This window comes from Vulpes vulpes, chromosome 1, assembly GCF_048418805.1.
Source record: "Vulpes vulpes isolate BD-2025 chromosome 1, VulVul3, whole genome shotgun sequence".
NCBI classification, from domain to species: domain Eukaryota; kingdom Metazoa; phylum Chordata; class Mammalia; order Carnivora; family Canidae; genus Vulpes; species Vulpes vulpes.
The window spans coordinates 20,207,027-20,279,115 of record NC_132780.1 but is presented as its reverse complement, the minus strand read 5'-3'; the positions used below and the strand labels follow the sequence as shown (position 1 = coordinate 20,279,115).

General features: G+C 42.8%; 2 protein-coding genes across 3 annotated transcripts; one reads left to right on the top strand and one right to left on the bottom strand.

Annotated features, from left to right (window-relative positions):
- Positions 1 to 13,043: 13,043 nt before the first annotated feature.
- Positions 13,044 to 41,662, top strand: GP6 (glycoprotein VI platelet). Of its 2 annotated transcripts, none has more exons than XM_072733940.1 (8): positions 13,044 to 13,161; positions 16,181 to 16,542; positions 16,657 to 16,914; positions 19,054 to 19,338; positions 26,383 to 26,436; positions 36,334 to 36,393; positions 38,884 to 38,934; positions 39,443 to 41,662. In XM_072733940.1, exons 2-8 carry the CDS (start codon positions 16,398 to 16,400, stop codon positions 39,676 to 39,678), a joined length of 1,089 nt encoding a protein of 362 aa, XP_072590041.1. In that variant the 5' UTR covers positions 13,044 to 13,161; positions 16,181 to 16,397; the 3' UTR covers positions 39,679 to 41,662. The 2 variants fall into 2 exon arrangements, with proteins under 2 accessions (XP_072590041.1, XP_072590086.1); XM_072733985.1 differs by having other exon boundaries at positions 13,096 to 13,161; positions 16,507 to 16,542.
- A 264-nt stretch (positions 41,663 to 41,926) lies between these two features.
- Positions 41,927 to 65,512, bottom strand: NLRP2 (NLR family pyrin domain containing 2). The gene is made up of 11 exons (XM_025985291.2): positions 65,233 to 65,512; positions 63,227 to 63,301; positions 61,296 to 61,370; positions 59,538 to 61,149; positions 57,395 to 57,565; positions 55,073 to 55,237; positions 51,794 to 51,964; positions 51,255 to 51,425; positions 49,071 to 49,241; positions 44,509 to 44,679; positions 41,927 to 42,065 (listed from the first exon to the last, which is right to left on the bottom strand). Exons 1-11 carry the CDS (start codon positions 65,510 to 65,512, stop codon positions 41,927 to 41,929), a joined length of 3,201 nt encoding a protein of 1,066 aa, XP_025841076.2.
- Positions 65,513 to 72,089: the final 6,577 nt, after the last annotated feature.

Here is a 72,089-nt window from a genome sequence, read left to right as displayed (position 1 = left end):
AAAGGGAGACAGAACATAAAGACTCCTAACTCTGGGAAATGAACTAGGGGTAGTGGAAGGGGAGGAGGGCGTGGGGTGGGGGTGAATGGGTGACGGGCACTGAGGGGGACACTTGACGGGATGAGCACTGAGTGTTATTCTGTATGTTGGTAAATTTAACACCAATAAAAAATAAATTTATTATATAAAAAAGAAAAGACCCTAAATAACAAAAGTAATGTTGAAAAAGAAAACCAAAGCTGGAGGCATCACAATTCTGGACTTCAAGCTGTATTACAAAGCTGTGATCATCAAGATAGTATGGTACTGGCATGAAAACAGACACATAGATTAGTGGAACAGAATAGAGAACCCAGAAATAGACCCTCAATTTTATGCCAACTAGTCTTCCACAAAGCAGGAAAGAATATCTACTGGAAAAAAGATAGTCTCTTCAACAAATGGTGTTGGGAAAATTGAACAGCTACATGCAGAAGAATGAAACTGAATCACTCTCTTACATTTTTATACACAAAAATAACTCAAAATGGATGAAAGACCTAAATGTGAGACAGAAGTCCATCAGAATCCTACATCAGAAAATGTAGGCAGCAACCTCTTTGACCTTGGTTACCCCAACTTGTTGCTAGACATGTCTTCAAAGTCAAGGGAAACAAAAGCAAAAATTAACTATTAGGACTTCATCAGGATAAAAAGCTTTTGCAGAGCAAGAGTCAACAAAACTAAAGAGTTGAGAAATGGCTTACCAGATAAAGGGATAGTATCCAAAACCTATAAAGAACTTACCAAACTCAATACCCAGAAAATAAAAAAATCCAGTCAAGAAATGGGTGGAAGACATGAGCAGACATTACTCCAAGGAAGACATACAAATGGCCAACAGACACAGGAAAATGCTCAATATTGCTCAGCATCAGGGAAATACAGATCAAAACCACAACAAAATATCACATCACACCAGTCAGAATGACTAACATTAATAAGTCAGTAAATGACAGATATTGGTGAGGACGTGGAGAAAGGGGAGCCCTTTTGCACTGTTGGTGGTAAACTGGTACAGCCACTCTGGAGAACAATATGAAAGTTACTCAGAAAGCTAAGAACAGAACTAGCCTATGACCCAGCAATCATACTACTACTAGGTATTTACCCAAAGGATACAGATATAGTGATTTTTTTTTTTTTTTTTTTTTTTTTTTAGATATAGTGATTTTAAGGGGCACCTGCACCCCAATGTTTATAGCAGAAATGTTCACATTAGCCAAACTATGGAAAGGGCTGAGATGTCCATCGACAGATGAATGGATAAATAAGATATGGTATATATATATATATATATATATATATATATATATATACACACACACACACACACACACACACACACACAATGGAATATTACTCAGCCATCAAAAAGAATGAAATCTTGCCATTTGTAATGATGTGGTTGGAACTAGAGGGCATTATACTAAGTTAAATAAGTCAGTCAGAGAAAGAAAATATCATATGATCGCACTCATACGTGGAATTTAAGAAACAAAACAGAGGATCATAGGAAAAGGGAAGGGAAGGAAACATAAAATAAGAAAATCAGAGAGGAAGACAAACCATAAGATAGTCTTAACTCTAGAGAACAAACTGAGGGTTACTGGAGGAGATGAGGGTGGGGGGATGGGGTAACTGGGTGATGAGCATCAAAGAGGGCACTTGAGGGGCACCCAGGTGGTTCAGTGGTCGAGCATCTGCCTTTGGCTCAGGTTGTGATCTTGGGGTCCTGGGATTAGAAAGTGCAGACAGAGGTTAAAGTGGAGGTGGTAGAAGTTGTCTCTCACATCTTGGGGTTGAGGAAAAGGGGTTTCCTGACATCAGGATGTTTGGGCTTCATGTCCTATTTGTCTTCCATGATTATTATTACCGTGGCCCTCCATCTGGACATCCCCAGGGGCTGTGATTCACCAGGACAGTTCTGTGACCATCTACTGCAAGAGGCCTCCCAGAGTGCTCAGATGGCAGCTACTTAAGAGAAGGACTTCCTGTCACATGGTACAACAGAATCTCACAGGGAACTCAGGGACTTCCCATGTTTTTCATCCAGCCTGTGACATACAGCAATGCAAGGATCTACTATTCTGTGTACCAGAAGCGAGGAGGCTGGTCAGGACCCAGTGACTCAGTGGATCTGGTGATGTCAGGTAAGGGACTCCCCCAAGGGCACAGCCCAGCTTCCATCTCTGCTGCTCCACACATTGGACCAGCAGTGCGTCTATCATAGATCCTTGTCCTTACACCTTATCCATTGGGGTCTCACTCTCTGTGTCCTGACTCTGGTCCCATATCCCTTCAGGGAGGCTGCTGAAGTCCCAAAAGGGACCACATCTCATGGGGATAGACACTCAGCTCCCCCTCCATGCATATGGCCACTCTCTGGTCCTGGGTTGTGGGCAAATTGAAAAGTGTTGGTTTCCTGGCAGCCTGGGTGGCTCAGTGGTTTAGTGCCGCCTTTGGCCCAGAGTGTGATCCATGGAGACCCCAGACCAAGTCCCGCATTGGGCTTCCTGCGTGGAGTCTGCTTCTCCCTCTGCCTGTGTCTCTGCCTCTCTCTCTTTTTTTTTTTTTTTTTTTTTTTTTTTTTTTAATTTTTATCTATTTATGATAGTCACAGAGAGATAGAGAGAGAGGCAGAGACACAGGCAGAGGGAGAAGCAGGCTCCATGCACCGGGAGCCCGACGTGGGATTCGATCCCGGGTCTCCAGGATCGCGCCCTGGGCCAAAGGCAGGCGCCAAACCGCTGCGCCACCCAGGGATCCCTCTGCCTCTCTCTCTCTGTGTCTCTCATGAATAAATAAATAAAATCTTAAAGAAAAGTGTTGGTTTGTTTGTCTTGTTCTTGTGATCACCGTATAGCAGCAATAGTTGACTTTCACCTACTTTCTTTCTTCTTTCTTTTAGGGCCAAACAAGAGAATGGTGGTTTTGTGTGTGGTTAATGATAAGAGATTCTCTTCCCTTTGAGGTGTATACAAGGACACACCCTCCCTAACTGCTTCTCCAGGCCCCAATGTGACCTTAGGAGAGAATGTGGCCCTCCTTTGTCAAGCATCTCAATACTACCACATCTTTAATCTGTCTAGAGATGGAAGAAATGCCTCTACCCAGGAATTTTTACTTCAGAACCATAAGACCTACCTTATATCCCCCATGACTCTTGCCCATGGGGGTACCTATAAATGCTGTGGTTCTTCTAAAATCTCCTCCCACAGATGGTCCCTACCTAGCAACCCTGTTAAGCTTTTGGTCACAAGTGAGGAAAGATGCCGACTGTTACCTTTCTGCTCTCTGCTCAAGGATGTCCTGCGTGATGTGTGATGTGAGGAATCTGTTCCATGTTGTATGATATGTAGGCTGTCTGGCATATAAGAGGACCCCTGCTACAATCACTCCATTCAATTTAGAGACCCTGAAGTTTAGTATATTGATTAGGACAATTTGGCATACATATAAGAATATTTTCCTTGGGAAGAAATGTCTTTAACCATGTACACAGAAGTGCTCTGTGGCGATTCTTGAGAAGCAGAGTGAGAGGTGGGTGCACCATGCAATGTGTGGGTATGTCATCATCCTTCATACCCTTCCTAGTCCTCTCCTTAGGTGGTGCCTTCTGCAAATGGGTAGGTGACTGAGTGTCATCAGTAGCTGATAGTGACAGGGATGCCTGGGTAGCTCAGTGGTTGAGTGTCTGCCTTTGACTCAGGGTGTGATTCCGGGGACTGGGATGGAGTTCCACATTGGGCTCCTTGCAGTGAGCCTGCTTCTCCCTCTGCCTATGTTTCTGTGTCTCTCATGAATAAAAAAATGAAATCTTTAAAAAAAAAAGTAGCTGATAGCGACAGAAAAAGTGAAAGGAGTGGCCATACTAGTTTCTTCATTCAAGACTATTTTCATGAGCTCTCTATCAGCCACAAAATTTTGTGGGTGATTCTGATACCATAGTGCTGTCTCTCATTAGTCACCAAGACAACAGAGAATGCAAAAAGTTTACAGAACAATGTACAAGATGGCTTTATGGTCAAGATCCTACAGAGTTATGTAGGCAGGGGCAGTTTGGCCATCCTGGTGGATGGGGGTGGAGTTCTGTAAGCCATAACTTTCCTAGTTGGCTGAGAGTTTTCATGGTTTCAAGGGAGGGAGCCATGTCCAATCAGGGGAGCAGAGGCGATGGAAGCACAGGTATGAGATGGGCTTGCCTGGTGCATTCTGGGAACTACAGGTTAATTATGGGGGGGTGCATGGCTTAGGAATAGAGGCAGGGACCTGAGGAGAAAATGGCAGGGATAGAGTTGAAAAGGGTAGTGGTGCCTGGAGAAGTTTGTGCATGACCAGCCTGAAGGCAGGGGTGCTGGGTGGAATAAAGATAACCTGATTTAGTTGTTCAGTATCTGCTGATGGCTGCCAACTTATCACTCCAGTAAAAAACGCTCCTATGGATATCATATTCATGGATTATTGGATATCTACTCAGACACCTAATAAGCATCTCAGCAGGGATCTTAATGGACAAATCTTAAAACCTCTTCCTTATACTGATCCTCCCATCTCAGTAGGTGCCATCCATTCTCTCCAATGATCACATCACTGAGAGTGATATTTGATGCTCCTCTTCTGCTCCCAATGCCCACATATTCCATCACCAAATCTCAAATCTCATTATTTCTATCCTCAAAAAGTCAAGTCCATTTCCTTCTTTCTTCCACCACCACCACACTGTTAGGACACAACCGCACCCTGCAGCCCTTTCCACTTGGTCCCTTAAGTCCATATGTCACACAGAAAATCCAGTATTTTTGTCAGCCCCTTTGTGGTTCATTATTGCATTTAAACTTAAATCTAGACTCTGCTCTATAGTTTTGGATTTTTGCTGATCTCTCCTGACCTTTCCACCTCTATCAGGAGCTACTCTTCCCTTCATGCACCATTTGTCTTTTCTGCATGTGGGTCACCTCTTTCTTACCTCTGAGTTTGGTTATGTTGAAGTGCAATTCTCCTTGCACTTCAGAGATCTGGGTGTTTCTTATCTTCAGGGCTCATCCTCCAAAGAAATATTTTTTTTCTTTTTAAAAATTTTTTATTGGAGTTCAATTTGCCAACATATAGCATATCACCCAGTGCTCATCCCATCAAGTGCCCCCCCTCAGTGGCCATCACCCAGTCACCCCAGCCCCCTGCCCACTTCCCTTTCCATTACTCCTTGTTAGTTTCCCAGAGGTAGGAGTCTCTTATATTCTGTCACCCTCTCTGGTATTTCCTACTCATTTTCTCTCCTTTCCCCTTTATTACCTTTCACTATTTTTTATATTCCCCAAATGAATGAGACCATACAATGTTTGTCCTTTTCCAATTGACTTAAAGAAATCTTTTCTTATAATGCAGTGTAAATGGTCTCATCCTAGAATTTATCTCTATGTGTAAAAATACTTCTATGCATTGGTTCACAGGCATAGATTTTGTTGTTGGGTATGCTTACTACGGTTTCCCAAATGTCCAAAAACTTGCCTCATATAGGGAAGGCACACAATAAATGTTTATTGAATGGATAAATTAATCCAACAAGAACTCAATAACAGATCTTTACTGTTTATTAATTCCTAGACCCACTTGCCCCTGAAAATGGATACCTTCCCATTGTGATTGGGGTCTTGGCCATTGTTGTCTTAATTCTCCTCTTCCTCCTCTGCTGATGTTGTCATTGGGTCAAACATGGTATGTCTTAAAGATGGGAGGGTTAACCAGGGAGGGCTTTGGTGGGTCCCCTACCAACACCAATTGCTGGCTTTCCACAGGAAACATTGACAATGAGACCAAGAACCAGGTGAAGTGTAAGAGGGAGGAGAATTTGGACTCTCCCTCATAGAAAATGTTATATCTTATTTCTCAGACCTGCCTTCATACTTTTATATCCTTTTACTCAGCGACACCCCAGTTATGGACTTCCGGGAAGAAATCAATGTAAAGGGGAGTGAGAATGAGGGGCAGCTAGATTGGGGGAAAGAATATGTTCAGGGAAGATAGAAGACATCCTGGAGGGAGCAGAGAAGTGTTCGGGGGGGGGGGGGGAACCACCCTTCTGGATGTGGTGTCATTGCCTTACATATTTCAGTCAGCCATCCCTGAAATACTGATTACAGGATTGGATAATTTTCAGGGTCTCTCTGGAGGCTTAACCCCACATTTCTCCTTGCAGATGATGTCTTGGAGGACATCCAACTTGAGGACAGACAGATGGACATGCATGTGAGTCTCTCCTCAGCTACCTCTTCTCCTGCTCTAATCACCTTCCACAGATTCTCTTTTTTACTTTGTATTTCTGTGCTGACAGGACCCTATAGAGGAAGACACTCAAGAGGTGACCTATGTTCAGCTACACCAGAGGAGTGTGGAAACATTTTTCTCCTGAACTAATGAGGACTTCTCTGGCGAGCCCTGTGTGTCTTTTTTACTTTGTATTTCTGTGCTGACAGGACCCTATAGAGGAAGACACTCAAGAGGTGACCTATGTTCAGCTACACCAGAGGAGTGTGGAAACATTTTTCTCCTGAACTAATGAGGACTTCTCTGGCCAGCCCTGTGTGTATGCCACCCTCACCTTGTCCTGAGTGCAGAGCCAGGACTGCTCATGTAGACTCCAGTATTCAAGTGAGCCTTAACAAAGGTGCAGCTCAATGGGGTGTCCTACTTATGTCCCTCAACACAAGCTATCAGCTTGTAGCTCCCCAAAGACTCAAGACTAGAGTCAACTTGTCAACTGTAAAGAAATTCCAGGACCGATCAAATATCTCTCAACAGATTGCTGGTTCCTTGTACAGTTACCCATCCACTTGTATATTCAACAAATATTTACAGAAGTTAACACTTTCCTTGGATCTGTGCTGGGGATATACATAGTAGTGAGATAGGCTTCTAGTTTCAAGGACTCCTGAAACTACTGGTCTACTGAGCAAGGCAAGCCATGTGATCTGGCCCTTAGAAAGCAAAGGGGTTACTCAGCCATCGGAAAGGATGAATACCTATCATTTGCTTCGACATGGGTGGAACTGGAGGGTATTATGCTGAATGAAGTAAGTCAATTGGAGAAGGACAATCATTATATGGTTTCACTCATATGGGGAATATAAAAAATAGTGAAAGGGGTTACAGGGGAAAGGAGGGAAAATGAGTGGGAAAAATTAGAGAGGGTGACAAAACATGAGAGTCTCTAACTGGGAAATGAACAAGGAGTAGTAGAAGGGGAGACAAATAGGGGGATGGGGTGACTGGGTGACAGGGACTGAGGAGGGCACTCGACGGGATGAGCATTGGGTGTCATACTATATGTTGGCAAATCGAACTTCAATTAAAAATATATTAAAAAAAGAAAGCAAAGTGGAGTGACCCACAGGAGCAGATGTAAAGATGCTTTGGGTCACTGAGCAGACATAATGTCTAGGCATGTTTAAAGAGCCCTCATTGGTACCAAATACAAAGGAAAGTCATGAAGTGAAAGTCAATTTGGGCAGGGAGGAAGTTCTCAATGGCATTTCGGCCCAATGTTCTAGGTGTTGCTGAGAGCCAAAGCCTTCAAAGTACTGAAAATGAATAAAGAAGCTTCTTTGTGAGAGAACCAAATTGCAAAACAAAACAATTTGGCCACAGGAAGGGTTACCCAGAGGAGGGGAGTGTGTAGAGAGTGTGTGGAGAGAGATATATGGTTTCCCCCTGGTTTTGATGAGTTTCCTCTTTTCAATTATGCAATTAAAATAAATAGAACATAATTAAAAAAAGATATGGATGAGAAGAGAGACGCTGAGGTTGGTATTAACAGTAACTTTTTCAATAAATTTTGACAAAAGGAAATAGAGTAGAAAGCTAATGGCACGTATAGTGAGAATTGGAGAGGTGGTTTGGAGTGAGGGGTAGAAGTAGTAGAGGAGAATTCAGTATGTATGTTGGTGAATAGAAATAACTGAGGGGAGGAAATAATATGGAAGACAGTAGGGAGTGAGAGATGGCTAACCTTTGGTGGAACAGTCTATCAGGTAAGAGTATAGACTCTGGAGTAGATGAGCTAACCTGAGTTCAAATTCTCCTTCTGCAGCCACTGGCTGCATGATCATGTACACATTTAAAAGTGATTCTCTAGGGCAGCCTGGGTGGCTCAGCGGTTTAGTACCACCTTCAGCCCAGGGTGTGATCCTGGAGACCCGGGATCGAGTCCCATGGGCTCCCTGCATGGAGCCTGCTTCTCCCTCTGCCTGCGTCTCTGCCTCTCTCTCTCTCTCTCTCTCTCTCTCTCTCTCTCTCTCTCGCTGTGTCTTTCATGAATAAATAAATAAAATCTTAAAAAATGATTCTCTAAGTCAGAAAGACGTTAGTATTTTACAGAGAGAAAACTCCAAGCTCAGGAAAGCATGTGATGAGATGTTCAACCTCACGAGAAATTAGAGAAAAGAAGATGACAACAATGATGTGATATTACTCCATACCCACCTGCTGTGGGCTGAACTGTGTCCCCTCCAAATTCATACACTGAAGTCTAACCACCATTACCTCATAGTGGGACTTTCTTTGGAAATAGGGTCACTGCAGAAGTAGTTAGTTAAGAGAAGGTAAGGTCATACTGGAATAGGATAGACTCCTAATCCAATATAACTTGTGTCCTAATAAAAAAAAAGGGAAATTTGGGCAGAGACATGCACACAGGGAGAGTGCCACATGAACCTGGAGGCAGAGACTGGACTTGATGCATCTACAAGCCAACAAGCACCAAAGCTTGCCAGCAGCCACTGGAAGCAAGAACGGAGGCTTGGATTAGGTTCTATCTCTTGGTTCTCAGAAGGAGCCATCCCTACAGACACTTTCATCTCAGAACTATGAGACAATACATTTCTGTTGTGTATGTAAGTGGCTCAGTTAGTGATACTTTGGCAGTTTTGGAAAACTAACACGTTATCAGACTGCCAAAGATTAGGAGGCTGGCAACTGCAGGTTTTGGGTGTGTGGGGAGGTATGGGGACCCTCTTGAACTGCTGTGGGAGAAGGAACCAGTACAGAGAATCTGGATGGCCATTTGGCAGTGAGTAAATTGAAGATGCACCTAACTCAAGATTTGACAATTTCCTGTTGGATACATATTTTAAAGATATTCTCACACATGTCCAGAGGGGTGCATGAGGAATGATATTTATCTCAGCATTGTTTGCAGCAGAGATATTTGGACATAATGTGGCTGTCCATCATTGGGACAGTGAGAGGACCAATGTGTTGAAGCAAGTACCTGTTCTGCAGACTTATGAATGGTCTGAAAATGCTGAGTGTGCAATGGAAAGACAATGACTTCCACAGCATTACACAACTTACTACACAATACAATTTAAAAGATACAAAATAAAGCTTTGCAGGGATGAATGAATTCACATGGACTATTTCAGAGCTGCTCCTTGGAGATGGAGAATCAAAATGAGAACCATAGGGCAGAGATGAATTACAGAAGAGAGTGATTACCTAGATGCATGTGTGCCTGTGCTAAACCAAAGGAAATCGATTATTCAGCTCCCAGAACCCAAGCTCTAACTAGAAAAATACATTTTCTTTCTTTTTTAAAGATTTTATTTATTTATTCATGACACACACACACACACACACACACACACACACACACACACACATACACAGAGGCAGAGACACAGGCAGAGGGAGAAGCAGGCTCCATTCAGGGAGCCTGACATGGGACTCTATCCCAGGTCTCCAGGATCACGCCCTGGGCTGAAGGCGGCGCTAAACCGCTGAGCGTCCCGGGCTACCCCCAAAATACATTTTCTTCTAAGTTCAGGTTTCCCTGTTTGAATGGGACTAAAGGTCCACCTGTTTCTCAGTCTTGTGTGAGGGTCAACGAAGTAGTGACTGAAAAGTGAGTAGGTTTACAGAGATATTTGTGCACCCAAGTTTATCTTGTCCTCAGAGTCCTTCAGTGATCTAACCCAGTGGTTCTTGACTGGCCGCGGTTTTGTCCCCCAGGGGACATCTGAAGATGTCCAGAGACTTGTTGGTCATCACAACTGGAGGGGGAGTTGTGCTAGTGATTTCTAGTGGATGGAGGCCAGAGATACTGCTGAGCCTCGCAGAAGCACAAGACAGCCCACCCCCACTCCAACAGGCACCCGGTTCCAAATGTAAACACTGCCAATGTTGGGATACCCTGATCTGACCCCTATAATCTCTTCAGTCTCGGCTTTATGCTTCTTGATTCTAGCCACATTAATCACTTCCCACTTACTTGAAAATGCCAGGCTCTTTGCCTCATCAAGGCTTTGGGGCAATGCTGAACGTATTGTTCTTCATTCATGAATATTTCTCTTTTTTTTTCAGTTCATCACTGTTACTATTTTATTTTATTATTTTTTTTGAAGTCAGAATCCACTTTATTTTTTTTAAATAAATTAATTTTTATTGGTGTTCAATTTACCAACATACAGAAAAATACCCAGGGCTCATCCCGTCAAGTGTCCCCCTCAGTGCCCATCACCCATTCCCCCCCACCCTCCGCCCTCCTCCCCTTCCACCACCCCTAGTTCGTTTCCCAGAGTTAGGAGTCTTTATGTTCTGTCTCCCTTTCTGATATTTCCCACACATTTCTTCTCCCTTCCTTTATATTCCCTTTCACTATTATTTATATTCCCCAAATGAATGAGAATATACACTGTTTGTCCTTCTCCGATTGACTTACTGCACTCAGCATAATACCCTCCAGTTCCATCCACGTTGAAGCAAATGGTGGGTATTTGTCGTTTCTAATGGCTAATATTCCATTGTATACATAAACCACATCTTCTTTATCCATTCATCTTTTGATGGACACCGAGGCTCCTTCCACAGTTTGGCTATTGTGGACATTGCTGCTAAAAACAGCGGGGTGCAGGTGTCCCGGCATTTCATTGCATCTGAATCTTTGGGGTAAATCCCCAGCAGTGCAATTGCTGGGTCGTAGGGCAGGTCTATTTTTAACTCTTTGAGGAACCTCCACACAGTTTTCCAGAGTGGCTGTACCAGTTCACATTCCCACCAACAGTGCAAGAGGGTTCCCTTTTCTCCGCATCCTCTCCAACATTTGTGGTTTCCTGCCTTGTTAATTTTCCCCATTCTCACTGGTGTGAGGTGGTATCTCATTGTGGTTTTGATTTGTATTTCCCTGATGGCAAGTGATGCAGAGCATTTTCTCACGTGCATGTTGGCCATGTCCATGTCTTCCTCTGTGAGATTTCTCTTCATGTCTTTTGCCCATTTCATGATTGGATTGCTTGTTTCTTTGGTGTTGAGTTTAATAAGTTCTTTATAGATTTTGGAAACTAGCCCTTTATCTGATATGTCATTTGCAAATATCTTCTCCCATTCTGTAGGTTGTCTTTTAGTTTTGTTGACTGTATCCTTTGCTGTGCAAAAGCTTCTTATCTTGGTGAAGTCCCAATAGTTCATTTTTGCTTTTGTTTCTTCTGCCTTCATGGATGTATCTTGCAAGAAGTTACTGTGGCCAAGTTCAAAAAGGGTGTTGCCTGTGTTCTCCTCTAGGATTTTGATGGAATCTTATCTCACCACTGCTATTCAACATACTACTGGAAGTCCTCGCCTCAGCAATCAGACAACAAAAAGACATTAAAGGCATTCAAATTGGCAAAGAAGAAGTCAAACTCTCCCTCTTCGCCGATGACATGATACTCTACATAGAAAACCCAAAAGCCTCCACCCCAAGATTGCTAGAACTCATACAGCAATTTGTCAGCGTGGCAGGATACAAAATCAATGCCCAGAAATCAATGGCATTTCTATACACTAACAATGAGACTGAAGAAAGAGAAATTAGGGAGTCAATCCCATTTACAATTGCATCCAAAAGCATAAGAGACCTAGGAATAAACCTAACCAAAGAGGTAAAGGATCTATACCCTAAAAACTACAGAACACTTCTGAAAGAAATTGAGGAAGACACAAAGAGATGGAAAAATATTCCATGCTCATGGATTGGCAGAATTAATATTGTGAAAATGTCAATGTTACCCAGGGCAGTTTACACGTTTAATGCAATCCCTATCAAAATACCATGGACTTTCTTTCTTTCTTTTTTTTTTTTAAAGAATTTTTTTAAAGTTTTTATTTATTTACGATAGTCACAGAGAGAGAGGCAGAGACACAGGCAGAGGGAGAAGCAGGCTCCATGCACCGGGAGCCCGACGTGGGACTCGATCCCGGGTCCCCAGGATCGCTCCCTGAGCCTAAGGCAGGCGCCAAAGCGCTGTGCCACCCAGGGATCCCTACCATGGACTTTCTACAAAGAGTTAGAACAAATTATTTTAAGATTTGTGTGGAATCAGAAAAGACCCCGAATAGCCAGGGGAATTTTAAAAAAGAAAACCTTACCTGGGGGCATCACAATGCCAGATTTCAGGTTGTACTACAAAGCTGTGGTCATCAAGACAGTGTGGTACTGGCACAAAAACAGACACACAGATGAATGGAACAGAATAGAGAATCCAGAAGTGGACCCTGAACTGTATGGTCAACTAATATTCGATAAAGGAGGAAGGACTATCCATTGGAAGAAAGACAGTCTCTTCAATAAATGGTGCTGGGAAAATTGGACATCCACATGCAGAAGAATGAAACTGGACCACTCTCTTTCACCATACACAAAGATAAACTCAAAATGGATGAGAGATCTAAATGTGAGACAAGATTCCATCAAAATCCTAGAGGAATATTTCTCATCACCAGGTATAATCTCAAATGTCACCCCTCCCAAGGGAAGCTCCATGAAACTGTTCCTGTTAATGAGATCCATCAGATAATATTCCTACTCCATGCCTGAAGATGCAGACATGGTGTGGCTCTAGGCTGGTGACAGAAGATAAATGAGCTTCTGTGAGCTTGTGTGCAAGTCACTCTACTGAGGGCATGGCTCCAGCTTGATGATCCTCACTTAGGAAAAGCCAGGCAGATCCAGGAAGGGAGGAGAGGGCTCTGCATCTTCATCACGTCCGGTGTCTCTGCTCCAGCCCCTGCAGCTTCCCTCCTGGGTTACAGAGCTTTGGATGGGCTGAAGAACCATGGCCCCATCCCTGCCTGCCCTTCTGTGTCTTGGTGAGTACTGAGGATTGATCTGGGAAATGCTGAGGGACAAGCAGTAGGCTATGAGACTAAGAATGTTAAAAAAAATTGCATCAGAAATGAATTTCAGGGCAATTGGTGACCTCTGAGGGCCCCTTCATTTCTTGGTTGGGAAAACTGGGACCTGGGAGGTGGTGTTTGTCTGTTATTCTGTTCTATTCCCTTCTTGGTTAGGCCAGGAAATAAACAGGTCTTCCAATTTTGGCTACAACTTTGTCTCTATACACTGTGTTTTTTAAAAATTATTTATTTATTCATTTAATTTTTAAAAAAGATGTTATTTATTTATTCACAAGACACACAGAGAGAGGCAGAGAAATAGGCAGAGGGAGAAGCAGGCTCCATGCAGGGAGTCTATGTGGGACTCAATCCCGGGACTATGGGATTGCACCCTGAGTCAAAGGCAGGTGCTCAACTGCTGAGCCACCATGCATCCCTATTTAAGTTTTTTTTTTTTATGTGGACTTGGTGACATCAGGAGTAGATTATAGATTTGTCAGCAAACCTGATGGCCCTGGAGAAAATAATCCTGCCATTTGCAACAACACGAATGTTCCTTGAGGGCATTATGCTAAGTGAAATAAGCCAGGCATGGAAAGAAAATGCTGCATGATCTCACTTATATGTGGAATCTAAAAAAGTCAAACTCACTAAGGCAGAGAGTAGACTAGTGGTTGCCAGGGGCTAGGGGAGGGGAAAAACAGGGAGATAGGTGGACAGAGTACAAGCTTCTAGTTATGAGATGAATAAACTCTGGGGATCTAATGCACAGCACAGTGACTATAGGCAATAATACTACAGAATATACTTGAAATTTACTGAGAGAGTAGATCTTAAGCATTTTCATCAAACCAAACCAAACCAAACCAAACCAAACCAAACCAATCTATTCCAGGTGGAAGATGGGTTAATTGGGTTGATTGTGGTGATCATTTGACAGTGTGTACATCTATCAAATCATCATGTCAGATACCCTAGATAGACAGTTTTTCTTTGCCACTTATATTTCCATAAGGCTGGAGTAAGTCTCTCAGAATGAGATTGGTGGTAGGGTTATGTGTTTTTTTATTGCCTGCTCCTGCAGGTCTTGTGCACAGTTTCCTTATTCAGGAGAGCCTTATTGCTAAAAGGACAGAAGCTCCAAGGCCAAGCAGGAAGGAACAGCTGTATTATGTGGATAAGAAAACAAACCACGAGCACAAACCGCCTGTCAGTCAGTCATTAACACACACTCATGTGGCACTTACTGTGGGCTAGATACTGACAAGGTAGGCCCTCTCAATACCCCCATTTTACAGAGGAGAAGGCTGAGGCTCAGAGGCAGTTTAGAAACTTGTTTAGGTCACACATCTAGGGATCAAATAAACTAAGTTTATTTGAGTTTAGTGCCAAGTTCACATTGTTGGTAACTAAAATATGTGGCTGGTGTCTGAGTCTACTTCTTCCCAGCTGTAGGATGGTGGACAGGATACTGTCTCGTCTCCATGGCCCGATTATGAAATGGGACTAATTATGGTCCCTAACCAGTAGTACTGTGGTGGTTCAGAGTCCATATAGAAGTGCTCAGAAGGGTGCTGGGAGTATTTCTGGTCCTGTTAGAAGTTTGGAGTAGAAACCCACAAAAGGACCAAGGTGGGGTTGTGTTGGGCAGTGGACAAAGATGTGGGTAGAGCTTGGGTACAGGGAGCAGAACCTGGTGTGGACAGAGGCTCAGAGGGGGCTGGAGACAAGTGTGTCACCCCCGGGGCTCTGAAGTCAGGGACGATCCAGATTCAGACAATTCCTGGCTGTGCGAGCTAAAAGAAACTGCTTAGCCTCTCTGCCCAGTTTCCTTACGTTTATCATGGAAACAATAACTGCCTCTCCTTCCAGCAGGTGTGCACACATGAGCGTGCATACGCATACCAGGTAAAGTACAGCATGCTCAGTGAAATTTAATTTCAGATAAACAACAAATAATTTTTAAAGTCTAAGTATATACCATTATATTTCATGGGTCATACTATACAAAAAATTCATTGTTTATCGGAAATTCATATTTAAGTGGGAGTCCTATGTTTTTATTTGCTAAATCTGGCAATCCTAGCAAGGCTAAAATGGGGAATGCTACCAACACAACAAAAAAGTTGAACAAAAAGAAGTTCAGCTTGAAAGAAGAAAAGCTTTGGTCAATGTAGAGAAGGTAGAAGACAAAATGTGGCAAAGTTACCTGCAAGGCAGAAAATGGAATCTATAGATTATGTGGTTTGATAGGTGTTTTTGCACGCATGGGGAGGCTATTTAGAACTGTGGAAAGAATTAGACACAGGGTCGAGGAAAAACTATGCAGAGGCACTAAACTGGACAAATATTGCTTCTAGGGAAAATAATTAGAAAAAATATACTGGTGCAATACTACACTCCTGAGGTGTGAATAACATTTGCACAATCATAATAATTGCAGGATATTGATTTAAACAAAAAATTAAAACAATGGGAAATTCATGATTAAGACAGCCAGTGATCTCTAGACATGATACAATGCAAGAGAGCCTATCTGAACTTACTGCACAGCATGGTGATTATAGCCAAGAACACCTTGTTGCTGAACATTCTAAATGTTCTCACCACAAAAAAGAAATGGTAATTATGTGACAGAAGGATGGAAGTATTAGCTAATGTTGTGGTGGTAATCATTTTGTGATATATAAATGTATTAAATCAACACCTACACCTTAAATTTACACAATGTTGTGTATCGTATATCAATTATATCTTGATAAAGCTGAGAAAAAAAAATAAAGACCACATCCTGCACACAGCCCCCTTTCCAGAGAGGAGATAATTCCCTTTACAGTTGTCAACCAGTGTGTGCATGGGGAGGAGGGGCAAGGAATTCGTGACTGGTTTTTTAAAAATTGTAATAAAATAACAAACTCAACATAAACTTTATCATTAATGACATTTAGTACATTCACAATGCATACAACCATCACTTCTATCTCATTCTAAGGCACTGTCATCAGTCTAAAAGGAAATCATGCCCATGAAAATCACTCCTCAATGCCCCTGCCATCCACCCCCCAGCTTCTGGCAACCACTAATCTCTCCATGTCTGAGCAGATTTAGCTAGTGAGCATGTTTCAGATAAATGGAATCATACAATATGTGGCCTTCTGTGGCTGGCTTCTTCTGGCACTCAAATTATGTGAGTGTGTGTCCTTAAGCGAATGAGGACAGAAGAAAGTGACTGCCTGAAGATGTGGCATTACCTGCTCTGCGTGCAGAAGCGTGGCCTCCAGGAGATGCTAGCAGGTGGTGCTTTTCTTCTCTGCTCAGGGCTGTGTCTGGGGCAGGTGGTGCAAGCACAGCTTGGTGAGTCCTTCCCCTGGAATCCTCTGGATCTGGGTACCTGCACAAGGGCCAGGAGGGTGGGAGGAGGGGAGCACCCAGGAGGAGGTCTGTTTGGAAATTCTGCTTCCCTTCCAGGTACCCTGCCCAAGCCCTCCCTCCAGGCTCTGCCTAGCTCCCTAGCACCCCTGAAGACGCAGGTGACCATCCACTGCCAGGGGCCTCCAGACGTGGACTTGTACCGCCTGGAGAAGCTGAGGTCCCGGAAGTACCAGGATCGGCCTGTCCTCTTCATCAAGACCATGGAGGAAAGTTTCGCTGGGTGTTACCGCTGCTCCTACCAGAACGGGACCCTCTGGTCTCCCCCCAGCGACCAGCTGGAGCTGGTGGCCACTGGTACCTGGAGGGGCATGGGAGGGGGCCACCTGTGGCCTCAGGGCTCCAGGAGGGTGAAGAGGGGGATGATGATGACAGCGAACCCCGAGTCCCGGGAGGCTGGGGTTAGGGTGGGGAGCTATGTTTAGGGGATGTGGCAAAATCCACAGTGATTCACATAAGGAATACGTCAATGCAATACCTTTTCAAAACAATCAAAATCAATGCGAAAACATCCACACTGAACAAAGCATCATACTTTTTTTTTTTAAAAGAAGATTTTATTTATTTATTTGAGAGAGAGAAGAGAGGGAGAAGCAGACTCCCCTCTGAGCAGGAAGCTGGAACCCGAGCTGATTCAGGACCCCAGGATCATGACCTGAACTGAAAGCAGTTGCTTAACCAACTGAGCCACCCAGGTCCCGCAAAACATTTTAAGTAAAGACAGAACCTTTCACCACAAAAAAAGAAAGGCAGTGTCCTTTCTTTCTTTCTTTCTTTCTTTCTTTCTTTCTTTCTTTCTTTTTTTTAAGAATTAAAAAAATTTTTTTATTTGTTTATGATAGTCACAGAGAGAGAGAGAGGCAGAGACACAGGCAGAGGGAGAAGCAGGCTCCATGCACCGGGAGCACGACGTGGGATTCGATCCCGGGTCTCTAGGATCGCGCCCTGGGCCAAAAACAGGCGCTAAACCGCTGCGCCACCCAGGGATCCCTGGTAGTGTCCTTTCAAGCCATACTTAAGCCTTATGCAAAAGGCAACATGTATACCCTCTATCCACGTTCTAATGAATTATTTTTTATTTTTATTTTTTTGGGGGAATAAAGTGTTCTTAGCTTATGCTTTTATTTCTAATGCATTTTTATTTATTTTATTTTATTTTTTAAAGAATTTTGTTTATTTATTCCTGAGAAACACAGAGAGAAGCAGAGACATAGACAGAGGGAGAAGTAGACAGGGGCTCACAGAAAGCCCAATGTGGGACTTGATCCCTGGACTGGGATCACACCCTGAGCCAAAGACAGACGCCCAACTGCTGAGCCACCCAGGTGTCCCTCTAAAGCATTTTTAAATGGTTATTTTCCGAACAGATTTTGAAAATATCACTGATGAATTTGTTTCCCTAAAGTCAGGAGAATTAAAAGGATAATAAATTCTTTAAAAAGTATTTTTTTGTATAAATAAAATATTTAAACTTAAAATAATTTGTGAGTTTTAATAGCCTACATTAAAGTTTTTCAATTTTTTTCAACTGTTAATAGCCTGGAAATTTCTTTTAGTACACAAAAACTTTATTTGATAGTACATCCATTGTCAAATGAGAAGTCCAGGCTCAAACTGCAAGGCCTCCATGTGATTATGTACACAGCTCACACTACTTACAGCAATGTGCAGTAAGTAACTCAGAGTCACAAGTCCTGAATTTGAATCAATAGTGTGGAAAAAGTTAACCATAAAAATACATAAAAGTGTTTTGAGCCTTCTGCATCTCTGCTAGGCACAATTGGAGTCTCTTTTTGTTTAAAATCTTGATGTTTTAGGGCACCTGGGTGGCTCAGTTGGTTAAGCTTCTGCCTTCAGTTCAGGTCATGATCCTAGGGTCCTGGGATAGGGGTCCTGGGTTTGAACCCAGTTGAGGGGGGCTCCCTGCTCAGTGGGGAGTCTGCTTCTCTCTCTTCTGCCACCCCAACTCATATAATGAGTTCTCAAATAATAAATAAATACTCGCTCTCAAATAAATAAAATCTTTAAAAACTTCATATTTTGTTCACTATGAATTATTTGCATTAATTTTGGTTTAAAAATTGCATTAAAATATTAAGCTATTTTGTTACTACCATCATAGTTTGGGAGCTCCCTATGCATTAGGCAACTCTGTTAGTTGCTTCATTCAGTAAAGAACACTGAGGCACACAGATAGAGGGATAGGTTTATCTCCAGATCACACAGCCCCTAAGCGATTTGAGCCTGGGAACTGTGATATGATCTTGGTCATGCTCCCTTTAACCCTTTTGTGAGTTGGTAGCAGGGTGAGTGGGTTCTCTAGAATGGATATACCTGAAGAGTTTCCTAGCTCTTAGGAGGTGGGGGGAATCTTCCTACCCCCATGGTCAACACACTTGCCATCGTCTTTAACACCAGAGCTCTCTTTTCACCCAGGAGTTTATGCTAAGCCCTCGCTCTCAGCCCAGCCCAGCCTGGCTGTGTCCCAAGGAGAGGATGTCACTCTACGATGTCAGAGTCAATACAGTTTTGACCAATTCGCTCTGTACAAGGAGGGGGACACTAAGCCCCACAAGCGACCTGCAGAACAGTACTGGGCCAATTTCCCCATCACCGCAGTGACTGTTGCCCACAGTGGGATCTACCGATGCTATAGCTTTTCCAGCAAGTTCCCGTACCTGTGGTCAGCCCCCAGCGACCCCCTGGAGCTTGTGGTAACAGGTGAGGGAGATGCAGTCCAAGCCTTTCTTCTTCAGCTCTTGCATACTCTGGTGGAAGTTCCAGGGGAGGAGTCAACAGGTGTGAAGGGGGTGGGAGGCGAGGAGAAGCCTGAGGCTTTGGAGGGTGTATTTATTCATTTCTTAGTGCTGCTGTCACAAATCACCACTAATGCACTGGCTTAAAAAACCATAAATGTATTATTATCTTACATTTCTGGAGGTCAGGTGACAAATGGGTCTCACTGGGACAAAACAAAGGTGTCAGCTGGGTTATGTTCTTTCTAGAGGCTCCAGGGGAGAATCTGTCCCGTGCCTTTTTCAGTTTTTAGAGGTGCCTGCATCCCTTGGCTCCCATGGTCCCTTCCTTTATCATGAAAGCCAGCAGTGTGGCATCTTGGTCTCTGTCTCAGACTCTTCTGCTGCCCTGCCTCATGCTTCCACATTTAAGGAGCCTGTGATCACACTGGGGCCACCTGGATAATTCTGGATACTTTTTCCACCTCCACATCCTTAAGCACAACTGTAAAGTCCCATTTACCATGTAAGATGCCATATTCACAGGCCTGCAGATTAGGACATGAGCATATTTGGGAGGCTCTTATTCTGTCTACTACAGAGTATATACACTAGAAAAAATAATTTTTAAAAAAATATTTAATTATTTATTCATGAGAGACACAGAGAGAGGCAGAAACACAGGCAGAAGGAAAAGCGGGCTCCATGCAGGGAGCCCGATGTGGGACTCGATCCCGGCACTCCGGGATCATGGCCTGGGCCGAAGGCAGATGCTCAACCACTGAGCCACTCAGGTGTTCTTAGAAAAAATAATTCTTAATACCAGGGATAATGTTTTGTGTCTTGTCTAGGTTTTCAAACAAACAAAAAGCAGCAAAAAATTTATGGAAATTACTTTAAAAATGCCATAATAGGAAGGAAACTTTGACTCTCTTTATACCACCAACATACATTCTGTCTTTCTTATTTGTAGTAGTCTAAGTACAAAGTATCTCTACAACAAAGCTTGCTGCTAAATCCTTTATATCAACTGACATAATTTAAAAATCATTGTTGATGTTTTCTGTTAACTGTTTTTTTACTGTTATGTGCCTTCACAAGTACTGGAGCAACTGAATTAAAGATTATTTTATTTTATTTTGATTGATTATTTTTTAGTTTTCTTCCCCAATTTCTTTTTTTTAAAATATATTTTTGTTGGAGTTCGATTTGCCAACATATAGTATAACACCCAGTGCTCATCCCATCAAGTGCCCCCCTCAGTGTATTTTATTTTTTTTTAAATATTTATTTATTTATAAGAGAGAGAAGAGGGAAGGGCAAAGGGAGAGGAAGGGAGAAACTTTAGCAGACTCTGTGCTGAGCATGGAACCCCTCATGTGGAGCCTGATCTGATCATGACCTGAGCTGAAACTAAGAGTTGGATGCTCAACCCACTGCATCACACTGGGGCTGCAAAGTTTATTTATTTATTTTTTATAATCTCTACACCCATTGTGGGGCTTGAGCTCATGACCCTGAGATCAAGAGTTGCATGCTCTTCTGACTGAGCCACCCAGGTACCCCCACAACAGAACTATTTAAAATGCCTTAACAGAGGCACCAGGTTAACCATTGGACTCTTGGTTTTGGCTCAGGTCATGATCTCAGGGTCATGAGATGGAGCCCTGCGTGGGGCTGTATGCTCAGCATGGAGGCTGCTCAGGCTTCTTTCCCTCTTCCTCTCCCTCCCACTTTTCCCCTTTTAAATAAAATATTTAAAAAAACGAAATGCCTCAATATACAAAAAACTAACAACTCTAACCACTAGCAAATGGAAAATTTGTATTCTTTTGGTCTTCAGTGGATTAATACAGTACAGGGTAAAATGAAAATGTACTTGTATTCAGACTTTTTTCATTGAAATCTAGCTAGTGAGGTCATTATTCACTAGAAATTGCCTTCCATTCTTTGTTTTTATTTTTTATTTTTGTTAAGATTTTATTTATTTGTTCATGAGAGACATATATAGAGAGAGACAAAGACAGGCAAAGGGAGAAGCAGATTCCCTGTGGGTAACCTGATGCGAGACTTGATCCCAGGACCCCGGGATCACGACCTGAGCCAAAGGCAGATGCTCAACCACTGAGACACCCAGATGCCCCATCCATTCTTTGTTTTCAAAGCAACTTTTATTCAGGTATAAAGGTTTCTATACCTACAAGGTTACCCACTTCAAGTGTTCATGGTTTTTAGTGAATTCAAAGAATTGTGCAACCTTCACCACAACTCAGCCCACTTCCATCACCTCCAAAGGGTCTAGTGCTTGTTTGCAGCCATTTTCCATTTAAGCACAAACTACCTTCTATTTCTATAAACTTGCCCCTTTTGGGGGGAATGCCTGGGTGGCTTGGTAATTGAACATCTGTCTTTGGCTCAGAGGATGGTCCCAGGATTTGGGATCGAGTCCTGCATTGGGCTCCCTGCGGGGAGCCTGCTTCTCTCTCTGCCTGTGTCTCTGCCTCTCTCTCTGTGTCTCTTATGAATAAATAAATAAATCTTTAAAAAATTGCCTCTTTGGGGAATTTCACATATATGGAGTCTTTTGTGACCAGCTTCTTTCACTTAGCTAATGTTTTTGAGGTTTGTTCAAATGGAAGTGGTATCAATCTTTCATTCTTAAAGCATACGTCTTTCAAAAGAGGACAGCACAGTTCATAGAGAAAATGTAGTGCATATACACAATGGAATTTTATGCAGCCCTAAAAGGAAGGCAATCCTGTTGTGTCCTACAGTATGTATGAACCTGTAGGACGTTACAATATATAAAATAAGCTGGTCACAAAAGGACATCTACTGTCTGATTCCACTCATATGAGGCATTTGAAAGGAGTCAAAATTATAGAGGCAGAGAGTAGAGAGGGGGTTGCTAATGGCTGGGAAAGGGGAGAAGGGAAACTAGCTTTTAATAGGCACAGAATTTCAGTTTTGCAGATGAAAAAGTTTTGAGATTTCTTGCACAACAATGTGAATGTACTTTGTACTACTGAACTGTATGCTTAAATGTTTGAGATGGTACATTTAACGTACACTTAAAAATAACACGAAAATTAAAAAAAGACACATTTTTCTGCTATAATACTCAGGGGCATTTTCTCATAAACCTTGGTATCTTTGCCTACCTCATGCTTCCTACATCTTTGAAACCTGTCCCCAATCTGACAACTTCTCTTTATGGCTCTACCATCTATCACCTAGAACTGGGTTACTCCATACTGGTCTCTCTGTATCCACCCTTGCCATTTTTTTAAAATTGGAGTTCAATTTGCCAACATATAGCATATCTATATGCTAGTGCATATAGATATAGATATATATATATATATAGATAGATAGATATTAGATATATATATAGATATATATAGATATAGCTAGTGCTATATAGATATAGAGCACTATATGCCAGTGCTCATCCTGCCAAGTGCCCCCCTCAGGGCCCCTTACCTTGTCACCCCAATCCCTCACCCCCACCCACCCCCTATTCCACTACCCCTTGTTCATTTCCCAGTTAGGAGTCTATCATGTTCTGTCATCCTCACTGATATTTTCTTCTTTTTAAAAAAATTTTTTTATTTATTTATGATAGTCTCACACACACACACACAGAGAGAGAGAGAGAGAGAGAGGCAGAGACACAGGCAGAGGGAGGAGAAGCAGGCTCCATGCACCGGGAGCCCGACGTGGGAATTGATCCTGGGTCTCCAGGATCGCGCCCTGGGCCAAAGGCAGGTGCCAAACCGCTGCGGCACCCAGGGATCCCAATATTTTCTTTTTAAAAATTTTTTATTGGAGTTCAATTTGCCAACATATAGCATAACACCCAGTGCTCATCTCGCCAAGTGCCCCCCTCAGTGCTCATCACCCAGTCACCCCACCCCCCGCCTATCTCCCCTTCCATTACTCCTTGTTCATTTCCCAGAGTTAGGTGTCTCTCATGTTTTGTCACCCTCACTGATATTTTCACTCATTTTCTCTCCTTTCCACTTTATTCCCTTTCGTTATTTTTTATATTCCCCAAATGAACGAGACCATATAATGATTGTCCTTTTCCGATTGACTTAATTCACTCAGCATAATACCCTCCAGTTCCATCCACGTTGAAGCAAATGGTGGGTATTTGTCATTTCTAATGGCTGAGGAATATTCCATTGTATACGTATAACCACATCCTCTTTATCCATTCATCTTTTGATGGACACCGAGGCTCCTTCCACAGTTTGGCTATTGGGGACATTGCTGCTATAAACATTGGGGTGCAGGTGTCCCGGCGTTTCACTGCATCAGTATCTTTGGGGTAAATCCCTTTCAATTTTTTAAAGGACAATCATCATATGGTTTCACTCATATGTGGAAAATAAGGAATACTGAAAGGGATTATAAGGGAAAGGAGGGTAACTGAGTGGGAAGAATTAGAGAGGTAGACAAACCATTAGAGACTCCTAATTCTGGGAAACAAACAAAGGGTTGCAGAAGGGGAGGCGGGTGGGGGGATGGGGTAACTGGGTGACAGGCACTAAGGAGGGCACTTGATGGGATGAGCACTGGGTGTTATATTGTATGTTGGCAAATTGAATTTAAATAAAAAGAAAATTAATTGAGATATAATTGACACATGGCATTGTATAAATTTAAGATGTAGCCCATGTTGATTTGATACATTTATATATTGCAACACAATTACCATTATTGCATTAGCTAACACCTCCACCACATCACATTAATTGCCATTGCTTTTTTGTGGTGAGAACACTAAATATCTGGTCTTTTGGCAACTTTCGAGTCTGTAATATAGTGTTGTGCATTAATCTTCAGGACTCAATTATCTACTGGTTGGAAGTTTATAAGACTTGATACCTTTGCCCCCCTTTAGAATGTTTGCAAAACTACGGCAAGAGAAATCCTTTTAAAAAAGGTTAAAATCAGGGCACCTGGGTGGCTCAAAGGTTGAGTCTGCCTTTGGTTCAGGTCATGATCCCCCAGTCCCAGGATTGAGTCCTATATCGGGCTCCCCATGGGGAGCCTGCTTCTCCCTCAGCCTATGTCTCTGCCTCTCTCTCTGTGTCTCTTATGAATAAATAAATAAAATCTTAAAAAAGAAAAGGTTAAAATCAGATAATTTCATACCCTTGCTCAAAGCCCATAGCACTCCCTCCTCACTCCTCATCAAACCCCTCCTTCACCCATCATCACTTGACCCGATGCTCCACCCTCACCCAGTCTGCCTCAGATACGTCAGTATCTTGCTTTCCCTCCTTTTTGAGTTGAAGACTAATTGACATACAATGTTGTATTAGTTTCAGGTGTACAGCATAGTGATTATATATATATATATATCAATATGATATATATATATCAAAGATTTTATCTATTTATTTGAGAGACACAGAGAGGGAGCAAGAGAGAGCACAAGCAGGGTGAGGGGCAGAGGGAGAAGCAGACACCCCACTGAGCAGCGAGCATGATGCAGGACCGGATCCCAGGACCCTGGGATCATGACCTGAGCTGAGGGTGGATGCCCAAGTTACTGAGCCACCCAGGCACCCTGATTTGATATTTATATACATTTATGAAATGGTTACCACAATAAGCTCAGTTACCATCTGTGACCATACAAAGTGGTTCCGATATTATTGACTGCATCCCATCTTGCTTTTCCTTGAATATGCAGTCTCACTAGGTCCTCAGAGACCTTGCATTTGCTGGGATGCTTTCTCCAGATCTTCTTATGGCTCAATCCATTGCTTCCATCAGGTCTTCAATCAAAGGTCACATTCTTGTGTCTCTGATGCTCTCTGCCACCTTGTTTGCCTAATTTTTCTCCAAAGCACCTAAGGGCTATGCATACATTGTACTGATTTATGGTGTTTATCATCTGTCTGCCCCCTGCACCCTGGAATGTAAGTTCCAGAAGGACAGACATTTGTGTTGATTTTCTTTTCTGCTGTATCCCTCAAACCAACAATAATTCCTCACATATAGTAGGAGCTTAACATATAGTCACCTGTTTTAAGTGTACAAGTCAGTTTTTAGTACATTTACAGAGTTGTGTGGTCCCCACCACAATCCACTTATGGAACATTTCTACCACCCTATAATATACTTCATTGTCCATATACAGCCACTCCCTCCCACTCCCTCCAGCCCAAGAACACCACTAATTCTCCTGCTCTATAGATTTGTCTTTTTTTTTTTTTTTTGGTCCCTGCTCACTTATTGCTTCTTTCACTGAGTATATTTAAAACATGCCTATGTTATGGCTGTGCTTTGCTGCCAACTGCTTGAAACTCTCTCTCTCTCTCTCTGTGGTATCTTTTCCTTTATGCACACATACACACGTATATACACATAATGCATACATATAGTAATTAGAGCAAACAGTCTTAAGGACATATCCAACACCTATATAGTTGTTGCTCTGATATGCATTACGAATTGGAAGTATATAGTGCTGTTAGAACTGAGAAGGGGAGACAATCTGGGGAGACTTCTCTGAGCAGTCAATGTTTGACCTATATCTTAGGGCAGAATAAGAGGTAACCAGTTGGGTGGAGTAGTGGGATGAGTTGCAGGTGTTCAGAACTGTATGAGCAAATGTCCTGGGGTGAAATGAGGTTGGTAGGGTGGTGGGGGCAGAAAAGGGCTGTGTTTTCTTACACGAATGCATGTATCTCCCAGCTTCTGCCCCCTATCTGCTTTCTAGGATTTAAGAGCCGGTTTTGCTACTAGGGGCAATGTAAGGTGCAGGTCACAGAGATCTAGAAAAGGGCAGAGCTGAGGTTCGAAAAGCAGGGAGGCAGCTACAAAGCCCATCATTATTAATTAGTTCCAGAATGTGCTAGGTGTGCTATTTAACACCCATGACAGTCTAGCAATGTGAGCTTCTTTGGATTCATTTTCTAGGTGAGGAAAGTGGGTCGCAGAAATGCTTTATTATTTTCCCAGGACCCAAAGCCCAGAGAGCACAGAATTCTCTTTTTTTCTGATTTCCCAGGGACTTCTGTGACCCCCAGTTTGTTATCCAGAGAACCACCTTCCTCTGTGACAGGTAAATTCTGGAGGGTTCATCCTGGTGTCTGGGATATAGACCCATAGACCCTTTTTTTCTTTCCCCCCTTTATCTAGACTTCTCAATTTAATTCACTTGTCTCTTTCACAAATTTGATTTATTTAAAAAATCACTGATTTATGCCTGTAAATAAGGTGGGTATAATGATATTAGACATTACTATGCTGCTCTACATCCCAATTTATTTTTTTAAAATTTTTATTTATTTATGATAGTCACACACACACACACACACACACACACACACAGAGAGAGAGAGAGAGAGAGAGACAGAGACAGAGACAGAGACACAGGCAGAGGGAGAAGCAGGCTCCATGCACCGGAAGCCCGACGTGGGATTCAATCCCGGGTCTCCAGGATCGCGCCCTGGGCCAAAGGCAGGCGCCAAACTGCTGCGCCACCCAGGGATCCCTACATCCCCATTTCTATCCAGCCTTAGGGTCATGGTTTATAATGTCTAATGTGGAAAAGAATAATCTGAGTCACTTATAAGATTGTAGATTCCTGGACTCTTATTTTTGAGTTTCTGATTCCATTGGCCAGTGGCTCTAAAAACATTGGAGGGGGAGCTGAGGCTCTGGATCCCAATAATTCCTGATTCAGAAGGTCTGCGGTGGGGTCCAGTGATGTTTATTTTTAACAAGTTTCCAGGTGACACTGATGCTGCTGATCTGGGGATGTCACTTTGAGAAGGACTGCACAAAATTTTGTGTGAGCCATCATTTTCTCCCATCTTCAAGGCATCTCAGTTGATTTCATGTGTTGGATACCAGCCTGCGCCTTAAGAAATTGGGCATTGGTCTGTGGCATCTCTAACACAGGAACAGAAGCATGTTGAAAAGAGCCAAGTTGGACAAGAATGTGCAGACATGTGTGGCTGAGGGCAGTATGGGGGCTGTCATGCCAAACGAGGCACACTATATGTGTGTATGTGTATGCACGCACCCACATGTGTGTGCATGTAATTCTCATTGGAATTTTATTTTATTTATTTTTTGAAGACTTTACCCATTTTATTTTATTTATTTCGTTGCACATTTTTTATTGGAGTTCGATTTGCCAACATATAGCGTAACACCCAGTGCTCATCCCATCAAGTGCTCCCCTCAGGGACCCCCTCAGTGCCCATCATGCAGTCACCCCAATCCCCCACCAAATCCCTTTCCACCACCCCATTTTTATTGGAGTTCAATTTGCCAACATATAGCATATCACCCAGTGATCATTCTGTCAAGTGCCCCTCCAGTGCCCATCACCCAGTCACCCCAAATCCCCACCCACCTCCAATTCCACCAGCCTTGTTCGCTTCCCAGAGCTAGGAGTCTCTCATGTTGTGTCATCCTCACTGATATTTCCCACTCATTTTCTCTCCTTTCCCCTTTATTCTCTTTCGCTATTTTTTATATTCCCCAAATGAATGAGACCATATAGTGTTTGTCCTCTGATTGACTTATTTCACTCAGCGTAATACCCGCCAGTTCCATCCACGTCGAAGCAATGGTGGGTATTTGTCATTTCTAATGGCTGAGTAATATTCCACTGTATACATAGACCACATCTTCTTTATCCATTCATCTTTCGATGGACACTGAGGCTCCTTCGACAGTTTGGCTACTGTGGACATTGCTGCTATAAACACCAGGGTGCAGGTGTTCTGGCGTTTCACTGCATCTGTATCTTTGGGGTAAATCCCCAGCAGTGCAATTGCTGGGTCATAGGGCAGATCTATTTTTAACTCTTTGAGGAACCTCCACGCAGTTCTCCAGAGTGGCTGCACCAGTTCACATTCCCATCAACAGTGCAAGAGGGCTCCCCTTTCTCCACATATTCTCCAACATTTGTTGTTTCCTGCCTTGTTAATTTTCCCCATTCTCACTGGTGTGAGGTGGTATCTCATTGTGGTTTTATTTGTATTTCCCTGATGGCCCGTGATGCAGAGCATTTTCTTTTGTGCTTGTTGGCCATGTCTATGTCTTCCTCTGTGAGATTTCAGATCATCTCTTTTGCCCATTTCATGATTGTATTGTTTGTTTCTTTGCTGTTGAGTTTAATGAGTTCTTTATAGATCTTGGATACTAGCCCTTTATCTGATAGGTCATTTGCAAATATCTTCTCCCATTCTGTAGGTTGTCTTTTAGTTTTGTTGCCTGTTTCTTTTGCTGTGCAGAAGCTTTTTATCTTGATTAAGTCTCAATAGTTCACTGTTGGTTTCCTTGCCTTCATAGATGTTCTTGCAAGAAGTTGCTGTGACCCAATTCAAAAAGGGTGTTGCCTGTGTTCTCCTTTAATATTTTGATGGATTCTTGTCTCACATTAAGATATTTCATCCATTTTGAGTTTATCATTGTGTATGGTGTAAGAGAATGGTCTAGTTTCATTCTTCTGCATGTGGCTGTCCAATTTTCCCAGCACCATTTATTGAAGAGACTATCCTTTTTCCAGTGGATAGTCTTTCCTGCTTTGTCGAATATTAGTTGACCATAGAGTTGAGGGTCGACTTCTGGATTCTCTATTCTGTTCCATTGATCTATGTGTCTGTTTCTGTGCCAGTACCACAGTCTTGGTGACCACAGCTTTGTTGTACAACCTGAAATCTGCCATTTTGATGCCCCTGGCTCTGGTTTTCTTTTTCTTTTTTTTTTTTTTTAAAGAATTTTATTTTATTTTAATTTATTTATGATAGTCACAGAGAGAGAGAGAGAGAGAGAGAGAGAGAGAGAGAGAGAGAGAGGCAGAGACACAGGCAGAGGGAGGAGAAGCAGGCTCCATGCACCGGGAGCCCGACGTGGGATTCGGTCCCGGGTCTCCAGGATTACGCCCTGGGCCAAAGGAAGGCGCCAAACCGCTGCGCCACCCAGGGATCCCTGGTTTTCTTTTTTAATATTGCCCTGGCTATTCAGAGTATTCTCTGACTCCACACAAATCTGAAGATGATTTATTCCAACACTCTGAAGAAAGCCAATGGTATTTTGATAGGGATTGCATTAAATGTGTCAATTGCCCTGGGTAACATTGATATTTTCACAATGTTAATTCTTCCAATCCATAAGCATGGAATATTTTTCCATCTCTTTGTGTCTTCTTCAATCTCTTTCAGAAGTGTTCTGTAGTTTTTAGGGTATAGATCCTTTACCTCTTTAGTTAGGTTTATTCCTAGGTATGCTTTTTGGTGCAATTGTAAATGGGTTTGACTCCTTAATTTCTCTTTCTTCAGTCTCATTGTTAGTGTATAGAAATGCCACTGATTTCTGGGCATTGATTTTATATCCTGCCACACTGCTGAATTGCTGTATGAGTTCTAGCAATCTTGGGGTGGAGTCTTTTGGGTTTTCTAGGTAGAGTATTAGGTTATCTGCGAAGAGAGAGAGTTTGACTTCTTCTTTGTCAATTTGAATGCCTTTGATTTTAAGATTCTGAGGAATGTTCCCTCTATCCCTACACTCTGAAGAGTTTTGATCAGGAAAGGATGCTATATTTTGTCAACTGCTGTCTCTGCATCTAGTGAGAGGATCATATGGTTCTTGTTTTTTTTCTCTTGTTGATATCATCTGTTGTGATCTATCACATTGATTGCTTTACGAGTGTTGAACCAGCCTTGCATCCCAGGGATAAATCCCACTTGGTGATGGTGAATAATCTTCTTAATGTACTGTTGGATCCTACTGGCTAGTATCTTGTTGAGAATTTTTTGCAGCTGTGTTCATCAGGGATATTGGCCTATAATTCTGCTTTTTGGTGGGTCTTTGTCTGGTTTTGGGATTAAGGTGATGCTGGCCTCATAGAACGAGTTTGGAAGTATTTCATCCCTTTCTATCTTTCCGAACAGCTTTAGTAGAATAGGTATGGTTTCTTCTTTAAATGTTTGAAAGAATTCTCTGGGAAGCCATCTGGCTCTGGACTTTTGTGTCTTGGGAGGTTTTTGATGACTGCTTCAATTTCCCCCCTGGTTATTGGCCTGTTCGTGTTTTCTATTTTTTGTTGTTCCAGTTTGGTAGTTTGTAGTTTTCCAGAAATGTTTCCATTTCTTCTAGATTGCGTAATATATTGGCATATAGCTGCTCATAATACGTTTTAAAATAGTTTGTATTTTCTTGGTATTGGTTGTGATCTCTCCTCTTTCATTCATGATTTTATTAATTCGAGTCTTTTTTCTTTTAAATAAAGCTGGTTAATGGCTTATCTATCTTTCTAATTCTTTCGAAGACCAACTCTTGGTTTGGTCGATCTGTTCTACAGTTCTTCCTGTCTCATTTTCATTGAGTTCTGCTTGAATCTTTATTATCTCTGTTCTTCTGCTTGGCATAAATTTTATTTGCTGTTCTTTCTCTAGTTCCTTTAGCTACGAGGTCAGCTTGTGTATTTGAGTTTTTTCCAATTTTTGAGGGATGCTTGTATTGCGATGTATTTCCCTCTTAGGAATGATTTAGCCATATCCCAAATATTTTGAATGGCTGTATCTACATTTTCATTAGTTTCCATGAATCTTTTTAATCCTTCTCTAATTTCTTGGTTGACTCATTCATCTTTTAGTAAGATGCTCTTTAACTTTTAAGTGCTTGAGTTTCTTCCAAATTTCCTCTTGTTATTGAGTTCTAGTTTCAAAGCATTGTGGTCTGAAATATGCCGGGGACAATCCCAATCTTTTGGTATCAGTTGAGACCTGACTTGTGACCCTGTCTATTCTGGAGAATGTTCCATGTGCAGTTGAGAACAATGTGTATTCAGTTGCGTTCAGATGCAAAGTTCTGTATATAGCTGTGAAATCATCTGCTTCAGTGTATCATTTAAAGCCTTTGTTTCTTTGGTGATGTTGTACTAGAATATCTGTCATTTGCAGAAAGTGCCATGTTGAAGTCTCCTACTATTAGTGTATTATTATCTAAGTATGCCTTTATTTTGGTTATTAGTTGATTGCTATACTTGGCAGCTCCCACATTAGGGGCATAAATACTCATGATTGTTAGATCTTCTTGTTGGATAGACCCTTTAAGTATGATATAGTGTCCCTCTTCATCTCCCACTATAGTCTTTTGGATAAACTTTAATTCATCTGATATGAGGATTGCTTTCTTGTGAGGACCATTTGAATGGTAAATGGTTCTCCAACCTTTCATTTTCAGGCTGGAGGTATACTTAGGTCTAATTGAGTCTCCTGTAGACAGCAAATAAATGGGTCTTGCTTTTTTATCCAGTCTGAAGCCCTGCATCTTTTGATGGGGTCATTTAGCCCATTCACATTCAGAGTAACTATTGAAAGATATGAATTTAATGTCTTCGTAATACCTATTCAGTCCCTGTTTTTGTGGATTATTTCTTTGGGCTTCCTCTTTCTTTTACAGGGTCCCCCTTAATAGTTCTTGCAGAGCTGGTTTGGTGGTCACATATCCTTTCAGTTTCTGCCTATCCTGGAATATCTTTATCTCTCCTTCTATTTTGAATGAGAGCCTTGGTGGATATAGTATTCTTGGTTGCATGTTTTTCTCATTTAGTACCTTGAATATATCCTGCCAGCCCTTTCTGACCTGCCAGGTCTCTGTGGAGAGGTCTGATGTTAATCTGATATTTCTCCCATATAAGTTAAGAATCTCTTATCTCTCACTGCTTTAAAGATTTTCTCTTTATCTTTGAAATTTGCAAGTTTTACTATTAAATGTCGATGTGTTGAATGGTTTTTATTGATTTGTGTGTGGGGGGAACCTATCTCCTGGATCTGCATGCCTGTTTCCCACCCCAAATTAGGGAATTTCTCAGCTATGATTTGTTCAAATACGCTTTCTGGCCCTGTGGCCCCTTGGCGTTTCCTGGAACCCCAATTATAAGTAGATTCTTTCTTCTGAGGCTGTCATTTATTTCCCTTAACCTTTCCTCTTGGTCTCTTACTTGGTTCTCTCTTTTTTCTTCAGCTTCCCTCCTTGCCATCAACTTGTCTTCTATGTTGCTCACACTTTCCTCCACCTCATTAACCCTCATCATTAGGACCTCCAGTTTGGTTTGCATTTAATTGATTTTTAATTTTGGCCTGATTAGATCAAACTTCTGCAGTCATGAAGTCTCTAGAATCCTTTATGCTTTTTTTCCAGAGCCATCAGTAGCTATAGTTGTGCTTCTGAATTGGCTTTCTGACATCAAATTGTAATCCAAATTCTGTTACTCTGTGGCAGAGAGTACTGTTTCTGCTTCTTTCTTTAGAAGGAAGAATTCACCACAAGTCATTTTGCTCAGTGCAGAGTGACTGTATGAGCCGGCTGAGTCAAGAATATCAAGCACAAGCTAACTAAATTTCACCCTAGATGATTCTGACAAGGTCAAAGACCAGAAAATGAAAACGAAGATCAGGACAAAATAAAGCAACAGGACCACTAAGGTGAAAAAGAAATTTTAAAACACAGTAGTAAAAAAAAAAAAAAAAAAAGGACAAGAATCCCAAAGAAGTCGTAAAAAAAGAAAAAAGAAAAAAAGAAGAGAAAAAAAAAGACCAAAGTAAAGAGGAAAAAAAAAAAAAGAAAAAAAAAGGAGACTGGGAGATGGTGGTGGTGGAGAAGTTGTAGTGGAGGGAGAATGTAGTCTACCTGACGGGTCCTAGAGGGTGATCCTCTTGGTTCTGAGTGTATTAAGTTCTATTTGTTAGAAGATGCTCAGTCCCAAATGTGTATAAACCAGCAATACTTTTAGGAAGCCCCAACATTGACCACCAAAACATATAGGAGATAAAAGAGGGGGGCAGAATGGGAATGAAGAGAGAATATAATCTCGCAGAATGAACCATCATGGTATACCACTTGTTTCTGGGTGCATGTGGTCATGTTTTAGAAGGTATTAACTTCCAGCATTGTAGAACCAAATGAGGCAGAGAAAACAAAAACACAAAACAAAAAGCCATATCTCGTATATTTCCCAAAATTAAATTGAGTATGTTGAAGGGAATCTAGAAGTGGAAAAAATATTTAAGACATGTAATTGTAGAAATATGAAAGTCAAAAAGGAAGAAACTTAAAAATGAAGAGGTGGTAAAATATTGTAGTTAAGGAGGGAAAAGAGAAAAAATATTGGAAATATTTAGACTGATATAAAAATGAGTTGTACTGGAAAAGGAGGAAAAAGGAAAGGTACTCTAGTTCTATATACTATAAATCCCTCAACTTCCCCTGGAGCTTTCCAGAGCTGCTTGGTGAAGAACTTGCTCTTCCCCTGTTCTTCCAGCTGGTCTTCTGGGGGAGGGGTCTGCTGTGCTGATTCTTAGGCGTGTGTGCCTGGAGATGCCTGGCTCAGTGGGAGATGTTTATCCTTGAGGTCTTTGTTCCCTGGTGACCCCGTCTCTCCCAGGCACATGGAGAAACAAGGAGGAAAAAACAACAACGGCAGCGGCCAGATTTCCAGCTCTGGAGTCAGCTCCTCACTAGTAACTAATGAAGACTAGAAACTAATGAGGACCACCTCCCAGTCCACACTGGCCTAGATGCTCCAGGGGCCGGAGCGGGTGCTCTGATCCTGGCACAGCTTGCAGGGCACCCAGTGGCAGGAGAGTTCTCAATGTCCTGTGCCCTCCTCGCTTCCACCTGTCCCTGGGGGAACACAGGATCATGGGCTTTGTCGGCTTTGTGCCCTGGGGTCAGGGCCTGTGCTGCTGGAATCCCGCTCCCGGGGTGCGTGGCTCCCGAAGGCAGCAGGGCACAGACACCTCCGTCTGGAGCCGCCCACCTAACCAAGTGGCTTCTCCCAAACGTCGGGTGGGCTGTGCGCTCCAGGTCTTTACCGAGATCAGTCCATATTTTGTGGTGCACTTTCCCTGGGCGCAGTGCTATTAGTGGCTCTGGGAAACTGAAGGCTTCACTGCTTCTATTGTAATTCTGCCCGATTTTCCTGCTAAACACGTTTCTGTCTGGGAAGAATCCAGTGCAGATTTTTAAAATATCTGCTTCTCCAGGGCTGGGCTTTCCTGTCCTCCTGTCCTGGAAGCTTTGGCTGCCCAGGTTTACTTTAGCCTGGCTCTTCATGGTGCCCCTCCCCCGCTTGATTCTTATTTATTTATGTATTTATGTATTATGTATTTTTCCGCCTTCCTACCTTGCTAGAAGTGAAAACCCTTCTCTCTGTAGCATTCGAGCTGTTCTCTCTTTAAATCTCAGGTAGAATTTGTAGGTGTTTAGGATGTTTTGAAAGTTATCTAGGTAAGTTGGTGGGACCAGGTGAGTTGAGGACCTCTACTCTTCCGCTATCTTCTGTATTTAGTTCCATGGCAATTTATCACATGTGTAGATCCATGTAACCACTACTTTCCTCCACTACTCCATCCCCACAGCATTACCCTCAGGATACCCCTTTATAGTTACATCTACCCTCTCCTCTCCTACAGTTCCTACCTCCTGACAAGTATTAATTGTTCTTTATTTAATTTTGTCATTTTCACAGTGTTATATATATCAGTGGAAAGATTCACCTAGCGTGTTTTTTGAGATGGGTTTTCTCATTCAGCGCAATGCCCTTGAGATCCATCCAAGTTATTGTGTGTATCGATAATGTATTCCTTTTTTGGCTGAGTGGTATTCCATGGTTTACATGTACCATCTCATGTTTAATCTAAATTCAAAACAAAAATTTATTTATTTATTATTATTATTTTTGAGAGAGTGAGAGAAGAGAAATGCATGCATGTGATGTGGGTAGGGGCAGAGGGAGAGAGAGAATCTTAAGCAGGCTTCCTGGTCAGTGTGGATCCACACAGGGCTCAATATCATAACCCTGAGATCATCACCTGATGGAAACCAAGAGGTGGACACTTAATGGACTGAGACATCCAGGTGCCCCTCAAACAAAATTTATAAATGAGACTTACAGGAAGAGAAATAACAGAGAACAAATAATATGCAAGCTCTTATTATACCACAGATAGGTAGGCTTTGATGACTTGGTTTTACCATAAAAAGGCCCACCAAGATAGTCCCCACTCTTGATAGGAGCTACATATTTATAAGTTGAAGGTTTTTAGGAAATGTTTTGGTGTCCATGTAACCAGGGCAGTCCCTGGTTAAGAAAATGGCCTTAGTAAGGAGGTGAGCCTCTTACACTCAGAAGATGGCATAAACCACTGAGCTTGTACAGATATACTGATTCACTTTGAGAATGAGAGACAGAGAGATCACAGAGGGAGATGAAGAGGGAGATAGAGTCCCCACTGAGCAGGGGCTTGGATTCAGGGCTCAATCCATTACCATGGGATCGTCATCTGAGCTGAAGGTAGATGCTTAACCAACTGAACCACCAAGGCACCTCTACTTATTTTTTAAATTTAGATATGTCACAAACCATGAAATTCATCACACCCACCACAATGGCAATAATACTAATACTAATACTAATAATAATAGTAATAATTAAGCACAACAACAGGTATTGTTGAGGATGTGGGAAAATTGGAACCCTCACACATTGTTGATGGGAATGAAACATCATGTTGCTGCTGTGGAAAACAGTTCAGCATTTCCTCAAAAGAATATCCTATGACCATATCATAAAATTATCACAGGACTCAGCTATTCCACTTGTAGCTATATGCTCCCCCCAAATTAAGAAATTAAAAATGCATGTTCATAAAAATGTGTACATAAATGTTCATGGCAACATTATTCATAGTAGCCCCAAAAAGGAAATAATGTAATGTCCATCAGTGGATGAATGGATCCATTTCTTATGCACCCACTGAGAGATAGAAGAGAACATGTCTTATAGCCCTCTGCTTTTGTCTCTCCTCAGTGTTCATGCAGTGTGTGCCAGAGAAAGGGGTTCTGGGAAGCCCAGACAGCTCAGAAAGGATATGCAGAGTAGGGACTCACTGGGAAGATCTGATGTTATCCATGTTCTCGTTACCCTCTTGCTTAGAATTCCCAGAAGCCTCCAGAAAACAGAGCAACTTGCACCTCAACAAGAGCTCCACAATTGGTGAGTAATCAGGCACTCGGAACCCAGTAGAAAGGAGTATGTAGATAGATTTCTTTCTCATCATCTAAGGCCATAGGCTTTAAGTCTGCTTCAGGAGATAACTTGACTCTTCCAAATAAAGTCCTTGGTTTGAGGATCAAGGATGGGATGGAGGTGGGCTCTGAGTGTGCAGACAGATAAGGTTTCTGGATAATGTGCCATTTCAAAGATGGTGGAGCCAAGGGGCTGATGGGAAAGACCATTGCTCATTCCTACACGCTGCTATTCTGACTTTGCTCTGATCCATGTGTGTAAGCTTTGTCCCCTATTGCTCACTGCCTCCTCTTACTCCTGCAGTTCTGTGCAACATACTTCCTTCATGCTGTAGCTCTCTTTCCCCTTCCTTTTCTTAGAAAAGTATCAATTTTCCTCAAGACAGAAAACCTTGACAGGTCCCCTGAGGATAGTTCTGATATCTCCACTGGGTCCACCTGACTCTAGCTTTCTGCTAGATTCCTGATGCCAGCAAATTCTAAAACCCTGATGAGATTCTTTGCCATCCTCTGTTCAAAATACTTCTGGGTTGCCAGTCAACCTTAGGATATAGCCAGGGTTTCTATTTTTTTTTTTATAAATTTATTTTTTATTGGTGTTCAACTTGCCAACATATAGAATAACACCCAGTACTCATCCCATCACATGCCCCCCTCAGTGCCCGCCACCCAGTCACCCCCACCCCCCGCCCACCTCCCCTTCCACCACCCCTAGTTCGTTTCCCAGAGTTAGGAGTCTCATGTTCTGTCTCCCTTTCTGATATTTACCACTCATTTTTCTCCTTTCCCCTTTATTCTCTTTCACTATTTTTTATATTCCCCAAATGAATGAGACCATATAATGTTTGTCCTTTTCCGATTGACTCATTTCACTCAGCATAATACCCTCCCGTTCCATCCACGTCAAAGCAAATGGTGGGTATTTGTCGTTTCTAATGGTTGAGTAATATTCCATTGTATACATATACCACATCTTCTTTCTTTTAATAATAAATTTATTTTTTATTGGTGTTAAATTTACCAACATACAGAATACCACCCAGTGCTCATCCCGTCAAGTGCCCCCCTCAGTGCCCATCACCCATTCACCCCCACTTCCCGCCCTCCTCCCCTTCCACCACCCCTAGTTCATTTCCCAGAGTTAGGAGTCTTTATGTTCTGTCTCCCTTTCTGATATTTCCCACACATTTCTTCTCCCTTCCCTTCTATTCCCTTTCACTATTATTTATATTCCCCAAATGAATGAGAACATATAATGTTTGTCCTTCTCCGATTGACTTACTTCACTCAGCATAATACCCTCCAGTTCCATCCATGTTGAAGCAAATGGTGGGTATTTGTCATTTCTAATGGCTAATATTCCATTTTATACATAGACCACATCTTCTTTATCCATTCATCTTTGGATGGACATCGAGGCTCCTTCCACAGTTTGGCTATTGTGGACATTGCTGCTATAAACATTGGGGTGCAGGTGTCCTGGCATTTCATTGCATCTGTATCTTTGGGGTAAATCCCCAGCAGTGCAATTGCTGGGTCAGAGTAGCCAGGGTTTCTTAGCTTGATATTCAATGCTTTTAGGCCCAATGCCCTTAGATCAGCCACTGCTCATCCCAGACACCGTTGATCCTCTTGTCTTCATTCCTCATGCAAATCTTAGCCACACAGAGTCAGATGAAGCTCTCCTGGATCCTTGGCATCTTCTCCTGATTCTGCATCCAAGCCACTTGCTCTGTTTTTCCTTCCATTTCCTCATGGCCTCAGTCTCTCAGGAAAGCCTTTTATGACACTGGGTTGTATAGCTTCCTCTGTCCTATGGACTGCCTGTTATGGCAAATTTCACAGTATATTAAAATATGCACTTGTCTGATGCATATGGCTGAGCACCTGGTAAGTCTCTGGAGGTACTTATGGAATGAGATGCAAGCTGCCACGTGTGGGATGCTTATCATATGTCAAGAACTGTGCCTTGTGCTGTTATTATTGCTATTGATTTAAATTTCACATTAACCTGTGATGTATTATAATTATTTTCATTTACAGATGGGAAAACTGGCTCATAGATGTTAAGTCATTTGGTAGAGGCCCCACATCTTTTTTTTTTAATAAATTAATTTTTTATTGGTGTTCAATTTACCAACATACAGAATAACACCCAGTGCTCATCCCGTCAAGTGTCCCCCTCAGTGCCCGTCACCCATTCACCCCCACCCCCCGCCCTCCTCCCCTTCCACCACCCCTAGTTCATTTCCCAGAGTTAGGAGTCTTTATGTTCTGAGAGGCCCCACATCTAATTAGGGATAGATCTGGGGTTGAAATCTAGATGCCCAACTCTGTAGTTTATGCTCCTCTTATAGTCATGGGATTCTGCCTCACAAGGGCACGTGTTCGGGATGGGGCAGAAACGGGGTTACGGGAAATGGTCTTACTCCTTTATATTTTCCTTTTTGATTCCCAGTGCCTTCTAGGACTATCACTGTCTCTCCAAAGGGATCAGACTCTCCAACTGGTGAGTAAGTGGTCCTCTCTGGACCCTCTTCATTCTCACCCCTGTGCAGAGGCTATAGCTCTGATTTTGGGTCCTGGTAATAAAATATTAAGGGGAGGGTAAATATAAGCACTTGGAACTCAGAACTGGGCAATAAGATCAGGTGGGAAGGTTGAAAATTTCTAAAGGATCAGGGAAAGAGAAATTCCATCTCTTTATCTGCCCCTTATGACAGTTTTTTTAATGCAATTAGACAAATAACCAGGTAGTGTCTGTGTGTGTGTGGAGGGGTTGCATCAGAGGCCCATGAGGGTGTGTGGAAGTGATATTTAGAGAATTTGGCTTATCTAGCCCTGATACTTGGTGAGGAGGGGAGGAACCCTCTAGGAAGGAGACTGGCATTCTAGATAGCAGAGAATAATAGGACCTCAAATGAGAGATATGGCTATGAGAAGCTCAAGATGCACCTTGAAGTGGGTCCTGGAGATAGGCCTTTGTCACCTGCTCCTGTCTTTCTTCGTTCTTCCAGGTCTTGCTCACCAGCACTACACTAAGGGCAATCTGGTCCGGATATGCCTTGGAGCTGTGATTCTAATACTCCTGGTGGGAATTCTGGCAGAAGATTGGCACAGCAGAAAGAAACCCCTGTTGCTCCGGGTCAGAGCTGCCCACAGGCCACTCCCACCCCTCCCACAGACCCAGAAACCACACAGTCGTCAGGATGGGGGTCGACCAGATGGTCATAACCATGGGTCCCACCATTAGAACTTCAAGGCTTGGTTGTATTTATGAGGTAGGGAGTGTAAAGACCATGCTTGGAGTGTGTGGAATATAAGAGCAGGAAGATAGGGGTTATGACTGTAGAGAAGGAGGGTCACGGGTCTTCTCCGTGATGCCCCATAAAGGAGTTGTTGGTGTCTATTTGGTTTTCTGTCCAAGGACTCTGTTCATTTGGGATAGGGAGTATCTAATGAATGCCAGCATCCTTTCACTCATAGCTTGCACATCACGGATATTATGGCAACCTAACTGAACCATCATACTGACCCCTTCAGCCTTTCCTAATACATGTTATGGATTGACCTCTGTATCCCCAAGCCTCATAGCTGACCCTGTTCTATCCTCTGCACAAAACACTCCCATGGTTCCCTGTAGGCTCCTGTATTTTGTTTTTTTTCTGTGTATCCACGAACCTAACCCATAGCTTAGCTGGTTAATTCAGACTAGTATTCATTTCTTGAGCCTATCAGCCCAGCCTCTCTCCTAACCAGAAACATTTGGTGACATGTGTGAGTTCTGAGGCCTTGCTCTATCATATCTCCCCACCCTGAGTATACCTTTCTCTTACCCTTTGATCCCAAATGCCATTTCCTTAGACATGGGCTCTGGTTTCATCAATTTATGGCCACATCCTCCTCCTGTCTTGCTCTATAGTTAATAACCACCCTCACAGAATCTCTAAGTCACAGGTAAAATGGGCAGAGTATCCATTCCTAAATTGATGCATGGAGGCTACTCGATTTCTTTTCCCTTAAAAGGGGCAACATTGGGATATTTGCATTCAAGGGATATTTGCCAGCACCTGGAGATATTTTTGGGGGAGGGAGGTGCTGGGATTTAGTAGGTAGAGGGTAACATTTTATGAATGCACAGGGCATTCTCTCAAGAGTATATTCTTTTGATATGCTTAAGATAACAAAAAATTATCTGGCCCCAAGTGTCAATAGCAGAGACTTGAGAAACTCTTAGAAGACCTTGAAATTCCTTCTTAGCCTTCAAAAAATTATGTGCCTCTATTTCTTCTTTTAACAACCTTACCCACTCCCACTGAAGGCACCCACCACCCCTCAGACCATGAGAATGAGAATATCTCTAGGAAAGACCTATATTCAGCTGAACAAGAGGTCTCGAGAAATAGGAAACTTGTAGGAAAACCTGGGAGCCCATACCGTACACAGGGACATCGGGGAGATGATGGCACGTGAGCCTGTTAAAGGGAGGTTTGAAGGGGAGGTCTGGGAATGTGGTGTATTTGGTGAGAACGATGAACCAATGGATCCCAGTGAAGAAGAAGGGGAAGTAGGATGACTGGGATAAAAATGTAAAAATTAGTGCCTAACAAAGTGATTCTTACAGTTGTTGTACAGACTTTTGGGATTCTGTATACCATAAGGAAGTAAGTGGTTAGGGGCGGGGGGAGAGCTGTGCATGCCATGGAGCTATGCTTTTTATAAGGTTGGGATTATTTTTTTTAAAGTACCTTTTTAAAAGATTGTATTTGGAGGGGGAGAGGGAGAGAGGGAGAGAGACAGAGACAGACAGAGAGAGAGAGAGAGAGAACACACAAATAGGGAGAGTGGCAGAGGGTAGGGAGAAACAGACTCCCTGCTGAGCAGGGAGCCCAATGTGGGGCTCAGTTCCAGGACTCTGAGATATGACCTGACCGGAAGGCAGATGCTTAACCAACTGAGCCACCCAATACCCTGAGGTTGGAATTACTAAAAAGTTGATCAGAGCAAAGAAATGATCATATATGGGCTTCACTGAAAGACTTAAGAATGCTACAAACTGTTGTAGGATTGGTAGGAGAAATACTGAGGAAGACCATCAGGCAGCTACCCACACAGATCAAGGAATGCCAGAACTGGGCAGTGACTGGCAAGGTGAACAGACCAATGTGATCACAAACATTTCTGTCCGTTTTTCCTTTTGTGTTAGGTTCTCCCCAAATAAAGTATTTTTCTGTCTATGTTTGGTCAGAATCCATTAATAAAGAACCTCCTTCATGAATGCATTCACACCTTTATTGCTCTTGTTAGACTCAAGATATAGGCATTCTGTCCATAATAGGGGTAAGTAAACCACCTGTGCATGTTTCATAGAAGCTGAAGGCACAACCAGGGATACAGTAACATCTGGCCCAGCACATAACATCACTGAGAGGGCTCAGAGGAAGTTCACCATCATGTTGATGATCTTGGATTTTACTTGGGAAGAAATAAGTCCAGGGGATTCAGAAAATGAAGTCATGTGAAGAAGGCCGGTTATTGGTTGGATCTTGGTCATCACTCTCGATGGTCAGTTGTGGGTCATATTCTTTGATTTCTTTTAGCAGCTTCTGGATTCGAGGATCAGATTCATCTATCTTCAACCTGGAGTTACAATGGGACAAAAGGAAGGTTTCTTGTTGCTTCAAGGAGATTCATTCCAAATGCCCAAGTGCCTGCAAGTCTCATACTTTAGAGCAGGGGCAGGGGCAATATTTACTGATTACTGTATGCTGCAAAGCAGGGTCCCATATTGATTTGGTAGGGAAAGAGAGAATACCAGGTTAATGTTGTAATGCTTTTGCATGGTTGGATGATCTTGGGTGATCTCGTATCATGTTTGGAGAGATGGAATTGATTGATACATCCAGGATTTAATTCTAATACCTGCCTACTACACAGCTCCCTTTGGTAACTTCTATTTCATGGACCCAGGACAAGACACACACACGTGAACCAAGGAAGTCAGACCAGATTTTGTCCCCCCTTGGCTACATGATATAGCTGACCAATACCTTTTATTTGACTTGTGATAATAGCAGCCTCATTTGTGGAATTCACCTTTTGGTATTCATCTCTGTGATATGGAGATGGGGAACAGGGTGAGGACAAAGCAAGAGGGAATAATTAAAGCAAAATATGTATAAAAGTAAGAGATTGAAGATATTAGCTGTGATGTTTCTTGATGGCATTATAGTTCTGGTTTTGCTAGGGTATATATACATATTTTTTTTCTAAAGTAATCTCTACACCCAATGTGGGGCTTGAACTTATGGCCTTGAGATCAAGAGCACATGCTCTACTGACTGAGCCAGCCAGCTGTCCTGGTTTTGCTAGAATATTAATGAATTTTTGTTTTGCTGTTTAAGATTCATAAAATATCCACACAATAAACCTTCAGTTATAAGTTCCAGAGGTCTAATGTATAGCACAGTGACAATAATACTGACAAGTATACCTGAAACTTGCTAGGATAGTAGATCTTAAGTGTTCTCACCACACACATGTATACACAAAAGGTAACTTATATGAAGTGATGGATGATTAATTAGCTTGATTATGGTGATAATGTTACAATGTTTACATATACCAAAATCACAATAAAAATAACTTCACTTAAAGTAAGGACCAACGAGCTTCAAAATATTTTCAACATGACCCTCCAAGGTCAGATGCAATTGTGTCTATTTGTGATTGTTGGAGGTTGGTCATGGTCTGCTGTAGAAGCACAGGATTAGTTCCTATAGTCAATTTGTGTCTGGTCAAGTGATAAAGGAATCAGAAACAGGGTGTGAACCACACCAAGACTAAGAATGAGGTATGATGGTAGGGCTCTTTGATTCCAAGCAAGAGGAAAAGACTCCAGTTAACTTAAAAGAATATCTTAGAAGGATACGGGGTAGATGAAAAAGTCAAAGAACTAAAAATCAAATTCTGAATCTAGGATTTTCATGCCTGTAAAGGATCTGTGATTCAGGAAGCACCCCCCCCCCCGCCCCCGCCGCTGCCCTTGAATGGCTCATTTTGAGATTCAAAGACTCAGGAAAGAACATCTAAAGAAACAGCTACAATATTGTCTCTAGGGCTTTACACCTAGATTAAAAGTCACTGACATTACATAAAGTGAGAGGACTAGCTCACCAAAAAGGGGCTAAACACAGAAACAAATGTCAGAGTCTATAAATCCCTTCTTTTGACTAGCAAGCTATCTGTTGAGTACATATATAATCTGTTCCTTCTACATAATTATCATTTCAAGCCATTGGTTGTCTACATTGCATCTGAGTATTTTGTTTGTTTGTTTTTTTTTGCATCTGAGTATTTAAGCAAGCTTGGGTTAGACCAAGAAAAGTTGTACTGTTCTTTGTTGCCATGGTAGCAAGTAGACAACACAGGTCAATAGCAACTTGCTTTGATGAACAACAGAGAACAGACTCCTTTCATTCAACAGTGGACTCACTCCACAGAACATGCCTTTAAGGTGGACCAATTGCTAGACCTCTGTAACTAATACAACCCCAACACAAACTCTTTTTCAGAATACTGCAGGAGAGCTGCAGTCTGATTTTCCTAACATGACAATGGCTGGCCACCATAACTCTCCATTCTCTGAGAGAAGTCCTAGTCCAGATTCTTGAGTTCAGACTAGGTTTGGGTCTCATCCTTTGTCTCATCTTTTTTTTTTTTTTTTTTTAAGATTTTATTTATTTTTTCATGAGAGACATAATGAGAGAGAGGCAGAGACATAGGCAGAGAAGCAGACTCCATGCAGGGAGTCCGATGTGTCACTTGATCCCAGGACTTCAGGATCACACCCTGGGCTGAAGGCAGGTGCTCAACCGCTGAGCCACCCAGGCATCCCTCCTTTGGCTCATCTTACCGGCTAAAGCAACAGAAGAGACCAATGGGAGAATTATCAGGTGACCAAACATTAATGGATGAAGGCTGAATATTATCAGTAGTTGCCTACAACAATTCCTGTGGTTTGTGCTCCCCTTGCAAACCTACCATCATGGAGGAAAAACACTGAACAGCAGGAGGATCATACCTGAGTGTTCGGAGGGAGGAACAGTGAAGTTTCAAGGTATCACACAGCATCTTTATTCCACTATACCCCAAGGAATTCTGGCCCAGGTCCAGTGTGACCAGGCTCTGATTTCTGCCAAGGGCAGATGAGAGGATTTCAGAGCTGAAAGGAGTGATGGCACATCCCCACAACCTATAGGGGAGACACAAAATTAGGTCATTCAACCAATGTTTACTGATACCATCCTATATGCCAGACATATGCCTGGGTGTTGGAGATCCAACAGGGAACAACAGAAGTCTCTTACCTCTGAGCTCATGTGCTAATAGGAAACAGATATACGTGGTGTGCCATATCCAATAAGGGTCATGAAAGGCAAAAGGAGAATTGGGGGATGCTCACTACAATAGTTGACCTATAGGTCAATAGGAAGACCTCAGGGGTGAAGAGAATGAACCATAGAGAGATCTGGAGTAGGAGCTCCTCAGGCAGAGAAATAGCTTATGCAAAGGTCCTGAGGTCATGGAGGATTATCATGTAAAACAGTATCAAGGCAGCCAGCTTGAGAGTGAACCAGGGAGGGTTGTAAGAGATGAGGTCACAGATAAGAGGGAGCCATCTCACAAAAGGCCCTTAGGCCATTGTAAACTTCAGATTTTACTTGGGATGAGATGGGGAACCACTGGAGATTTTGACCAGAAGCATGACAAGAGTTGCACCTTAGGAGTTATTCTTAGTGCTTAGTTGAAAAACTGTAGGGGAGTAGAGATGGCAGATACAGACCAGGCTGTGGGCTATACAACAACCCAGAAGTTACCAGGAGATGTAAGGGTACGAAAACAGATTCTAGATATCAGGAAGATGGTAGCCAGATTTTATTTTATTTACATTTTTTAAAATTAATTTTTATTGGTGTTTAATTTACCAACATACAGAAAAACACCCAGTGCTCATCCCGTCAAGTGTGGTAGCCAGATTTTAAAAAGGCTTGGATTTGACATCTGAAAGAAGGAATTAAGGATTTCATTCTGGAAGGGAAGGGAGAAGAAATGGGTAGGAAATATCAGAAAGGGAGACAGAACATGAAGACTCCTAACTCTGGGAAACGAACTAGGGGTGGAAGGGGAGGAGGCCGGGGGGTGGGGGTGAATGGGTGACGGGCACTGAGGGGGGGCACTTGACGGGATGAGCACTGGGTGTTATGCTGTATGTTGGCAAATTGAACACCCATAAAAAATAAATTTATTATTAAAAAAAAAGAAAAAGAATTCCCGGGATCCCTGGGTGGCGCAGCAGTTTAATGCCTGCCTTTGGCCCAGGGCGCGATCCTGGAGACCCGGAATCGAATCCCACATTGGGCTCCCGGTGCATGGAGCCTGCTTCTCCCTCTGCCTATGTCTCTGCCTCTCTCTCTCTCTCTCTCTCTCTCTCTCTCTCCCTCTGTGACTATCATAAAAAAAAGAATTCCCTAGGATTTAGAAGAGGCTAAACGTAACATCAAACATTTAGCATACTTCCTGGCACCCCGAATAACACACAAACATATTTCATTATCATAACCAACATTTCTGATGGATACAACCAACTCCATTTCCTAAAATGCAAAGCAGCTTATGCCATCGGGAAGTCACAGCTCACTAGATACTTCCCCATGCCAGTATGCATGTGTGGTTGAGAGAGCATCCTCCCTGCCATCATTAACATCACCACCCTCTTGCAAACAGGCACCTGCCATGAATGGTAACAACCAGAATTTTCCCACCTGTGAGCTCTAGGATTTATTCAGTTGGCATCCTCACCAATGCAAACTGTATTCGTGATGGGAACTTTACAAATACTATTGTTTGGGTCTTACTTGTGGAGCTCTCAATTTCAGAGGTCTGAGGTACAGCCTGGGTGTCAGGATTCTCAAAGCTGCAAGCATTTCTAGTACGTGGTAGAGGTTAAACACCATGACTCTGCCTTACCTTCTTGTGATGTAGAGGCCAGAAAGCAAGCTTCTTTACAGGTAAAGTTCCAGATTCAAGTGTGTCTGAATGATGGTACCTAACTCATGCAGGATCGTGAGGCAGAACTGAGTTGAGGCCATTTATCTGCTTGTGGAGGTGACATTTTCTGCAGTGTTGAATTCTTACCACTCTAGAGGCTGGGATCTGAGGCAGCCATTCCTTCTTGATACCATAAGTGTTGCATCTTTAACATGGTCCATAGGTTACCTTGAGATGACCTAGACTAGAAGCTATTCCTTTAACTATTCTAGTGAATTTTCTCCCCCAGCTTTACTGACCTATAATTGACAAATAAAAGTTGTATGTATTTAAGGCATACAAGGATGATTTAATATAGGTATACACTGTGATCACCACAATCAAGTTAATTAACACATCTGTCAACTCACATAATTCCTTTTAAAAAAATGTGAGAATACTATTTGCTGAGAGATTTGTTTGTTGTTTAAAAATAGAAGTTTCTGGGGGTGTGTGGCAAGATGGCAGAAGAATAGGGGTCCTCAACTCACCTGGTCCCACCAACTTACCTAGATAACTTTCAAAACATCCTGAACACCTACAAATTCTACCTGAGATTTAAAGAGAGAACAGCCTGAATGCTACAGAGAGAAGGGTTTTCACTTCTAGCAATAAATAAATAAATAAATAAATAAATAAATAAATAAATAAATAAATAAAAGATAGATAGATAGATAGATAGATAACTAAATATCAAGTGGAGGAGGGGCACCATGAAGAGCCAGGCTAAAGTAAACCTGGGCAACCAAAGCCTCCAGGACAGGAAAGCCCAGTCCCAGAGAAGCAAAAATTTTAAAAATCTGCACTGGATTCTTTCCAGTCAGAAAAGTGTTTAGCAGGGAAATTGGGCAGAATCACAGGAGGAACAGTGAAGCCTTCAGTTTCCCAGAGCCACTAGTAGCAGTGCGCCCAGGGAAAGTGCACCACAAAATGTGGACTGATCTCGGCAAAGATCTGGAGAGCACAGCCCACCGGACATTTGGGAGAAGCCACTTGGTTAGGCGGGGGCTCCAGACGGAGGTGTCTGTGCCCTGCTGCCTTCGGGAGCCACGCACCCCGGGAGCGGGATTCCAGCAGCACAGGCCCTGACCCCATGGCACAAAGCCGACAAAACCCAAGATCCTGTGTTCCCCCAGGGACAGGTGGAAGCGGGGAGGGCACAAGACAGCAAGAACTCTCCTGCCACTGGGCACCACTGGGCACCACACACCACGGCCGAGCTCCCTAAAGGGCTGCAGCGCATGCTTGGCTGGACCCAGGAGCAGTTCGGAGGGGCTCGGGCAGAGCCTCCATGCGGAGGCGTGATTCCAGCAGCGCAGGCCCCGGAGCCCAGGGTGCCAGGGACACAGCCCAAGATCAGGCACTTCCCAACCCCCCCGCCCCCTGGGACAGGCAGAAGCCAGGAGGGCACAGGACAGCAAAGACATTCCTGCCACCGGGTGCCCGGTGCAGATCAGCTGCCCCCGCCCCGGGAGCATCCAGGCCCTTGCAGACTGAGAGCTCTGGTAGTTACTGCAGGAGCTGACTCCAGAGCTGGAGAGCTGGCCGCCTCCACTGTTGTTGTTCCTCCTGGGGCCTCACAGGATAAACAACCCCACTGAGCTTCACAGTGGCCTCACGGGATAAACAGGTTAAACAATTTTCACTGAGTCGGGCACCAGGCAGGGGACTGAGCAGCTCCCCCAGGTGCTCACACCTGAGACTCAGCATAGCAGGCCCCTCCCCCAGAAGACCAGCTAGACAGACAGGGGAAAAGCAAGTTATTGACCAAGCAGCACTGGAAAGTTCCAGGGGAAGTCGAGGGATTTACAGTATATAGAATCAGAGGATACTCCCCCTTGTATTTTGTTTTCTATTTGCTTCCCCCTTTTTTTCTCTTCCTCTTCTTCTTCTTTCTTTTTTCTCTTCTCTCTTTTTCTCCTTTTCCCAAAACAACTTGTTTTTGGCCACTCTGCACTAAGCAAAATGACTAGAAGGAAAAATTCACCTCAAAAGAATCAGAAACAGTCCTCTCTCCCACAGAGTTACAAAATTTGGATTACAATTCAATGTCAGAAAGCCAATTCAGAAGTACAATTATACAATGGAATATTACTCAGCCATTAGAAACGACAAATACCCACATTTGCTTCGATGTGGATGGAACTGGAGGGTATTATGCTGAGTGAAATAAGTCAGTCTGAGAAGGACAAACATTATATGGTCTCATTCATTTGGGGAATATAAAAAATAGTGAAAGGGAATAAAGGGGAAAGGAGAAAAAATGAGTGGGAAATATCAGAAAGGGAGACAGAACATGAAAGACTCCTAACTCTGGGAAACGAACTAGGGGTGGTGGAAGGGCAGGTGGGTGGGGGGTGACTGGGTGACGGGCGCTGAGGTGGGCACTTGATGGGATGAGCACTGGGTGTTATTCTATATGTTGGCAAATTGAACACCAATAAAAAATAAATTTATAAAACAAATTTGTTCCAATCTCTTGTATTAGAGCTGGGGGGATTTGCTATATAATATTTTATTTCATATACAGATTAAAATTAAAAAAACATAACTTACCATAGGCATTTGAGGTTACACATTGGGTTCTTCAAAGCCTCACATAGAAACTTCAGTCCAGTAATCCCTATGTGATTCAGCCCCAGATCCAAGTGGGTAAGGTTTGAATTTTGCTGGAGAAGTGTTGACAGATGATTGCAGCCACCACTGGTTATGCTGCAATACCAAAGCCTAGAAATCAATCACATGAAGAAAGTAAACTCCGAGTCTTCCCTGAGGAGATACACCAAAACCAATGTTGTTGACCTCAAGCTGCAGGATTTAGACAAGCTTTCAGACAACGAGACATGGAAATAAAATCATGGCAAAGTTATAATCACTATATAAGCAATTATATAGGCCATCCCATCCCCTCCAGATGTAGGTGTCTACATGCTGATCCACACTCACCCAATCCCACTCCATACATGCAAAGATGTCTATATTGTAATCCCTGGTCCCTGTGAATATGTTATGTTACATACAAAGGGGACTTTCCAGGTATGGTTGAATAAAGGATCTAGGAGGTGGGGAGATTATCCAGGTGAGCCAAGGTAATTACAAGGACCCTTATAAGAAGGAGAATGAGAATCAAAGCCCGCATGGGGGAAAGGTGATGAGACAGACAGAAGGACATTTGAAGACACTATGCTGCTGGCTTTGGCCATGAAGGAAGGGGCCATGAGCCAAGGGATGCTGGCTAGAACTGTAGAAGGCCATGAAATGGATTCTTCCCTGAAGACCTCAGAAGAAACACAGCCTGGTAGACACCTTGATTTTAGCCTAGTGAAACCCATTTTGGACTTTTGGCATCCAGAACTTTAAGACAATGAGTTGGTGTTGTTTTAAGCTTTTTAATTTGTGACAATTTGTTACAAACTATTATAAAAACAGTTAGGGAATCAATACAAGTGGTACATATTCTTTCTACCCTAACTATGGGGCAGAGAATATCCATCTTGCCCTGGCTTGCAACTTCTATTAGGGGAAGGCTGGTGAGTGGGTGGAACTTCATACTATTTTAGTGCTTGGGGGCTGAGATAGTGGGGTAAAATTCTTTCTTCCACCTTTCTCCAACCACGACTGAATGCTTTGTGAAATTTTAAGTGAGTAAGTTTTTGGATACTGTGTATCTTAAGGCATATTCTAGGTTAAAACTAGTTTATAGGAAATGCAGTTACCGTCAAAGGTGATTTTGTAGATGGCAAGAACACTGGAGATGTTAACACTGAATAGAATCTGAGTAGAAATAGTTAATGCAGCTCTATTCTTTTCTCAAAATTTGTCCTATGATTTTAGTGTTTTTAATGAGCTTGTTGGCATAACTCCATCTACAGCCAGTTGCAGGTAGAGCCTATGTTATGTGGCACTAAAAACTATGACTCAGCAATTGCACTGCTGGGGATTTTCCCCAAAGATACAGATGCAATGAAACGCCGGGACACCTGCACTGTGATGTTTATAGCAGCAATGTCCACAATAGCCAAACTGTGGAAGGAGCCTCAGTGACCATCAAAAGATGAATGGATAAAGAAGATGTGGTTTATGTATACAGTGGAATTTTACTCAGCCATTAGAAATGACAAATACCCACCATTTGCTTCAACGTGGATGGAACTGGGGGGTATTATGCTGAGTGAAATAAGTCAATCTGAGAAGGACAAACATTATATGGTCTCATTCATTTGGGGAATATAAAAAATAGTGAAAGGGAATAAACTGGAAAGGAGAAAAAATGAGTGGGAAATATCAGAAAGGGAGACAGAACATGAAAGACTCCTAACTCTGGGAAACGAACTAGGGGTGGTGGAAGGGGAGGATGGCAGGGGCGGGGGTGACTGGGTGTCGGGCACTGAGGTGGCCACTTGATGAGATGAGCTTTGGGTATTATTCTATATGTTGGAAAATTGAACACCAATAAAAAATAAATTTATAAAAAACCCTTCCATCTACAGCCAGTTGCAGGTAGAGCTTATGTTATATGGCACTAAAAACATGCATAAAAACCCTGGAAATCAGCTACATCCCCAAAATTCCTATGGAATATTGACACTATGTCTTGCATTTTTTTTAACATCCTCTTGCCAGGTCTCATCAGATCTGTCAGTATCATACTTGGGGTATTCAGAGAAGCTATTAAATGCTTGCATCTGTCCTACTTGAATCCAGTATGCACATGCACACAAATAGCTAGCATGGACTTACACCAGCATCTGTAGTTGACAGTCAGGGTAACTCAAGCCTTCACACAGAAGCTTTACCCCATCATCTCCCAGAGTGTTCTTTGCCAAACTCAGGTGTGTCAGCCTCTGGTTGACAATCAAAGCTGAAGAGAGCTCTTTGCAACAGGCTTCTGTAAGTTGACAGTTTTCCAACCTGCCAAAGCACCACACAAATGGTAAGAGGGTGAGAACACTTCCAAAACCCAATTTTCTTGGCTGTCCCTAAAGGCCAGAGGCCCCATCTATAGCTCATCTTGTGCTTAACATCTATAGCTCATCTATAGCATCTATAGCTCTATAACTCTCATCATGTGCTTAACACTCAATCATGAAGGACAAGGATGAGGGAATTATAAGATGCATGAGCCACATACCTGGGACCAGAAATGGGAACCAGGTGTCCACATCAGTAGGAGGTCCCATATGGGTTGTCCAGCAAATCCAGATTTTACCCACTGCTCTTCCCTATGTGGCCCCAAACATAGGAAAAGAGATGCTCCCAGGGAGAGAGGCAGTACTTACGATAGTCTCTGCAGGAAGCATTTTGGGTGTCTCAGAGTTGTGCACAGCAACTTGGCACTCTCATCTGGGAGCTCATTGGCTGTGAGGTTCAGGCATGTCAGGGACTGGTTGATTTTGAGGGAGGAGGAGAGATGGGCCCATTGCTGAGTGGTGGCAGAACAAGATACCAACCTGCCAGAAGAATGGGAACACATCATTCGTGAGAACCAAATGCTTGATAACAGTCTCCAGGTTTACCCCTCATTCTACCACATTATGTCATGTCCTAGAATAAATTACGTAGAGCAGTGGCAAAGTGTGGTCCCTGGACCAGCTGCATCAGCATCATCTGGCAAACAGTTAGAAACACAAATCCTCAGAAACTCCAGATGCAGAATCCACTGATTTCTGTTTTAGGGTGTCCTACACCACCTCAATGATTCCTGGGCCACATAGTCAAAAGTTGATTCAGAAGATCTGGGTGAGGCCCAAGAATTTGTGTTTTAACAAGTTCCCAGGTGATGTAGCTGCTGCTGATCTGGAGACTGCATGTTGAGAACTACTTAATTAGAAAACCACTCAATCAAGCCTATCAGGCAACAAGGTGCCCATACTCTATTACTGGAGAGAATTTTCTTACCATGGATGAAAGGAATTTCATTGGGACATTATGTGTATCATGGCCTTTCGAGTGGGTTTTTTTTTTTTTAAATGCTGATTCTGCCATTTACTGTATATGAACATGTGGCCAAATCACTTAACTTTATCAAAATTTATTTCCATCTTTATTTTTTTCATTATTTGGTATGGTTGTATTAATAACAAAAAAATTCCAAGGACCTAGAGGTATCACTAGGCCTTTATAAAAGAATTTTTTTAAAAATTGGAGTTCAATTTGCCAACATATAACACCCAGTGCTCAGCCCATCAAGTGCCCCCCTAAGTGCCCATCACCCAGTCGCCCCATCCCCTTGCCCACCTCCCCTTCCACTACCCCTTGGTTTGTTTCCCAGACTTAGTGTTTCATGTTTTGTCACCCTAATTTTTCCCACTCATTTTCTCTCCTTTTCCCCATAATCCCTTTTTACTATTTTTAATATTCCCTGTATGAGTGAAACCATAGAATGATTGACAGGAAATCAGAAATGTTGGAGAGGGTATGGAGAAAGGGGAACCCTCTTGCACTGTTGGTGGGAATGTGAACTGGTACAGCCACTCTGGAAAACTGTGTGGAGGTTCCTCAAAGAGTTAAAAATAGATCTGCCCTATGGCCCAGCAATTGCACTGCTTGGGATTTACCCCAAAGATACAGATGTGGTGAAATGCCAGAACACCTGCACCCCAATGTTTATAGCAGCAATGTCCACAATAGCCAAACTTGTCCATCACAAGATGAATGGATAAAGAAGATGTGGTCGATGTATACAATGGAATGTTCCTCAGCCATTAGAAACAACAAATACCCACCATTTGCTTCGATGTGGATGGACCTGGAGGGTATTATGCTGAGTGAAATAAGTCAATCGGAAAAGGACAAACATTATATGGTCTCGTTCATTTGGGGGGATATAAAAATTAGTGAAAGGGAATAAAAGAAAAGGAGAGAAAATGAGTGGGAAAGATCAGTGAGGTGACAAAACATGAGAGACCTAACTCTGGGAAATGAACAAGGGATAGTGGAAGGGGAGGTGGGCGGGGTGTTGGGGTGACTGGGTGATGGGCACTGAGGGGGGCACTTGATGGGATGAGCGCTGGGTGTTATGCTATATGTTGGCAAATTGAACTCCAATAAAAAAAAAGCTGAAAAAAAGAGAAAAGTATAAATCAAAAGGTATAACATTTTTAAATTTATAAATAAAGGTATAAATTAAAAATTTATAAAGTTGGAATAAAACATAACAAAAGAAGACATGGTCTATGTATACAATGGAATATTACTCAGCCATTAGAAGTGACGAATATCCACTATTTGCTTCAATGTGAATGGAACTGGAGGGTATTATGCTGAGTGAAGTAAGTCAATCAGAGAATGACAAACATTATATTTCCATCTTTAAATTGGAAACAAGTCATACCCTCATGTTGAGTATTTATTAAAGTTGATATTCACATGAGGTGCTAAGTGGACTATGTACCAGAAAGCTAAACTTAAATAAAATTCAACAAAACACTTTCTTCTCTCAGAGTCTAAGCTATGATAGAGGAACCAGGGATGCCTGGGTGGCTCAGTGGTTGAGCATTTGGCTCAGGTCATGATCTCGGGTTCCCAGGATCAAGTCCCACATCAGGACTCCCTGCAGGGAGCCTGCTTCTTCCTCTACCTATGTCTCTGCCTCTCTCTGTTTCTCATGAATGAACAAAATATTTAAAAAATTATTAAAAAATAATAGAGGAACCAAAGTTAACCTAGGCATTGGAACACAATAGAATATCTAATGGCTTCCAATAAAATAAGCCAAATTTATATAGAGTCTCCTCCTTCCATTTTGGGTGTCCATTACTCCTTAAGAAACAAGATAATGACCAAAATCTTCAAATTGCACACTTTCTTTTCCTGATTATTCTTCACAGGAAAAAGAAATGAAGGCCATTAGTAATAGTCAGTTATGACAGTGGCTACTATCAATAACGCAACAATGAATACATGTGCGCTTAGACTTTGTTTCATTCAGTCCTCAAACCCTCGGGATATGTGCAATACTCCATCCTACTGATGGGGATAAGACCTAATTAAATAGTCCAAGACCATACCAGCATAGGCAGAACCACCATCTGAGACCAACAGATCACCTTAAACTGTGTTCCTATTATCAAATGTGGTCAAGCGAGGATCAATGGAACCCCATGATGAGTAATGACAATCCTCACCAGAGCAATCATGCGGAGAATATCCCAAGGGGAGATCTTTCAACCCAGAGGACTACCAAGAGAAGGAAAATCTGTTGCTCCCAAAGTATCTTTGCCTGGACAGAGGATACTGGACAGAATCTGGTATTCTGAATCATGGCAGGAGAAACAAACCATAAACCAATTCTCTCTGATAGAGGATGGTATCCAGTCTCAGACCATTTTTTTTGGACTCAGGTCTGTTGTGGATGGTTGCCCAGGTTGCTCAACGATCAGTACAAGGGGAAACTAAAGTCTAGCCCATTTTCTGTTCTGTGGCATGTGCCTGGAGGAGTACAGTTTCTAATCAGAATAAGGGATTTCCCCCACCCCTCCTACTTTATTCAAAATTGCTATATAGGCTTGTAGGAACTCTGTTCACATCCTGAAGTTTTCAGTGATGGTGAGATATACCTGAGGTATTGCAGATTACATTTTGGGTGTCTCAAGATTTCACACAAAATGGGAAGCATATCATTCTGGTCATTTCCTTGGAGAGTCAGATGCGTGAGAGTCTCATGACCACCAAAAGCAATGCAGAAGTTTCTATAAGCGTCTGCTGGGAAAATATTTTTGAGGCTAGGGAAAGGATAAGAAAGGTGAAATCTTGCATTTATATATACGTGAGAACAAAGGGCTGCAACAGGTTTAAACACTGGAAACTTTGTTCATATTTTTCACCTCCATTGAGGTGTGGTCACAAACTGTATATATATATATATATATTTTTAAATTTTTATTTATTTATGATAGTCACACACACACACACAGAGACAGAGAGAGGCAGGCAGAGACACAGGCAGAGGGAGAAGCAGGCTCCATGCACCGGGAGCCTGACGTGGGATTCGATCCTGGGTCTCCAGGATCGTGCCCTGGGCCAAAGGCAGGCGCCAAACCGCTGCGCCACCCAGGGATCCCACAAACTATATATATTAAAGTGTGTAATTTAATGTTTTGATATATTACCACCTTGTGAAATCATCCCCGTAATCAAGCTAGTGAACATACCTATCAATTCACATAATCACCATTTTCCTTTTTGTGTCTGTGTGGCAAAAACACTTGAGATCAAGTCTTTTAGCAAATTTCAAGTATACAATGCAGGATTGTTAACTGTTGTCTCACTAGTGCACAGTTAGGTCTCCAGAACTCACTCATTTTGCTTTAACTGAAACTTGGTGCTGCTTGACTGAGATCTAATTTTAGAAACTATTGGAAGTTCCATACTTTCATGATCTCAAACTTTTGGAAAAGAGAAGTTGGTCATGAACATTGTTTCAGACAAAAGCTGTTCTATGGCTTTTTGAAATAAATAAGGAACGGTGGTAGTTTTTTTCCCCTGAAGTATTACCAATGGGCACATTTCAGGAGTGCTATGTCCTGTTCAATATCTTGCATTTAGAATCAGGATTGCATAGCTGGTGAAACACAAGTGAGCATAAACATCTCCTTCTTTCTCTGCATTGAGAAGGAAACCTATGAAAGAGGACATCTGTGTCTGGAGGAGGTCTCCCTGGTCCCGAAGCCTACTTTGTTGACTAAATCATGTTTTTTCTCCTTCTCTAAACATCTCCAGCAGCCTGCCCACGTGTAAGGTTGCAGGACTTCCCTAGTACATGAGCTGCACAGAGGAGCTCCACAGGAGGACTCTGTCATAGGTGGATAGGGCACACTCTACTCTTGATTACAAGTATTTAACTTATGTGCTTACCTTTTTCTGGAGCTTCTGAACCCCATCATTTCTTCCCAACTTCATTCAACTACATAGATTTTTGGATCATATTCCCACCCAACCCAGGCCCCAGGCCTGGGACACAACACACTGATACCATCTCTCCAATGGTGCTCCTAGTTAGGAGTGATTTTGTAACCTCCTGCCCCCCAGGACACCTGACAATGTCTGGAGACATTTTAGGTTGTCGCAACTAGGGTGTGGGTGCCACTGGCATTTGGAAGGTAGAGGCTGGGACTGCTGCTAAAAAATCCTATGATGTGCAGGAGCCCAACCCCAGTGTTAGCAGAGGCTGAGAAATCCTGCTTTACACATAGTCCTATGGTTGTCTTAAAGGGATTAAAGCTGCCCCCAGGATCTGGATGTTCCTCATAGTGTTTTGTAGTCATCCCAATCATATTTCACACTGTATTAAAATTACTTTATCAGAAAAAGTGGAATAGTGCTTGCCAAGGGCTGTGGAGAAGGGATCATGGGGAATTACTGTTTACTGGGGACAGAGTTTCAGTTTTGAAGAGTCCTGGAGATGGATGATGGTGGTGGTTGCATACTTACACATTTAAAGTGCATAACTGTGCACTTAAGAATGGTTAAGATGGGATGTCTGGGGGCTCAGCAATTGAGTGCCTGCCTTCAGCCCAGGATGTGATCCTAGAGTCCCAGAATTGAGTCCCACATGGGGCTCCCTGTACAGAGCCTGCTTCTCTCCCTATATCTCTGCCTCTCTCTGTGTGTGTCTCTCATGATAAATAAAATTTCAAGAAAAAAAGAATGGTTAAGATAAGTTTTATGTTATACCACAATAAGACATTGGAAAAAATTACTTCATATGCTTCAGTGGACAAATGTATGGTATGGACCATCTCAACTTCTTATGTCTTGAATGCCCAGTTGGGTTCTGGAAAAGGAATTCAAATATTGCTCCAATAAAAATGGAGCCTTAAAAATGTAAGGAGCTTGGTTATGCCGTAGGGGTTTTCATCCAGGGGTTAGCTTCTACTTACACCACTTTCTGAAGATTATGGGTAGCGGAGGCTATTTTTTCACAGAGAATCCTCACAGATGAGGCACTAAGGAAGCTCTGACTGATGTCTAGAAATATCAGGTTTTTATTTGAGTCAAACATGGAACAGAAGTCTATCCAGAAAGGAAGCACGTGTTGATCATTCTGGGACCTGTTGGGAAAAGGCAAAGGAAGGAATTTACCAAACATTTCTGGAGAGAAAATATAACATTTGTCCAACATCATGAAGATATTTAGGGTTGCTCTGGGCACACACCCCTAGTAAATAGAACTCTAAAAGTCAGATGATTTAATGACTTAGCGTCACTATCAGACAATTCATCACCCAAGACATGTCACTGGAAAAAGAACTCAAATTTCTTGCACAACAATCTTACAGAGGGTTAGAATAAGCCAAAATTCTTTTTTTTTTGTATATTTTTAAATTGGAGTTTGATTTGCCAACATATAGTATAACACCCAGTGCTCTAAGCAGATCATTGATAACTGAATGGGGAAAAAAAAAATCAAAGGAAGACAAACCACAAGACACTCTTAACTCCGGGGAAAAAAACTCAAGGTTGCTGGAGGGGAGGGGAGTGGAGGGATGGGGCGACTGAGTGATAGGCATGAAGGTGGGCACGTGATGTGATGAGCACTGGATGTTATATGGAGCTGATTAATTATTGAACACTACATCTGAAACTAATGCTGTACTATACGTTGGCTAATTGAACTTAAATTTAAAAAAGGGGGAAAAATAAAATAAGTGACCTTATTGTAAAACTTGAAGCAACAGGAGGAAGACAAGTTGTGATAAACCTAGTTGTGACTTTCAAAGAGTCTGGTCTATATACCCTGGGGAAAGAAATCTGTGTAGGGTTAGTGCAAGTGTCTTATCAAGATGAGATAATCAAGCCATTGCATAGAACCAAACCAAGATTAAAAAGAAAAATAGAGACTATTTGACTTGGGGATCTTGGATGGGATAGAAAGAGGATGCTATTTATGCAATTTCATTTTCATTCAAAGGAGCTCTTTGACAACCCTCCTGTAGAAGAAAGATTTAGATAAACTAGCATGTGGGCCTGTGTAAACACTTGGATGAGAGAAGAAACAAAATCAGGATACTGATGAAGGGATAAGGTCTGTGGACTGCTGGTGATCTTTGAAGTGGTGAAGTGTTCATGTCTAGCTGTCATGGTCATAATGCTTCCTGGGGTAACTCAAGTTCATGGCTCTATGTTAAGTGGGGAAGGAATGTGAAGGAAAAATTAAGGGAATATGTAAAACAGACATAACCACCAGGAAAGCAAAGAGGGTGTTTTATTCTGGCCCCATGAATATACATGAGTATTTCAGATACTGATTTTGGATGGTGACCTAGGGTTGAGAAAGAGGTGAGATGATAAGATAAACAGCAGTATGTGTGTGTGTGCCCTACATAGGACTGTGAGCAGTGATCTTGGATTGTGACCAAGAGAGAACGTCATAAACCAGTAGATGAGTTCTAATCCCACACAAGCACCCTTTTCTGAAACCAGGATCTTCATGCCTAACATGAAAGACTGTACGTTTCCAGTAGCCACCAGGTGAGAAACAGTATTTGGAAACTGTATGAGCTCAGTTAATGTTACTTGAGCCTACATCAAGAATAACAAAGCCTCATGACTGACTGGGGTCATCTCATGATGTAACTGGTATTGGGTGAGGTGCCCATGATAGGACTCGCCATGATCACGATGGGGTGAAGCTTTTTGAAACCTTGTTGAATCAATCTCTGACTTTACATATTTAATGCTTTTCCATCTGTTGTGCCAAATGGAACAATCCCATACAAACAGGCAACCTGGACAACCAACATGTGGACTGAAATAAGGTCAAGCCATTTGCAAAAATTGCTCAGCTAAAGAAAAAAAAGGAGGCAGGCCTCAAAACAAGGTCTGGTTCCAAAGAAAGATCCCATCCCTAATCTGAACATTGTGTTCCCCACCTTGAAGAGCAAGCTAGCAGAAGAAATTCTGGCGAGAAGAAAATTCTGACCCTATGCCAAGGGAGAGGGGGGACACTCTGCCCTGTTTCTAATGCAGCAGGGGATGAGGCTGAAAAAGCAAGCTAACAGAATGAACCGTGAGGATTCTTACCGGTCAGCCTGATCCTCTGATTCTGACACAGCATCATTCTCCAGAAACATCCCCTTTTCTATCTGCAGCCACATTTTCTGCAAGCTTTCACAATGCTTGAGGCAGAAAGATGCATGCATGATGTCGGAGGTATCTTTGAAAAGCAGGGACACTTCTGTCACCTGGACCATGGCTTCCTTCACAAGCTGCTCCTCCTGGGATTCATAGAGACAGTGCAAAGTCTCCTTCGTGTCTGTCACTGAGGAGAAGGGTTTGTTCTCAGGAGACCCTACCCTGCATTCCAGCAGCTCCTGCTTGACCTTGGTGGACACCAGGCAGCCAAAAGTCATCCCCAGCTCCCTGGCCCTCTTTTCATTGGTGAGGCCAAATAGGAAGTGCCCCACGGGGGCCAGGTAGGGGTTCTTGAGTCCTTCTTCCTTGGAGAGGAGCCTCTGCACATTCCCAATGTCCCAGCCAGGGCTTCCCACTGGAAGGTCTTGGTGGTCCTGGCTCCCCAGAATGTAGAGGGCAGCGGCCAGGAACTGCTGGACACTTAGGTGGAGGAAGCAGTAGCAGCCCTCACAGTCTCTGCTTTTCTGGAGGATATTCCTATTCAGGAAAGGGTGCAGGTCAGACTCATGCACACCCAGCCTGAGCAGGTCATGTCCATCAAACACTGAGGTCTGTGTCCACACGCCCTCGGTGGCCAGCAGGCACAGAGCATGCAGAGTAGACCTGAGATGCAGCCCTAGACAGCTGCCCCGCACGGGCGCAAACTGGCTGCAGAGGAAACGCAGCAACAACGATGTGGTGGTCTGGCAGGTGGGGCCAGGGTCCTCACCCTCGTCCATCTGCAGCTTCAGGCAGGTGCACACCATCCAGCACACAGTGGGTGCCGCGGCCATTTGGAACAGTGTTGCATTGCTCTTCATCAGGTGGAAAGCACGCAGCGCCTGAGCCTCCTCTCCAAAGTGTCTCAGGAAATACGCCTTCCTGTCACACTCTGAGAGCCCCTCGATCTCCACGAAGAGTGGCTGCTCCACCATGAGCCGCAGCTCCCTTAGGGCCTCGGGCCGTGTGGTGACCAGTAGGGTGGCTGTGGGTAAGAGCTTTCTCTTCAGTAAGCTTCCCAGGAGGGTGGACGCAGGCCTCTGTGTCTTCCAGTCCACACACAGGTCGTGCACCAGCGCCCCCACCCCTGAGGGCACGCGCAGCTCCTCAAAAGCATCAATGACAAACAGGAGTTTCTGTGCCTGGGTCAGGACCTGTGCAAGGGCATCCTGCAGGTCTGGGGCACTCTGGGCCAGGAGTTCTATGAAGGAGCACATCCCCTTGCGGCTGAGCACCTTGCAGCTGAGATAGAAGGCAGTGGGGCAGGTCTGTGCAAGGCTGTCCTCTGTCCAGTCCAGCATGCACTTCTTGGCCAGAGTGGTCTTCCCAACACCCGCGGGACCATGCAGCACCACCGTGTGTGGAAATGGTCCTGCAAGCATTTTAGGATTACAGAATGGGATCAGTGTCTCATATCTCTGGGTGACAGTGTGAATGTTTTCACTGGCTCCAGGCCCAAAGTTCTTCTTCCACATTTGCTGGACCTTCTCTTTCAATATACTTATATACTTATCTTGTTTACCTTCAGTGATAAGAGGTTGGAAATAGGAAGGATATAGCTGGTTATTCATTAGGAAAAAAATACCTGTGTCAAGTAAGAACATGATAATAGAGAAGTTATCGAGAACTACCTGACACTAAGCTCATCCAGGAAGATAGGATACAGACCTGTCTTTTCTCCTTTCAAACCTTCCTTTGCTTCTTCTGGATTTGTGACATCTTCTTCCTGTACTTGTGTAAGTGCTGCAAAATACAAATTAAAGTGAGCATGACACAAAAATGTGAATTTCTTTTATCAGAGATACAGTGTTAAAGCTGGTTCCATGAAGTGCAGAATCTAATCTCTTTGTCCATATCACATGTGGCAGGTGCGACAGATAGGTTTATAGAGATGAACAGAGCAAATGACATTCTAAACCAAGTTACATGCCTCTCCTCTGTGGACCTATAACAATAAACATTTGTTCTAATTGCTCTATCAAAAAATCAATGTGAGGAATATTACTCAGCCATTAGAAATGACAAATACCCACCATTTGCTTCAATGTAGATGGAATTGGAGGGTATTATGCTGAGTGAAATAAGTCAATCGGAGAAGGACAAACATTATATGGTCTCATTCATTTGGGGAATATAAAAAATAGTGAAAGAGAATAAAGGGGAAAGGAGAAAAATGAGTGGGAAATATCAGAAAGGGAGACAGAACATGAGAGACTCCTAGTTCTGGGAAACGAACAAGGGGTGGTAGAAAGGGAGGTGAGTAGGGGGAGGTGACTGGGTGACGGGCACTGAGGGAGGCACTTGATGGGATGAGCACTGGGTGTTATTCTATATGTTGGCAAATTGAACACCAATTAAAAAATAAATTAAAAAATCAATGTGATCTATCAAAACTACTTGTCTATCTTCCCCGCTTGACTAGATATGCACCAGGATATTAGAAGATAGAGCTTCAAACCATTATGGCTGCTCAAGTATCTCAGTAAACAAGTGATGTCATGCTTGTGTGGAATGCCAGACAATTCCTGAGCATCTGCTCAAGGTAAATGGAAATGTGTGTATGCCAAGACTAGCACATGAAGGTTCATGGTAGTGTTGTGTAACGTAGTCAAAAAGCAGAAAAAAATTTCAAACATCCATTCATTGATGATGGGCAATCAGCTGTGGCATATCCATACAATGGAATATGATTCTGTAAATAAAAAGGGAGGATCAGGGCAGCCCAGGTGGCTCAGTGGTTTAGTGCCACTTTAGGCCCAGGGTGCGATCCTGGAGACCAGGGATCGAGTCCCACGTCAGGCTCCCTGAATGGAGCCTGATTCTCCCTCTGCCTGTCTCTCATGGATATATATATATATTTTTTAAAAAGGGTGGATCAGGGATACACACAAAAATACGTACAAACTTCCAAAACATATGCTAAGTGATGAAAGACAGACACAAAAGATCACATACATCCAGAAAAGTCAAGTGTAGAGATGCAAAAAGTAAAGTAATGGTCACCTGAAATTGGAGGACAGAGACCAGGGAGTGACCACATGTGGACATGAGGGAACTTTTTGGGGCCATGTAAACATTGTAAAATTGGGTAGTGCTGATGGCTGCAAAACTCTGTACATTTACTAAAAATTAGTAGTACACATAAAATGAGTGAGATTTATGGATTGGTAAGTTGTATTTCACTAGGGCTATTGACAAAAATACTATCAGGCTGACTTGAGCAATTCATTTACATTAAACTGACCACAGTGCTGGTTGAGGCAAGTCACCTACTGACAGCATATCTCAATGTTCTCATCTGGGAGTTGAGATTACTAAAGTCTGGGCATCTGAAATTGAAAAATTGAAGAGAAACTGCATACAGTACACCAATTTTCTGTGAACTGAAAGAATTCCAGTTCTTTTCAGTGGTCATTCCTCACTTTGTTGTTAAGTGAGGGAGGAAGGCATTTCCTGTGAGACAACTGATAACTATTAGTAGTGGAGAAAATGAGGTTGGGGAAATGGAGCTCCCAGAAAGGAAAGGGGGTGGAGAGAACACAACACGGTGGGGTATGTGTCGCTTGGCTTGTTCCAACTCTGGGTGTTCTAAGACCAACCTGAATCTTTTTCTTCTACATGCTCTGGGGGTTCTTCCAGGTTTGCACATTTTGGTTCTGTAGTCCTGGTGATCCCTGAGAAAAGAGGCGGCATTATAGTCTTGTAACTATGTTAGTACTTAAACTTCTGCCTAGGAGAGAGGACTTCAAGAATGCTCAGGTTGACAACTGGGTCTCATACTTAAACCCCCAGTTACATAAAAAGGACATTAACCTGATCCTAGAGATAAAATTAAAATGTGTCAAGTTACTATCTCAGGCTTACATGTCTCTTCTGGCTTCCTATGGTTGCTTCCTGTGTAGTTGAGAACACACAGTGAGTGTTCCATGTCAAGGAGTTTTATGCAGAATAATCTCCAAATCCCCAAGGAACCCTAAGACTGAGAAAAAGGCTGACCCAGTCCAGCTTGACAAGAAATGGTTTATTAAGGGGACAGAAGTGTGTCTTGGGCAGCTATAAGACTAGCATATCTCTGCAACCCTGGTTTTCATAATTTTTATGTATCTATCTAAAATGCTGGCACTTCGATTTATTGTCATTTTAAGAGTTGCTCATGAGATAGTACATAAAACCATGCAGTTAGAAGTCTGTGTGTATTCTAGTCTTGTAGCATGTCTGAATTGAATCAGCCATGTTTCAAATATGTGCTAACCACATGTGGCCACTCTGTTAGGCAACAGAGCCCTGGATTTTAAAAAACCTTGGGTGCACACAGGTGTCACAAGGAGCTTTCAAGAACCCCATACCTAGGGGAGACACAGATAATTTAGCTAAATCAGTGTCTCTGGCGATAGGTTCTGGCCATTAGTATATAGAAGTTCCTGAGGAGATTGCCCAGAACAGTGAAAGTTGACAACCACTGACTTAAAACATGGTTCTCCACTCAAGTGACATTTGCCAGTGTCTAGAGACATTTTTGGTTGTTGCAAGTGAAGAGAATGTGCTGTTAGCTTCTAACGAGTGGAGGTGCTGGGATGCTAGCACCAGGGTCCAAGAGATGTTGCTAAATATCCTGCAATGCAAAAGACAGCTCTTCATCCAGCTCCAAATGCTATTAGTGCTGGTTGAAGGGAAGGTAAGGGTTTCATTTGTGAGTGTGCATGAGGAAACATGAGTGGGAGCTAAAAACCAAACAGAGGGTGTGTAATAATTTAACATCTTGGATGTATGAGAGAATGGGATCCTGAATATCCTCCGGGAGCAGTCTTGGACAGGAGAAGGGATATAGAGTGAGGAGGCCAGGGGAGGTACACAATACCAGGACAGAGTAGAAATAGCTAGAATGGAAGACACCACTAGACTTTATGAAGTTGGCCACCCATTTGCTTTCCTCTCCCTTTAGCTGGCCTTATTTAGAACCCTTATCTGCAAATGCTTTTACAGCCTCATTATACATGATTGCCAGATAAATAGGGGTATTTATCTCACACGGAGAGGTTTACAATACACTCCACTAATGGCCCAGGGTCGGGGAAAGAATTGGACCAGAGAAATGAGGATGTGCTTCCTCTAGTTTTGAGGGTGCCTCAGGGTGGCACAGGGTGACGAGGGTAGAGTCCCTCACCATCTCCTAATTTAGGCATTTGGGGACTGCTCACCTTCTGAGCTCATTCCCCACCTGCATCTTCGCCCCTGCTGAGACTGCAGACCCATCCCATGAAATGAAAAGAACAGAGGTTTTGGCGTCAGAAGACATGGACTTTGGTACTTGGCTCTTAGCTTAGCTGCTCTTGTGATGTCAGGTGTGTTGTTAATACCACAGAGCCTTTTGTCCCCATCTCTGAAATGGAAATAATAACCCACCTCCCCAGGGCAGTTGTGAGACCCCAAAGAGAGGACATAAATACACCTGATAGATAAGTACAAAAAAAAAAAAAAAAAAGTCTAGCATTTGGGTTCAGGACAGGTGGCCTCTCCAAGGTTCAATGCTATTCCTACATATAAAAAACCCTGGAGGCTACTCCTCCTTCCTCCTAGGACACCATGTGGGCTTGTTTCTACTTACCCCTGAGCTCATCCTTTGCTCTCTCAGACAGATCGGTTCGGTTCATCTTGTCAAAAATCTGGATGGTCACCATCTCTACCCAGTGGCTGGGGCAGTGGTTGATAAGAATTTCTGCCAGCTGCTTCCCATTGGCCTCCTCTACCTCTGTCGCAGGGATGTGCTGTAATTCATCTTGTAGGGAAAGGGGCCTCAACAGGGACTTGAACTGGCTCAGCTCATCCTGGTCAAACTGTTCTAGAAGGGGCTGCAGGTTGAAACCCAGCTGTGCAGAAGGTTCCATCTTGTTCTACATGAGAGATCTGAGCTTTGGGCATTAAAGAAGAAGGGAAGAAATGAAAGAGAGCGAATCAGTATTCCTACCTCAAATGACAGTTGCCTCTGTGCCAAGAACTGGGCAATTATCACTGCTGCTTTAGGAACCAACTCCCAAAAAGAGAAAAAATTCACATAGAACTCCCTTAGTTTTTGTCTTGACACAGTGGTTCCCATTTTGAGAGTCTGGGATCCTTTAGAGAGCGTAAAAATTCCTGAGTGTAGGAAGTCCATGCAGATACATCTCCTGGACCTAGCAGATCATCTGTCAGCTTTTAGTAAATTTGGTATACAAATGAGCTAATGAGAACTACCCACTTTAGCTCTCCAGAACCACCTGACATGTCATTATCTTAATGTTTATGGACCTTGACTAAAGAACCATCTTGAGTTGAAAACATCTCAACAGAAACTCACTAAGAAGTTGAGTGGTACACCCTCTCAATTTACCATTGTTTACAAAGAGTCATTTCCTGACCTCAACACACCTGGATTTGAAATTCTATTCATTGAACAGTTGAGCATTTGAGCCAAAGGTCAAATGACCAGATTTCCAGTTGTAAAACAAATAGGTCATCACTCACTCATTAGGTGGCCATGGGCAGTCCTTTATTCAAATAAAAATTCCCACTGAGTACCAGGAACAATTTTAGAACTGAAGGGACAGCTATAAAATGGGTAAGAACTCTGCCCACTTGGGGCTTATACTCAATTTGGGTATGCATATAGGGTGTGGGAGCAGACATTTCACAGATAAATTCAAACAAAAACAAGTGACAAAAATATGAAGACAGGATGACAGAGAAGTAGAGTGTGGGGGATTTTGCATCATGTGAGTATGGACATTTTCTCAGAGGAAATAGGTCATTGAGAACATGAAGACAAGGAGCTGATAGCTGTGGGGGTAAAGTCTAAGCAGAGTGAACAAGTGCTAAAGCTTGGGACTGAGTGGAGTTCAACATGTGCACTCGCTGAAGCAGAGGAACACAGGATGTGACTCAAAGCCTAGGGTCAGACCTCTGATTATGAAGGCAGTGGTAGGTTATACTAGGATTTTCTTTTTAAATGTTTTTTTTAATTTATTTTATTTTTTATTTATGATAGTCACACAGAGAGAGAGAGAGACAGGCAGAGAGAGAAGCAGGCTCCATGCACCGGGAGCCCGACGTGGGATTCGATCCCGGGTCTCCAGGATCGCGCCCTGGGCCAAAGGCAGGCGCCAAACCGCTGCGCCACCCAGGGATCCCTATACTAGGATTTTCAAAATTTGACTTCAGGAAGCAGGAAGTAGGATCAGACCTCTGATTATGAAGGCAGTGGTAGGTTATACTAGGATTTTCAAAATTTGACTTCAGGAAGCAGGAAGTAGTTCTGAGGTTTCTAGTGGGGATGCCCCACAATCTGACCAAAACTCAGAGGCACTTTCTTATGCTGCAAGGGGAGAATGGAGATCTACACCAAGGAGCTGGAAAACTTTTTCATGACCATTGAATATGGTAAGGAAGGCATTACTGGAGAGAGGGACTACAGCTGGGGTTCAGAGGTAGGGGAGAGACATGAAACTCAGTTCTGAGCAGTCAGGACAAGTGGGGTAGATTCAAGGAGGTCAGTGTGTGGACAGTCACCAAGAGGTAGATCCATTCAACAAGATTCATGCTGAGAGCAGACCAGGGTGAGCAGATGTCACCTGGTAGAGGAGGGGTGTGATCAGATACCAGAGGTGAGGGAATTTTTGCTAAGCTGACTCAGCAGGATTCTGGCTCAAGCTAGACTAAGCGGGCCAAGGGACAGAGCCCAAGGACTAGAGCTAGTGTAAAAGAACACCCAAGACGGTGACTCCAGTCAAGGAGAGAGCCTTTGTCAGTGCCTGACAAAGATTTTGAATTCATCTTGAGGATGGTGGAGTCAAGTCACACCTTGGTAACCTCTGCAAGGTGCTAGGCACTGCAGTCAGCCCTTTAGACTTGACTCACTTAATCCTTACAATATCCCCAAGTATTATATACTCCCTATTTCAGATTTAAAAAAAAAGATTTTAGAACATGGAAGACTCCTAACTCTGGGAAACGAACTAGGGGTGGTGGAAGGGGAGGAGGGTGGGGGGTGCGGGTGACTGGGTGGTGGGCACTGAGGGGGCACTTGATGGGATGAGCACTGGGTGTTATGCTGTATGTTGGCAAATTGAACACCAATAAAAAATAAATTATTAAAAAAAGACTTTATTTATTTAGTCATGAGAGACACACAGAGAGAAGCAGAGACATAGGCAGAGAGAAAAGCAGGCTCCATGCAGGGAGCCCAATGTGGGACTCAATTCTGGGACTCTAGGATCATGCCCTCCTGGGCCAAAGGCAGGTGCTCAACTGCTGAGTCACCCAGGCATCCCCCTATTTCAGATATTGATACTGAAGCACCAGAGAGGTCAGATAGACCATTTAAGGTCACAGGACCACCAAGTGGCAGAACTGGACTCTGAACCAGGTATAACAAATAGCTCCAGAGTCCAGGTTTTAATCGCTCTATCAGGATGTATGATTCAGGTGCAGTTGTGGAGAACTAATTGAATTACATCTTTTGAGAGGAATCAATGGTTTCTGGACACAGAGGGAAGGAGAGGAAGAGAGTATGAGGACCTGACAGCTCCCCAGGCTAGGGCCACATGGATTTCCATATGACCTTTCCCAGTGAGGAAACGGTTGAGTCTAGGGTAAAGGTCAAGAACAGGCCCTCCACTGTGTTCCTGAGGTGCACATTCATTCTACTCGCTTCTTTATTTGTAACCAACTCCATTCACAAAACCATGTTTCAGCCAAGGGTGGTCATGGAACATTGCTGGCCGAAGAGATTAACTTAAGTCTTTTTGGTGGGGCTCTTGAGAACGTTATTTCTGTCCTGATAAAAAGGGGGCAGAAACAGCTGGATGGCCTTTGACCTTTGTCCCTGTACCCTGCCAGGCATGTGGAGAGGGTACGGCCAATTGGGAAGTAGCAGGAAGTTACAGTAGAGCTACAAGAGTGATGCTGGGCCCTATGTGGTTAGCTTGTAGCACCTGCATCTACTCCAGACCTTGGTGTGAGAGAAGTAGTCATCTGAAGCATCCCAGGTGTCAACATCCTATTCTAAAAATAGGAGACTCATCCCAGCTTCCACAGGCACCAAACCTGCTTGAATACACAGCTAATAATTCTATTTGTGTTGGGTTTGAAACAAATCCTGTAGATCACTCAAATTCTTTTTCCATGTAAATTTCTGTATTTCACTTTGCTTAAGGTAAAATTCACATACCATACATTTTTATATATATTTTATTGGAGTTCGATTTGCCAACATATAATATAGCACCCAGTGCTCATCCCATCAAGTGCCCCCCTCACTGCCTATCATCCAGTCACCCCATCCCCCCGCCATACCATAAAAGTAATCATTAACCATTTTAAATGAACAGTCAGTGGCATTTAGTACATCCACACTGTTGTGCAACCACAACCTTGGATTAGTTCTAGACACTGTCATCTCCCTTAAAGGAAACCCCTAACGATTAAGCAGTTTTTCCTCATTCTCTTCCTTCCTATAGCTCCTGGCCACCACCAGTCTGCTTCCTATCTCCATGAATTTGCCTGTTCTAGAAGGTTCCCATAAGTAGTCACACATTGTATGCAAAAACTAACTCATAATGGATTAAAGACTTAAACATAAGGGGAAAAAAAAATCACCCAACATTTCAAGGTATTTATCAGCTACCTGAAGTCCTATGCCAGCTTAAGAAAAAATACTTTTTTTTTTGAAAAAAAAAATTTTTTTTAGCATTTCTTCTCATATTAATAGGCAACTATGATCCTCCCTCTCCAACTCCCTTCCTTCCTCTAAAGGTAGAGAGCCACTGCTCAAGATCCTCAACACCTTGACTCTCCCTAGTAGTTTGCAGAGTCCTTCCTGGCCCTATGGTCTCCTCAAATTTGACTTTAGGTCACATTCACATTTACCAACAGGTCTTTCACTGGTCTTTTTTTTTTTTTTTTTTTTTAAAGCGATGATGGCATTATCCTCCTCCCAAATGCCATTTATATGCCAATCAGGTCAGGTGTTCAGCATATATTTAGCCCTGTTGAAAGAATTACATCATTATGTAAAGGTGATCCTTTAAAATGTGAAGGGAAATTTAAAGGTTGAGTGAGTGCCAGTTTTCACCCCAGCTGTTAAGTGTTGAGTCAATATTCTACCCTGAAAACGAACTAGGGGTGGTGGAAGGGGAGGGGGGCGGGGGGGTGTGGGGGGGAAATGGGTGGTGGGCACTGAGGGGGACACTTGACAGGATGCGCACTGGGTGTTTTTCTGTATGTTGGTAAATTGAACACCAATAAAAATGAATTTATTAAAAAAAAAATTCTACCCTGAACCTGTGATCTTGATTCCTCTAATTGATTCAAATAGATGCCACTCTAAAGTCTCCAGTAATTATATAGAAAACATAAAGGCAATTCAGAAGAGTAAATTCACCTGGTTAAACACAGAATAAAGTATACTGTTAAGCCAGCAGACAGATTAAGCAGTGTCAAGACTTTATAGATTTTTCAAGGCTAGTGACCATTACACAATACTCACTGTATAGAGTGCAAATAGAAAAGTTATACTTGCAATGTTGCTTACAATTGCAGCAACAAAGATCTTATATAGAAATAGTATATATATACCTAAACATTCTGCAGTTGTATTTACATTGCAATGCAATGGGGGATTCTCATTGCCAGCCTTGGCCTCCCTGTCTTTAATTAGCATGCATTTTATTTGTAGGAGGATATATTTATTTATTTATTAAAAGATTTTATTTATTCATGAGACACACACACACACACACACACACACACAGAGGTAGAGACACAGGCAGGGGGAGAAGCAGGCTCCATGCAGGTAGCCCCATGTGGGACTCTATCCTGGGTCTCCAGGATCAGGCCCTGGGCTGAAGGTGGCGCTAAACCGCTGAGCCACCCGGGCTGCCCAGGAGGACATATTTAATAAGAAAATGATTCAGCTACATTTTGGAGACTTGCCAGAGAAGGACTAAAAAAATGTTCTTTGCATTTAGCAGACAAGATCTTAAGAAGAACAATTTCAGGAGAACAGTAGGATGAGCAGCTAGATTGCAATGAACAAAGACACACACAAAATTCTTGGGATATGACTATAGAATGCTACTTCTAGAGACTCAACTTGAGAGAGAGGAAGTAAGCCAATCAGAAAAGGACAATCATCATATGGTTTCACTCATACGGGGAATATAAAAAATAGTGAAAGGGATCATAGGGGAAAGGAGAGAAAAGGAGTGGGAAAAATCAAAGAGGGTGACAAAACATGAGAGACTCCAACTGGGAAACGAACAAGGGGTAGTGGGAGGGGAAGTGCGCGGGAGAGGGGGTGGACGGGGATGGGGTGACTGGGTGATGGGCACTGAGGGGGGCACTTGATGGGATGAGCACTGGGTGTTATATGTTGGCAGGTCAAACTCCAATAAAAAAATATACAAAAAAGAGAGAGAAACCTCTGCACAAAAGAGGAGTTTCATTTGAGATCTCAGTAACTCTTCAAAGGTGTGATGCCCAAATATTCAAAGAAAGGGAGGAAGAATTTTTACTGTGGATTTAACAGTTGAATAAGGAAATGGAGAAATGAAGTAAAGAAGCAGGGATGTTACTTACCTCTCCAGCACCAGGGCTCCTCTCTGGTTGTGAGTGCTGCAGGTGTAAAAAGCCTCGGATAAAGGAGTCTCTTGTTCTGCCTCAAGCTCTGTGATTGGCCCTTGGGACCCATTGCAAAGAACTTCCTGCATCCAGCATGGTTACTGATAGGTGGAGACCATTTCCTTAGTGTGAGCCTCACCTTCTCCTAGACCAGAGGTTCTTAACCTTGTCCACATGTAGAACCCACCTCCCTGGGGCATCATTTGAAAGTGTCGGTTCCCAGATATTCTGATTTGTGAATCAGATGGGGGCTGCCCAGTCACTGAAGTTCTTTAAAGATCTCCAGATGATTTTAATTGCAGCCAATCTTGAGAATCACTGCTCAGGGAGTTCAGCTGTGAATAGCCACCCCCTTCTGTCATACCAGATCTAAAAGTCCACCAACATTTCATGTTAAATATAAGTGACATGTAAATACAAAAGATACATCAATAGCCAAGTTCACCAGTTTTATACTGACAATATTAATTTTTGTAGATATATAAATAAGAGTTTAAAATTTTGGAGCTTGAAGTTTTTGTGTTTTAGAACAAGTATACATCTTTCATCTGCTTAAATTCATTCTCTAGGCCAATATAATATACTATACAATAAATGGAATACAATAAAGTAATACAATATGCATGCAATATAAGCCACATGTGTAACTTTAAATTTTTTGACACATTAAAAAAGGAAAAAGAGGGACACCTGGATGGCTCAGTGGTTGAGCATCTGCCTTTGGATCAGGGCGTGATCACAAAGTCCCAGGACCGAGTCCCACACTGTGCTTCCTGCATGGACCCTGCTTCTCCCGCTGCCTATGTCTCT

Excerpts from the sequence above, each read along its gene's own strand:
- GP6 (XM_072733940.1), top strand. The coding sequence starts at position 16,398 with ATGAGGACAGAAGAAAGTGACTGCCTGAAGATGTGGCATTACCTGCTC. Across the intron at positions 16,543-16,656 it reads GGTGGTGCAAGCACAGCTTG|GTACCCTGCCCAAGCCCTCC; the intron begins GTGAGTCCTTCC and ends CTTCCCTTCCAG. Across the intron at positions 38,935-39,442 it reads GGGATCAGACTCTCCAACTG|GTCTTGCTCACCAGCACTAC; the intron begins GTGAGTAAGTGG and ends TCGTTCTTCCAG.
- NLRP2 (XM_025985291.2), bottom strand. The coding sequence starts at position 65,512 with ATGGAACCTTCTGCACAGCTGGGTTTCAACCTGCAGCCCCTTCTAGAA. Across the intron at positions 61,150-61,295 it reads TTTGAAAGGAGAAAAGACAG|GTAAACAAGATAAGTATATA; the intron begins GTCTGTATCCTA and ends TTATCACTGAAG. Across the intron at positions 51,965-55,072 it reads TGTAATCTGCAATACCTCAG|GTTGGTATCTTGTTCTGCCA; the intron begins GTATATCTCACC and ends TTCTTCTGGCAG.